The sequence below is a fragment of the Diadema antillarum genome, unplaced genomic scaffold, assembly GCF_040938485.1.
Source record: "Diadema antillarum isolate AM-2024a unplaced genomic scaffold, OU_Dant_1.0 scf00000171, whole genome shotgun sequence".
Classification (NCBI taxonomy): domain Eukaryota; kingdom Metazoa; phylum Echinodermata; class Echinoidea; order Diadematoida; family Diadematidae; genus Diadema; species Diadema antillarum.
This window is the reverse complement of record NW_027271060.1, coordinates 477,177-549,265: the sequence shown is the minus strand read 5'-3', so window position 1 is coordinate 549,265 and position 72,089 is coordinate 477,177. Positions and strand designations below refer to the sequence as shown.

At 39.1% G+C, this 72,089-nt stretch overlaps 1 protein-coding gene across 1 annotated transcript; it reads right to left on the bottom strand.

The window, feature by feature from the left end:
* Window positions 1-24,002: 24,002 nt before the first annotated feature.
* LOC139722772 (uncharacterized) lies at window positions 24,003-71,718 on the bottom strand. The gene is made up of 8 exons (XM_071634058.1): window positions 71,596-71,718; window positions 66,167-67,965; window positions 52,849-53,084; window positions 46,813-46,945; window positions 35,385-35,552; window positions 32,997-33,057; window positions 30,460-30,531; window positions 24,003-24,394 (listed from the first exon to the last, which is right to left on the bottom strand). The coding sequence occupies exons 2-8, from the start codon at window positions 67,952-67,954 to the stop codon at window positions 24,051-24,053; spliced, it is 2,802 nt and encodes a 933-aa protein (XP_071490159.1). The 5' UTR covers window positions 67,955-67,965; window positions 71,596-71,718; the 3' UTR covers window positions 24,003-24,050.
* Window positions 71,719-72,089: the final 371 nt, after the last annotated feature.

Genomic DNA, 72,089 nt, shown 5'->3' with positions numbered 1-72,089 from the left:
TAACTTCTCTATCCAATGTTTGACTGCAATAAAACGTACACTAAGATGTCTGCCTGATTTCATTCTAGTCATCAACATTAATTGTTTCATACATACAGTATAACATGAAGTATAATAATTATTAGCATTTTTAATTCCTATAGGTTGAGGGTTTAACCCATGCAGTAGCCTAAGGGCCAGAATTTTTTTTTTTCTAAATTTCCTTTACGAAACAGAGTAAAGCGTAACCAAGCAGAACGAAGTGTTAGCAAAGAACAGCGTGAAATGAATAAACGTAAATAAAGTTATAGAAATCCAAGTGTCACGTGCATGGTGCTACTATAGTGATATTGGTTGAAGCCTCGTTTGCGCAGTAGTTGGCGTGAGATGTTATCACCTCACAACTCGTTTGATTATTTTGACACAAGGATATAATGAAAAATTATTTAAAAGTAATCAGTGTTTCGTCATCATAACATGTCAGTAACTGATTCAAAGAATATTTTCTTTCCTACTCCAAAATTTTGTTTTCTACTCCATGCCAAAATGGGATATTCAATGAAGACTTATGTATAAGTCATGTATTGTTCACCAGGCAACGATGTCACCCTCATTTCAATTTGAATGCTGTTCATGGCTTTTAGTGTCAAGAAAATGGATGAAATTTTTAAAATGTTAAAAAAATGAAAATTTCCACGAACTTTTCACTGCATATCTGAATTTTTACGACACGTTTACCAATCTGCATGACTTCTACCATTTTGATTGATACGTGATGCAAAGGATGCAAGGAAATTTTGGAGAAGAATTCTGTGTACGTCAGTAGAGGTATTGTGGGGTAATGATGTCATCAATGGGAGGGCGCCGCTCTGTGGCGACCGACATTGGATTGGTCTGTCCATGGAATTACTTACTACACGGAGAGTATAGTAGCTCCATACATGGTATGTCCATCCATTCGTGTATTCATTTTTAATCTTACTACGGGATATACCCAAGTTGTTTTGTTTGTTTCATTTCAATCTGAGAAGATGGCTGGATAGCCTATATTCAGCTGCAATAGCTAATCTTCCATGGGGTCCAGTTGGATGTGAGGTGGGACCACTTCACCGTGTTAAATACCCTGCTCTTTGCGATTAATAAAATCAGTGAAGCGGGATCTTTTATGTGTATGAGTTGTGACTCTCCCACACACGGGACCTCCATTTTATGTCCTATCCGAGGGACAGTTATGGTGTAAATGTTATATTGTATACGTCAATATGTTTCAGTGTCTGTTCCAGTCTGTGTATAATGTCCTTGCGTGTTCTTGTAATATTTTTATGTATATAATTTAGTTGTAATATCTAATGTACTAGGAATTTTCATTTTGGTCCTTAAAGAAAATCAATCATTAATCAATCGTCTCATCTATTTGCATTGATGTGGCCACAACTGTTATTATTTTCTAGAAAATGTATGAAAGTATTGATGGAACCTATTTATATACCAGTCCTTTTGTTTTTGCTCTGTTCATCAAAACCACCTTAAACATGGCGTGGATTGCTCATTCAATGTCCGCCTCTTTCTCCTTCCCTCCTTTTCTTCACCTCCCATTCATCATTCACCGTCTTTAATAAGACCCTATCAACAGCTTCGTCTATTTTCATCTATTTCTTAAGCAATATCCCTTTCCGTATCCTCGTACTCATCCTCAAGCCTATATCCTGATGCAATACCCTTATCCTTACGCTTCATCCTTTCCCTATTCTTCATTTTTCGTTTTATTTCCGCTTTTCATTTCTTCTCCTACTTCTTCTTCTTCTCCTCCTTCCTCTTCTTCTTCTTCATCTTCTTCTCCTTCTCCATCCCCATACCCAACGTCTTTCTGGCTCATCATCCTGCTTCGCTGCAAAATCCACCGATGCAGTCAAAACGGTCATTCACCTTTTGCCTGTATCCCGCGTAATATGATTTCTGGTATATGGCATTTCCCTATTGCCACTAAAACACAATCAAAGACGCTGTGCAGCGATTCAGCGACAGAGCAATTACAGTTTTATGAGGACAGGATATCAAAGGGCTGCCCAAAATTTGACTTAACTCACACTGAGAAATTAATATTCATGGGAAATATTTTAGGCATTACAGAGTGCACATATCGACGCTCATGACAGAGTAGCGATAGCCATAATGAATATTACACAAAACAATGATATACAGTCTGACATCGCAAATGCTTATCATAAAAGCACGGCTCTCAAGAAGATGCTTATGCCTTACAGTTAGCACAAGAATTGAGTAGCACGTAGGAGTAGTATTACATTGTATAAAAAGTAGGCCTAGTATAGAAGTGTAGTATAGTAGTAGTAGTGGTAGTAGTAGTAGTAGTAGTAGTAGTAGTAGTAGTAGTAGTAGTAGTAGTATGTAGTAGTATAGTATACTTGTGATAGTGGCAATAACAGCAGTTGAAATATAGCGTACGAGTATAAGATAATTAATGTATAACAATAAGTATAGTAGATGTATATCAGTACATAGTAACCATATTTGAAGTAGAAGATTAGCTGGTACTGTATACTGTGATAGTAATGTAATAAACGCAGAACTGAGTATACTGTTGGTAGTGGTAAAATAGTAATACAAGTAGTAGTTGTACTGGTAGCAATAATGGTGATGAGAGTGGTAAAACAACAGTGGTAGCAGTTGTAGTAGAAGCATTGAGTATAATAGCTGCAGAAATTATATAGTAAACTAGTGATAATGATAGTTAGTACAATGTAGTATATAGTAGAGCAGTCATAGGTAGTAATAGTATAGTAGTGTAGTGAAGTTTAGTGTAGTGTAGTGTAGTGTAGTGTAGTGTAGTGTAGTGTAGTGTAGTGTAGCGTAGCGTAGTGTAGCGTAGTGTAGTAGTAGTATAGTAGTAGTAGAGGAAGTAGTAGTGGTGGTGGTGGTTTAGAAGTAACAGACAAGGTAGAAAAGAGTTTGATCTCAGTCAGCCGACATTGTAACAGGAAGATAAGGACATTATCGTCTTCTTTCGAAACAGGTTGAACCCTTTCTGTGCCAGGGACTTCGAACCATAACGGTGTGCAATGCTTTTTTTTTTTTTTTTTTTGGTACCAATCGGCACTCAAACTGCACACAAAATAATGTTCACGATCGTAAAGGTTCCATTTATTGTACACACCATGCTAAGGAGACATCATACTTGCCTTTCACACATTATGGTAACATTGTGTTTATTGACGGGCATTGAAACAGTCTCTCATGGCGACATCACATTCCAGTTATGTTTAATATGCATGAAATTACGAAAAGCACGCCGAACTTCATCATTATTATCACTTTTTGTAATATGTGATCTACTCTGTACTTAGTGTCAATTAGGGTGCATGTCTTTATAGCCCATGTGTAAACTGTCACTCAGGTATAGCAGGTGGATAAGGATGCGCCTGAACGACGTAAAGGATTGCAATAATGAGTATGTGTGCATAGCAGTATGAAGAGAAAAGAGTATAGCTCGTGTGCAGCGCATCGAACCGCGATTTACTGGCTTGTGATAGACAATGTTTGACTGCTCTCTGCATGACGCCGTCCCCCCCCCCCCCCCCCCCTTCTCCCTCTCTCCCTCTCTCTTTTTGCTCTTTTCCATCCAGGTAAGCGAGTAGCTCGATAAAACAGCTCGAAATTGGCGTCGAAAGGATTGACTCCAGCAGTATGAAACCCCCGAGCAAGCTTCGGGCTTCAGGTTTGCCGTGGATAACCTCCGCGGAGTGGTGGCATCGCACAAAATTTAGTAGCATGGAGAGGGGCATCATGAAAAAACGTCTCATTAGCTATTACCATGTAGACAGCAGACATGACCTGGATCTCTAGCACAGTGCAGAGAATAGGGCTTCTGAGCGTTTTATATTCACTGTTATCACACGTAGTATGCAAGGCACTTAGGAAAAAAAGAGAGATAGATAGATATTATAGAGAGATATGGATAGATAGATAGATAGATAGATAGATATAGATAGATAGATAAATAGATAGATATCACAGATAGATAGACAGATATTATATATATATATATATATATAGATAAATAGATAGAAAGGGAGAGAGAGAGAGAGAGACAAACTTAACGCATATTGCACAGAATACGGTTTCTCAATATCATCATTACACTTAAAACGTTATTAATGAGTATTATTACCATTATGAGACTTACATCTACGAGAAAGAGAGAACGAGAGGCTAGGGAGGGGAGGGGGATGGGAGGGAGAGAGAATTAAGGAGAATACGATTTCTGAGCAGTACAACTGTATTACTATACGGTCGCTATCGATGAGTCAAAGAAAACCATTATTTTATCCCGTTCATTTTATTTATTTGTTTGTTGAACGTTTTCAAGAGCAAAATTTTACCCCCCCCCCAAAAAAAAAAAAAAAAAAAAATATATATATATATATATGTAATGATCAATGCTACAGAAAATAAAATGAAACCATGGGTAACATTTTGATTTTGTGATACAAATTATAACAATATAATACAGGTTTATCATAATGAGAAATATAAGTAGATATTAAGGGATATTTGATTAGGTTGCAAGGGTTGACAAAGAGCAAAGCTTGAGAGCATGACAACTCTGAAAGAAGTCTGTCCTTGATTTACTTTTCTGTGAGTGTGACTTTTTGTGATTTTATTAATGTATGTTTCTTTTTTCTTTCATTTATTTTTTCCATCTCCAACAGAACTTGTCAATACATTTTTTTAAAACATAAAACATAAGTGCATATATATGTGTCAACATTAGAAAATAGGATAAATGTAATTTACTGATAAACAAATGAAAGGGTGAAAAAAGCACCAAGAACAATCTGAAGTTTAGAAAATGCAGGAGCTGGGAAGGAACGCTGAAGAAGCAATGCTTGTAGGGTGTATTCCCCCAAACATAGTAAAACAATCATACATAATCAGGTTATATCATCGATCTTCTTCTTTGTACAAGAAATATTCATACTATGAAGAGGAAAATATATTTACAAACAATAATAGGTCACACAAACGCTACATAAAAAAGAAAACAAATGAGTAATATATCCATATGAAACTACTTACAGCACATTACATGGATAAATAAGTCTCTCGTTGAGGGGGTAAAATTAGAGTAAGCATTAGGGCTGATTCCAAACGGTTCAGGTGCATGTAAGGGAGTGGAGACAGCACAGGGTGCTTAGCCTTGAAAATGCATTGTAGAATCTTCATATCAGGTATAGGCATGAAATGTATATGATAGGTAATTAGCATGCAAGACAGTTTACTAATTGGAAAAGTTTGAGATGAGGGAGAAACAATAGATTTCAAGCACATTTCATGGAATATGGCTTCTAACCAAGCACTGCATTAACAACCCTTTTCCATTATTACGCAAAACACACTGACGGGGGGTGGGGTGGGGGGTGGGGTATAAGGATGTGGGATATAGAAACTGCACGGACTGAAGATGTTATAATTATCATGAGGAGGGTAGATGCAGCAAACCGATATCAAATTTCCCTGAAATGTATACAAATCTCCATCTGTACATGTCATGTACTTCTTGCCCGGATGCAATTTGACATCCTGCGGCGGTAAATATTGAATGAAAATATAAAGCAGTTAGACAACGGCAATGATGATTCTTCAGGGTGGAACTCCGTGACATGTATAATGCAGTTTTTTGTTATTATTTCACTTTTTTTAGCACAAAGAACTCATGTGCGCTGAATAAACTTATATATGTGACAATTGTTTGTATAACTCAGAATCGTGTCGTGAAATAGGCCGGTTTACTGTATCATTCAAATTTGCGGATATTTCTTTCTCCCTGTCGTATATAGTAACGAGCTTTTCTATTAACCTGTGCCTCAAAACACTATTCAATACTTGGAATCAGGTTTGCATACATTAGTTGTTGCTACGTCGGGGAAACATCGGGCAAGCTTCCAGGCTGTCAAGAAGAACCATAGTCAGAGAGGCATGCATAAAATTTGAATATGGTAATAAACCGGTCTGTTGACGTGGTCATTGCACATTACAGTGAGAGCAGGCTGCATGTGGGCGGGAGTTTCTTTTTCTCCCGTTTCCCGCGGCTATTGAATTACAGCATCAGACTGTAGCCTGTTTTGTTTGTGGATGAACGAATAAATGATTCAATATTTACATGCTTATTAACAAATGGACAAACAGGTAAATGAAGTTTTAACGACACCCCTTCCTTCTCTTCCTTCATCATCCCTTCAGTGGAAAGAAATGACAGAAAAAGGTCCTTTACAAGTTGTGACATCTCGTCTTTCCGACTTCTCGACTTCTCAGGTCTTCGTCTTCTCGTCTTCTAATCATCTCGGGTCCGGGAAAGTAAAGAGGCGAGTTGTGAGATCTTCGTCTTCTCGGCTTCTCGGGTCCGAGATAGCGAAAAGGCGAGTTGTGAGATCTTCGTCTTCTCGTCCTCTCGGGTCCGAGAAGCGAAAAGGCAAGTTGTGAGATCTTCGTCTTCTCGGCTTCTCGGGGTCCGAGATAGCGAAAAGGCGAGTTGTGAGATATTCGTCTTCTACTCGTCCTCTCGGGTCCGAGAAGCGAAAAGGCGAGTTGTGAGATCTTCGTCTTCTCGGCTTCTCGGGGTCCGAGATAGCGAAAAGGCGAGTTGTGAGATATTCGTCTTCTACTCGTCCTCTCGGGTCCGAGAAGCGAAAAGGCGAGTTGTGAGATCTTCGTCTTCTCGGCTTCTCGGGTCCGAGATAGCGAAAAGGCGAGTTGTGAGATCTTCGTCTTCTCGGCTTTTCGGATCCGAGAAAGCGAAAAGGCGAGTTGCGAGATCTCGACTTTACGACTTCTCGTATCCAAGGCGGCCAGAAGACGAGAGGTTACAGTCATACCTCGCCGTCTCGGTGGCACTTCACTTCTGACCTTCTGTGTAAGTTCACGTGTATCGCTGTGGATGTTCCACTCTCGACCACCCCCCCCCCCCCCCCCATTCCGTCTGATATCGACCCACGCACATACTTGGATGCTGTCACCATCTATAGCGTTGCTCCTACCGAGAACATATCAAATAGTATAATACTTATACATACAAATGCGTATATATTACAGTACATAATAGAGAGATAAACAGACAGAGAGGGAGAGATATATAGATAAAGTGTTTGTGTCTTTGCTTGTTTGTTTGGGAATTACAATTCGACACACGAGTAAACGCAGTGCTGTGGTCTCTCGTGATTAAAACAATAATTCGCCGTAAAACGGTGATCGAATTGATGTCTATAATAACCTCCCCCGCCTTCTAGAGTAAAAGAAAGAAAAGAAGACATGTGATCGAACCGCTGACATCCCTTAATCTGTTGATTTCTGAGACAGTTGTGCTCACTGACGCGGAAAACGGTTGTTTTCTTCTTTTTAAAGTGAATAAAGAACAGGAAGAAGAAGGAGGAGGCTGTTAGGAACCGTGCACTCTGCAGCTTTACAGTGCGCACTTTTACCTGCTATGCGTGCGTTGGTGTCGAGGTATGATCATGCGCCGTACACGCCCGAGACAGGAAGCCGTGACGAGTCTTTCCGCCTGTCCGCCATCTATTTTTAGTTCTGCAGAAGTCATGTGTATGTGACAACGGTTTACTGCTGCCAGTATTACAACCAATTGGTTTCAAGGTTTAAGGAAAAGCTGATTGAAAAGACACCATGACTCCGTCGAAAAAAAAAGTGAATAAATTAGAAAAACAGATTGCTCGTTCACTTAGTGATTCTTCGTTTTTTATCAACAAACAAAATAATGCTGGCTTCGTCAAAGTTAAAAAAACAAAAAGTATGTATGAGGAACATAGCTGATTTTTCATGTGGGGGGGGGGGGGGAACTCCCGAATAATTTCTGAAACCCGTCCAAGCTTGTTTTCGCCACCAACGTCGGAAGTTGCAGACGTGACTGTTGAACAATTGCTTGGTTGCTATGACAACCTGAATACAAAACTCCAATATTCGAGAGCCATAAGTATCGACAAAGATCAGCTCACGACTTTAAAATTTGCTATTAATACTCAGCTCCATAATAACTTTGTTTTGAAAGGAGAGCCTCAAATCTACATTTTAGGGTATTTCTAAATGATGGAAAACGTGAAAACATGAGAATTTCCTGATGTTATGTGCCTGAACAGCAAAGGGATTTATATGTTTTTAAGTATAATCTCAATTAAATCTAAATACAACGTGTTATGTTATATTTGCAACAGGTTAAATTCGCGTGTCGAAGGCAATGACAAGCGAAGTACGTTTACAGAACAACACCTTACTATCCTTCATCATATTTAATGTATGTCACCCACGACTAAGATATTAGCAAAACAGAGCTCGACATATCTCTCTAAAAATTCGAGTTAAAATGTTCACTCTTGAAGGAGTGAATAACAGAAAAGGGTGAATTTAGAGGGAAATTGGAGTGAATTTTGAGTGACAATGTTCATTTTCACTAATTTGGGAGTGACCTCATCACTCTAAAATCTTCGAGTGATCCATGAAGTCACTCTAAAATGAGTGAAAATGAACATTATTTTTCACTCGATTCTTTTAGAGATTAAATTAGGCCTATACCACAGCTAATGTTATGACTGATGGAACAAAGGCCAATTAGCACATGCACATTTTTCCGATTATGTGGTTATCATCAGGAGTGTGCAAATAAATGAATCATTGATGTATGATAATAATGACCATTCATATCATTATTGCCAAATCAATTCGTAATCAGCAAAATATGATTATTCAGCATGCAATGCGAAGAAGGTCTCAATTTCGTATCCAAATCGTCAAACCTCTGCAGACAATATCAAATCAAAGAGTTGGCTGCCGCAAACAGGTGGGCAGGGTTCAAGATACAGTAAGTGCTGTCAGTGGAGAAATCGTCTACACCTAAGAAACTTTCTTGATGATACTTCCGGAGAAAGCAATTAAAGCGACGTAAGAGTAGAACGACCCGTTTTCGAATAGAATTGCACACCGATTTCTTGACAGTGCTTGGAGGAGAAAATGCAGCTCTCCTTAAACGTTACAACACTTTTGATGCCTGACTTTCTTCAATTAAATTTCTCAATTCAATTAAAAATTTTTATTTCAATATCATTAATTCTTTTAGATACATTAATTACCACAAACCAATGGAAAAACATTACACATCTGAAAACGGAAGAGAAAATGGTCAAGTGCATAACTATATGAAACTATCTGTTCGAACTCCATGAATCATTGGAAGAGAGGGGCCTGTACGAAAAAGACAAGGTTGATGCGGGAAACTCAATGAATTTGACTTGCAAACAAAACAAAAAAGTGTAAAGGATTGGAAGCACACTGAAGCGCGCGCGCGCACACACACACACACACACACACACACACACACACACACACACACACACACACACACACACAAACAAACAATCGAGGAAACCAAGACGTAGACAGGACAAAATAGCATGAGACATCGAGAAGGGGCATTGAGAGAGAGAGGGAGAGAGAAAGAGAGAGAGAGAGAGAGAGAGAGAGAGAGAGGCGGAGGGAGAGAAGGAAGGACTATTGGAGACGAAGCGGAGGTACGCAGCACATACATAGCAATTCCACTCTCAATCATAGAAAACAGCCTTCTAATTGTTCAATTGACACAAAATAGTTACTATAGTATCGCAGATTAAATGTTCCTGTGAGTAAGTTAAGTTATCATTTCAGATACAAAACAACAAAAAATTTCTCTATACTCTGGAAACAAAACAAGTATGCTATATGCAAAATAATGCAGGGCATCTGCGGCCAAAAGGGTCAGCGAAAGGCCCGCCTCCGCAGGGGAACTTGTTGGACGGTCGTGAGCCAGATGGTGGTTGTTTGGTCAGGGAGGGCTTGCTAAAAATAAAAAGCGGAAGTCAATGTCGAACCAACGTCAAGGCCGCCGCTGACCCTTCGAGGGAAATCCCCGCTTCACTTCACCGCGCTCATCGATCTGATAATACATACGACACAGTGTTTTTTGATACCACGCATGAAGTTCTGGTATAAGGCCATCCGATTGTGTGTGTGGTTGTGTGTGTGTGTGTGTGTATGTATGAGTACGACCGAATTTTTGAGTGGCGCCCTTCAGAAGCATTCTACGTAGGAGGCGCCAGGACGGTGTGCTCTTGGGAAGGAAAAAAAAAAATCACACAGGCCGTCAAAAGCCAGTTCGTAAATTTTCCACTTTGCGCATAAGCAGAAAAAGGTCATTTGTGATAAGAGGCATCTTGGCAATAAGCATTTGTGATGTAACGATTATTAGAATACACTGTATAAGAATATAGAGCCGACACACACCTAACTCAGTCGTGTCTTTATATAGGTCATCAATAATGCATGTGCATGGTGAAACCGACGGCTTCAACTTACATCATCACTCTGATAACTATGCTATCTCTTGACAGTGGTCACTGTCGTTTTGAAAGATGGGGAATACCCCATTTTTTTTTTAATGAGATCGTATAATTATAGTCAAGTCAGACTAGGCTTTTCGTAACTAGAAATAAAGTACCCGTTCACAAAATATAACGGGGGGGGGGGGGGGAGGCTTGGCATACGGTAATGTTTGATGGTACAGTATAGGTGATAAAACATTGCAATGTTTTCCGTCAGTTTCAAGACTCAAACTTTGACCAGTTCGTTCACTTGATTTTATTGCAAATCACTTGATTAACGAGAACGTTGAGAGGATTTCCTTTACGCATGCGAGGAAAAAAAAACACCATCAAAAACATCCTGTCAATGTCACATTATGACTATAATAGTGAACGAAATGTTGCGATCTGTCAACTCTATAGGAAACAATGCCACGTATCTAAAAGGCATTTTGACGTTGGTATGGTTGACATGAATTGGTGTAGGCGAAGATGATTTGTGGTAATTCTTCTTGATTCTCACTTTGACATTTGCCGTCAACGTTTCGGTGATTTTTGTTGTTGTTGTTGTTGTCATATTCATTAAGAGAAATATGGACATTAATACGTAAATGTATATTTCACAAGATTAAGCCATCATCAATATTCTGCAAGTAGAGAGACGAAAAAATAATCTTTACCACTCTTTTGCGGCAAGGATGTTTTCCCATTCATTGTTTGCCACCGTTTGTACATGGCTAATCGTTCCGCGTCAACAAAAACTAGGCGTTCTTGCCACCAAAGCGGAAAACTCCATTTCCTCTTCAAGTTTTTTTCTTCTTCTTCTTTGTGAGAAAGTATGTACGACATTCTAATAGACTTGAGGCATTTTTGTTGTTGTTCATGGGTTCATCTGTGACTTTCACGTCAGGCAAACTGCACGTCTCGTGGAACCAGGCTAATCAGAAGTGATAGGTTTGTTATGTGCGATGTCTGTCGTGATCATGAGTTGATCGTAGATACGGTGACGTTTAGAGGATGTGGTTTCTCAAAGATGACAACACAACAAAGGGAACAAGAGAGAGAAATTGAGAGAGGAAGAGGTAGAGAGGGAGGAGAGAGGAAGATAGAAACAGAAAAAATAGTGATGCATTTGAGGAGACAGGGAGAAATACACTGTAACTATGGAACAAAGAGAACTTCGAGTTACAAAATTCTTCTTTTTTTGTTTTTTTTTTTTAAGGTGAAGCAGCTGCTGTGCGAAGTGGATGACACTAAAACGAGGGGAAACTCACGTTTGTTAAAGCTTTGTGATTCCTGCTCTTTTCTGAGCCAAATCATGATAGAGTCTTCACTTTAAAGGGACTGTGTAGTTTTGGTTGAGATTGGGGATTGAGGTTTTAACTTTTTACGAGATAACCAGAAACTGCTTAAATGAAATATTAAACATATACAATTCTAAGACGTATTCAAAGTTTATTTGATGAAAATCGGTTTCAAATGGCTGAGATTGATAGCAGAAACAAAACAAAACAGAACAAAACAAAGTACCGGTAATACAACGCGGTCCTAATAAAAGGTGGGACCCATCTTTCATTAAGACCTCTTTGTTTCTGGATACATAAGCCATTTCAAAACCAATTTTTGTTCAATAAACTTTGAATTCCTCTTAGAATTGTAAGCTCTTTAATAGGTCAAATAAGTAGTTTCTAATCATCTCGTAAAAAGTAAGAACCTGAATTTCCATCTCAACCACTACACCATCCCTTTAACCTGAATGGGAGTCAATGGTCATCATGAAAAAAAAAAGAGAAAAGAAGAGAGAGAGAGAGAGAGAGAGAGAGAGAGAGAGAGAGAAAGGAACTATTAGCATTTAGAACAGGACAGTACAGAAAATGTTTAGTCTCCACCATTCCTAATTAGACAATCAAATTTCGCAATTATTATGCAAGCGCCCCAAAACTATTGACAATAATTATTATCTATATACAATAACTAATACTAATAACAACAGTATAGTGAGCAAGTAACCTTTGGCACACTATAGTCTATGTCAACTATTTTAGTGTTTATCGAATTTAATATTTTAGGACAAAATTTGTCAAGAGAAAGAGTATCTAACAGCGGGCTGTCAAAAAGAGCTAAAATAATTGTTTCACGGTGTCATTCTTACTTGTGTGATTTCAGGGAACATGAACAGAAATGAGGGAATACAAAATGTAACATGTATGTACATTTAAGTATATGAGTACGCGTGTGTGTACATGTTAAACTGCATCTTGGCAAGAATTTGTCATTGATCTTAACACTAAGAGACAGACACACACACACACATACCAACACACAATCAAAATAAAAGAATGTAGACTTTACAAATTGGGAGGGGTGGAGAGCTCAATAAAGATGTGTCACTACTGTACAGAAGTCTTGTGTAAAGTTACTAATTATAGCAACATTTGATTACTGCTCCAGATTTAATACACATATACATGATGTACATGTATTATGTATATTACATATATTTTTCAATCATTTATTCATCAATCTACTAAATATGTATTCATTACCTCCGCCAAGGGAGGAGGTTATGTTTTTGTTACCTTTTGTTTGTTTGCCTGTGTGCAAAATAACTTAAAAAGTAGGGAATGGATTTAAATGAAACTTACAAGAAAGGTTGAGAATGACACAAGGAACAGATTACTAAATTCCGGTAGTGATCTGGAAATTTTTATGGATTTTATGAAGGATTTTTTATATTTTGGCAGGCAGGGTCAATGAACTTGGGAGTTAAAGCTGCGCATTTTTGAGGTTTTCATGCGCGCACTGAAGTGTGTGCTCTAACTGCGAGGCGTGGCATGCAGCTGAGGGTTGATGACGTAACAAACGACTTCTATATTGGGAATTCAAGTGATTTTTAGCATGCATACCATGGGTGGAAATCACTGATCTCTATGGAAGAACAAGATCATTGGTAATAATTAGTTGCTTGGCGGAGGTCTGTGCTCTCAGAGTGCTTCTCTAGTTTATATATTACATTCAATTTCATGCAATAATATTTAGTGGCTTCAATAATAAACATTAATAATTAATGATCCCCGATAAGCATATTCAACAATGATGGTATAATACACAGACTGCCAAGTACTAGATATTCTCTGCTTTATTCTATTCACAGAAATTTACAAGTGAGTTAGTAACATCAAGCATGAATTGATAGAAGCAAATAAGATAATGTCATCATGAGCTTTGGCTTTCTTAAATCAAATGATAATACACTGAACATTTACACATCTTTTGATAGGCTGCTTGAACATAAAACCATTCTGTGATAATTTGCACTGATAAATAAATATGTTACATTATTCCACTCACTTAACATTCAAGATTACATTTGCATTTCATTATTCAGGAGAGATATAACAAAATGTTGAAGCTCCTTATGTATATTTTTATACAATGCACAGAGCTAAAAACAGAACAAACAAAAAGAAAAAGAAAAAAAATGGAATTCAGTACATGAAAGTGGATGCATGTAACTTTATACATGTGACTTGATAACAGTAACGTAAATGATCAGTTACTATAGTACATGATGCAACACTACGCAGAACTATGAATGCACATTTCTATTTTTGTGATGTCACAACCACACAAACCCGATTGATTCACCCATTGACTATCCTGAAGTGCCAGCAGGACATTATGACATCACACGGGGACATAAAGTGGTCGTAACTGTCCAGGTCAGAAGCTGCATGATCAATTTTGTTTTCCAGGACACAAGGAACTACTACTTTGGACAACACTTGAATCCCACATTTCCTAGCAGCTGTGGAGAGGTTTCAATGAATGGCTAGCTAAGCTGAACATCTGTACTTTAAATACAAATTTCACTTAACTACACATAAGACTCCGCTTAAGTCGAAGTTCCATAAGTCAAATATTGCCCAAGTCAAACATCTTTTTCATTACCCATTACTTTATTTTCTGTTGATTTTCATCCCGCACAAATCAAATTTTTTCGATAAGGTTAGTTTATTTTCTTCTGTCCTAAGAAATTTGACTTAGGCAGAGTTAACTGTAGTTTTCATGGGGGAGGGGGGATACACTAAAATGAATCTGTTCAAACAACCTCCCCCCCCCCCCCCCCCCACCCCATGCATCAACATGATAGCTTGGAATATTCCACTAGTTAGCTCTTTCGTAAACTTTGGGGGATGTCGCTTCAATCCCTGACAATAACTTTGGAAATGTTGGGACAATGTTGATGAGTCACACCTCATCAGAAGTGGGGATGTTTATGACTCATAACACCATGCAACATCCAAACCCTGGCTTTTCACTATCATCAGTTTGAGAACATTCTATACCCACTGTCACTCGAAGAACAAAATGGGGGGGGGGGGGGGGGGGGGGGAAACGGGGGCACAAAGAGAATGAAAGCAAGAATAGAATAAACACTCATGCCATGATCTGGCAATTGGCAAAAATATTGTGTGGCATCGCCATGGCGATATGTGACATGACATCTCCCTTTCCCCTCTGATAATCCACTGTCGGAAGTCTCCCCTTCCCGTCCTCATTGCAATCTAAATCCAATCCCAGCTCCGTATTAGAGCCAGAGGTGTCCTCGCAGTGCCATAATATACCCACATTACTAATACATGTTGTTGAATATATTTGGAGGGGAGGGGGGGGGTGGTGTCGACGATGTGTTTATGCATGATTTGCAATTGATTGTGTAGAATTTTGTGTTTTGGATATGTCCCCCCCCCCCCCCCCCCCCCCCCCAAATAGCTTGTTTGTAGGTGCTGGAAAGGAATGACTCATACAAATTTGGGCTCATTTCGATGTCAGATCAGGAAATAGCACTTGAAGCTGATTTTGGAATTTCACCCTCTGCCAAGAGAAGCTAAAAAAGAAAGCTGAAATAAAAAAGCACAACAAATCATCCAGACAAACTAGCACTTCCAATGTGGGTCCCTGTTAGCGTACAGTGGGATCCGGGTATAAGTCACATAAACGGGCACCCCACAGGTGATTGCGTCTGTCAGGGGGACATCCATACAAGTGTCAAATCAAAATGTAGTGATGTAAACATGCAAAACGGCAGTGACAACTCGCTCACAGAGCGCTGTTGTTTGAATGCGAGCCACTTCCGCATCAGACTGATTGCCTCTGCATGTTTCTCTCACTGGAAGGGGGAGAGAGAGATATTTATAATCTATTCTCTGTTTGTCATTTGGTGATGGGAATTGAAGAAACAAAAACATATAATTTCCCTTTCTACAATTGTATCATACATTCATCACAGACATCAGAATAAGCATTACAATCTATTTGCTTGATAGAGATGATATATTTGAATGCCTTTCCATCTGCAATCCCCCCCCCAAAAAAAATAAAATAAATAAATATACATCTTCTCCTGGCATACTTAGCGATGACTGCTGGACTTAGTATTTCATGGAGATCATAACGAACACAGAAAATATAATAAGTTTGCTCACATTCACCTCATGATTACGTTATGTATTTCAAAATCCACTTTCGGAAGGCATACATAGGGAGGACATTTATTTCTTATTTTTTCCTTTTCAGAATGTGAGGTACATGCCAAAGCTCTGTTTATCTTTAAGAAACCCTACACATGATCAGATCTTACTCTGTGATAAGCATATTGTCTTCGGTTACTGCAATCTTTCTCACTCCACCACTAATTGTATTTTATATGATCCTTCTAACTGTATTTTATATGATACTGTGCAATTACTCCTACAAGACACCACCAAAATCCGCCATACAACTGGAACATTTATGAGAGTTACCCTGGTTGCTTGTGTGCATGAGTGTGTGTGTGTGTGTGCAAGCAACAATACCTTTAGAGGCACCATACACCGAGACTTGATGAGTGACTGCTCACACCTAGCAGCCTTTGTCTGGGAGGTAATATAACTGTTGTAGTCTCAAACACAGCTGTATCAAGGTCATCCACCTGCCGGCACAGCACCAACAGACCGTAGCATTTAATTGCATTCAATGTACACCATTATTTCTTCATCCTGATCCAACTCTATGCCATCACCGCTACCATTGAAACCCACAGTCCTTTCATGCATTTTTCTTCTGCACTCTCAGTTTCCATTCCGTCATTCATCTACTTGGCCACTGGTGGTACACCCGCATGATTCCACCCTCAGAAGAAAACTGTTTTCCAAGTTTGGAAGCTTGGATTCCAGATATGTGTAGCATGTTTGATATTTTGCTTTGTCCAACAGAACTGCACCTCTTCATTCCATGAGTGTAGTCACAAGGGCGATTCTGGTGGCTAGATGGGGTAGATTGTCATGAATCTACACAATATGAAATGTGTATATACATACATTTACATGTATGTCTGTTTCAACTATATCTTGTACATGTTGAATAAAATGGGACTAGAGACAAGGATTTGACTGAAATAAATGTAAATGCCACCAAAAACAACTGAAGCCTGTAAGCAGCTTCCAGATTAGACACTGGCTCTATAGTGCATATGGAAAGGCATACACACTGTTGTGTATATGTATGTGCACATATAGATAGAACATAGGCAAATACATACTATCATACTTATATGTCTATGAAATGGAGACCAATAGGGGAGAAAATATGTCTATGCATATGAAAGCTAGATTAGCAGGAAAAACATCTTTACAATTGCGGAAGGGCATCCATCTACTTGAAACAAATGAAGACAATCTTTATTTGCGACCAAGAGCTTGAAATCATTATCACAAATGTCTTATGTGTCATTCGATTTTAGATTTTGGTAAAACAGCTTTAGTAGCGGCTTGCTTCAAATTTATATGACATTTCACTCTTCAGAAGCAGTGAGCTGAGCACATATTATACAGCTCACAGAGGAAGAAGGGAGCCAGAGATTGTGTTCCCATTAGGACAATAAAAGCCTGCAGCAAATAACATGCAGCTGGCACAGACAACGAGCCAGGGAGCACAATTACAAATGTTGTGACTGCCACGACAAGTGCAACGCAAAATACAGTGTACGCAAATTCTGCTGGTACTCCATGGGATGACAGGCAGTGCGAACCGATGGATGAGAGGGCGAGAAGGCGAGTCACCTCCTGACAGACAGACAGCTGGACGGACACTTGCACCACTGTCACATGTCGGGACACTGGTGGACGAGGAATGCGGTTATGTAACCCGGCCAACGATGCAAGGTTGTGGACGAAGAGTGCTGGTGTCACACACAGGGCAGTCTTGACCGTTTGCACGCTGGCCGGCCGGTCAGAACCAGACGATCACGGAGAGGTGGTGTGACCTCTACTGTTTGTGGAAGCAAAGCAGTCGCACACTTGCTGTACCGTTATCATCAACATCATCCTGACAAATTTCTCCTTGGCAACTGTTCTCTGCATCACCTTCACAGGTTATCAAGATGCTAGATAAAACATCCAAAAGATGCTAGATAAAACATCTCTTTCAACTTCAGCTCTGCAGAAGGACTGGCATTTTGCCACTACCTGTGCATGACAAGTCACTCTTTATGATCTTGACTAGTAGATAAACTGCTGATTGCACAACCCAAGATGCCTTGGAGATTCCAGAGTTTCACTTTGCCTAATATCACGTTTGTAAAACAAACAAAAATGATTTAATGGAACGACAATACACCACCAGGAAATTTACATGGGTGACTTCATGTTATGACCACATTTACTGGGACAATCTGCCTTACTATAATAACCAAAGGTACTGGTATGTCGTATGGTGCTTCTTGAAAATACACCAGGCAACATCTGAATTAACTTCCAGGTTAACACATGAAAATATTATCACGCTCCTGTCAACTCGTATAATTATATTTGTACACATTCATATGACAGCAATGCCGAAAACTTCCACAAAGTTGTGTTTGAGTACCAATAAAAGAAATGGATGCTTCAGGAAAAAAAAGCAAGAAAAATATTACACTTCAGCAATATTGTTAGAGATCTAACCATGCCTTTCATTCTCATTGGCTGACATTACTTAACAATGATTGAGAATTGGTGATGATCAAACAATCTGATCATAGCATCAGACATTCATATTCCACTGTATTCACAGATTTAAATCATGCTACTTTTTTAAAGGTTGAATCATGCCTGTCAAACATATGACATGTCAGGAGTTGATCCCATGACCCCTGTTCATGACGGTCAGTGGGATGGTCAATGCCCTCGTGAGCTGGACACATCACTCGTTACACCCTCCCACTACTGGCATCCATTGCGTCATGCCCTTCACCGTCCCCCGTCCCCGCTACCTTCTCCGGGCGCACAATAGCCCAAACGTTTGTTTATCCCCAGCAACCGCTATAGTTTGCAACAGGTGTCGGCCCAAACGGCAGCCCTATCTCGGCGGCCAACATCCTGTGAACTGCCAACCCCAATTAGCCGGGACGCTCAGCGCATCGGGCACGATGACTCGCAGGGCTCCAATCACCCAAGTGCTCGCAAACACATCTCTGCGTGTAACAAAAGAACTAGAGACTTTGTCTTCTTGCCAAGTGGAAGGTTCTATAAATAAGACGATGAGCTCTCTTGAACATTTAATCCAGGCCCAACATAGCTTCCATAGCGCAGTGTTGTAAACTTGCCTACAGGCAGGAAATGCCCTTAGCTTAATGTCACGCCCTATTGGAAAATATCTTGACTCAGGGATGATAACAAAAATGTAAAGGAATTTTTGACATAGTCCAATGGTAGGAACAAGAATTATGGGTTTTAAAATGTACCCACCCTAGTAACAGCTACAAATTATAGTTATCTTGATATTTCTTCAAACTCTTCAAAACCACATAAATCTCAACAGTAACCCTCTCTGCACCACAGACTTTGCAAAGTTTTGATAATGCTATGGGGTCTTCAAAGCACATAAAGGGGTTGATCCACATGTATATTTTCTTCTCTAAAAAGTAACAACACATAAACAAATATAAGATGAAAAGAAACTGTTCTAAAATCCAGTATTACATCTTTGCACTCCCTCCTGACCAAGGGGACTGCTGTATTTTCCTACCCTTTCTAGTTACTGGTAAGAAACTGTTTCAATTTGCATGCACTACACCATACTCACATGATTCAATGTGATAGCTCAGCATTGACAAGTAAGCAAAATTACACCTTCACAAATATGAACGGACATGACATGCACTGAAATTGGAATCCACCTGATCGCAATTGCTCAACCACCATACACTAAAGGACTTGGTGCATTAAGAATGTCACATGATTTGTGTCCTTGTGCAGGAAGAACTCCTGGTATTTTGAAAGTGCAACCAACTTCCCCGCCGCTCTGATCTCACAAACTATATCTCATTTAGTTTTTAACATGGTTATATTTTTCTTACATCCTTTATAAATTCTTTTCCAACTCTCTGTGCAGGCACAAAGACTTGCATATCTATAAACTGACATATTTTATCAACTAAAGTAAAATCAACTTGAGGGCTAGAATTCACAAAGACAGTTTAAATGTAGTCCATGGATCATCTGCATAAGTGCGTATGGCAGATCGTGAACGAAAACAGACATCCACTTAAGACTGTGCGCTGAATTGCACACGCAAAAGGTATGCCTGTTTCGCACTTGTTATAGTCCAAGGACTGCATTTAAACTCAACTTTGTGAATTCAGCCTAAGGTGTTAATTGTATTGTCAACTAATTTAATTGCAATGCTGCAAGCACAGGTAGAATACATGCACAGAAAAGTACCAGCATGGGGCTACTACATAGTAGCTCCATGGTACCAGTAATCTCTTTGCAAAAAAATTTAAAAATAAATAAATAAATAAATAAAACAATAAAGATAAAATAATTATAATAATTTTACATGGCTGTGGTGGAAAGGAGTGGAAGAGGCCTACTTTTTTATTTTTTTTAAAGAATGTGAAAATTCTTCTGTTCCTCTTGCAATCATGAATATTTTCACAGAATTACATAACCAGGGGATCTTCAAAGGACCAGAATTCAAATACAAACACAACACTCAATGGCCTTTTCTTTAAGGAAATAAAAAGACACCAACTATTATAGATATCTGATTGCTGACAACAGTAGTCTTGCTGAGGATTAAAACTTAACTTTTATCTTAGCATGAAATGTCATCTTTTCAGACCACTGAGAAAATACACACCAAATAACACAATGCAACATTCCGCAGTTATGGTTTTCCCCAACCTATGCACTGCAACTGCAAGATTACAAGGATAATGCCAAACAGAGCCATATATATCCATGTGCACACACTTTGGCAATCACATTGTTCTAAAACTCCACATGATCCGTAATTGTCTGATACGGTAATATCAAAAGCCTTTCACTGCACTTGACAACTAAAAGCTAGTTTCTACAGTGTATATGGCCAGTTTTTGGTTTGTACGTATATACATGCAAACAATTACCAGTTGGTATATGTGAGCGTGTGATGCATGTATACAAAAGTATGTGTGTGCATATTCAGTAAAACACAGAGACCAGCTCTATAAACATTTGATTATGAATCCTGGTCTGAACAAGTATATATTATAGCACATGATGCTCTCTGTGCCTTGTGTGAATATAGCTTGGAGTCTAGGCAGTGCTATTATTTCCCCCTGTTACGCACAACAAACTGGCTATCAAAATGCCACAATTAATCTAATTCAGTTGTCCAGGCTTGGTTAAACATCCTGGGAATGAGGCTAACACAGGTGGTGGGATGGGGAGGGGTGGGGGGGAAAGAGTTGTTGAAGAGTAAAAATCACTGTAGGCAATAGCCACTTATGCAGGCAATGTGTAAATACACTGCTTTTGTTCTTCTCTAACTATACGCTCTACTGATCTGACTGGCAAAGAACAGTGGCACACATAAAGCTGAGAAAGAGCATAAAAAAAGAAGCAGCAGCGATTGAGGCTCACTGCCCATAGAGGGCAGCAGAGCACATACACAAATGAGAGTATTGACTTTTTTTTGAATGGGATTGTCCATTGCAAGTATACCAGCTGGTGCAATACTGTGGCTGGTAGTAACTCATCGAGTGTGAAATCAATAAAATGTGGGCACACCCTTCCATGATATATAATACATACATACATATAAAAATGTGACAAAAGTAACAAGAAGAAAATTTGAATAGAATTCAGTTGTCCGTTTGGCTCCTGCAAATTTGCAAAACCGCTGCCTGGTACTACAACCAGGAAGATACACGTGTATGAAGTAATGAACATGGAACAAACATAAGAACCCTTTCACGTGTATATACTCTGAAAGTGCAAAGCCAAAAAAACAAACAAACAAACAAACAAACAAAAACCTTGCCTTCTTACATGGAGCAGTTGGTTGGGGTTGGTATATGTAAAATGGTACAGACAAAACAAATGTCACTTAAAAACAAAACAAAAAAGCAGCCCTTTCTCCAATAAAACCAGATAGAATTAAATGGTGTCTCACTCACTTGCTTTAAGAGTAAAGCTGACAAGCTGAATCACAGCAGAAACTTATGGGCTTGACCCGACCAAACATAACTTCCTCTTGCACTGTTACACAGGGGGACATAATTTCCACTCACACCTCAAAAAAAAAAAAAAAAAAATGTTCTGATGAAGCCTCTCTTATAAATTACTGCTGCCATGATATTAGTTATTCTTATTACATGTTTGCCTTGTCAGGGAATTGCAATCCACAAGCATTCTGTTGACTTTGAAGTCAATTCATCCCCCATCTATGAATGAATTGTGAACCCTAGGTTTATCACATGCAGATGGAACATGTACATGCACGTTGCAGTTGACTTGCACGTTTGCATTCTCGTTTACAATGCAACTCCACATCTGTCAGCCACTGAAGGAGGGGAGATACAGAATGGGCTCAATATAACTGAAAATTATAAAACAAGTAGCAGGCATATTTCTAACAACAACATCTATTCATGGACCTACTTTACATTATATCCATTAACATAAATCCCCATAACATCAAACCAACAGGAAGGTGTATAGGCATTTTGAGAAGGTCAGAAGAGATTTCTTAAAAAAATTTTTCCACTCATTTCTGAGAGAAGAAAAGGTATCTTGAGTTCACTTAGTGACACATACAGTCTCTACTATCCTGATTCCAACATGCCACCTTCAGACTGAATTTGGGTGGAAAGTAAAGGGCATGTAAAAGGGGGGGGGGGTATACTTTAAATGCTAGATAATGTGGAAATGGAGGGGGAAATGGTATCAGTTGCGATATAAACACAGACCATATTAACTCACCTACAAGCACACACTCTTTAGCTTTTCAAGTAATGCCCACTTTGAATATATTCTCATATCCGAATTGGGCAAAGACCAAGTAGCAATGTGAACGCAGAATTGACTTGAAGTTGTTACTGTGTGATATCATGGCACAGAACTACTGAAGCATGTAGACATATTTGAGTCAAATACATGCCTTGTGTTTGCTTGGCTAATAAAGCACGCATGAATACAAGTCAAAATTGCTATAAAGCAGTGAAAACTAGGAATACACAAATGCATTAAAAATGTCCAATAATATTCTATAAGCAGAATGTGATGTTATTCATCACGAAGATATGAAGCCATGATGTGCTAAAAAAACAGACAAACAAACAATAGGTCTGTGAAAAGACAGAGGACAATACATGGTGGTATCTATGGACTGTAGGCAACTGTCAAGAGATAGCCATACTATTTACAAGGATTGACATGCTTTATCATCCATATACGTATTACACAGACCTTCAGAATAAATATTTCCAATCACTATGGGCACGTGCAACATCAATGGAATACAACCTATATATCAAACTAAAGTATGATACTGTTCTTACTGTTTCATTTGTTGCCCTCAGTCTGGTAATCTTGGATATGTTTCGTATTTCGACAGGAGGTCATTCAGGTAAAAATCCCCACATTTACTGAGTTATGACCACTCCTGATGGTTGCTACATCTTTCATAAGTGTAATGGGGACATCTGCCATTCACATCATAATGTCTCTCTCTGATGAGATATATCAAAACATTAATGCCACATTGATAGATATCTCATGGATTATTTTCTCTGTTGAGCAAGACTTAGTGTAAAAAAAAAAAAATGAATTAATATGTTGATAAAAAACATATCCATACATTTGATGAACAAGTAGATCAACTTAATATCCAACCTCAATTAAGCCCCGGAGTCCTAAGAAGTGATACCATTATCCACAGAGATGATCTTTATGCATCCAATGTTTATGATTGCCTTATGAGTGTTCTGGACTCCAGTCTTTGTAAATTGTAAATAGGGAAAAACATATATTATTGATTCACAGTACGCGCCATAAAAGAAATGTACACGGTTTTATAGGCATTGTGCTGGTTATATTTCAGTTCCCTTTTGATAAACGCTCGATACACTCGACATTCAGTACACATTGGAAAGTCATAACAATAAATTCCATAATCAAAAGACTTGCTGTTAAAACAGAGAGAGCAACAATCATATACGATAAGAACACACATCAGTTTGGTCTGTCAACCGTGCAATCAACATCTGCATTCAAGGACAAGCTTGGAGTTAGTCTTCCTTCCAAACAGTCTTTGTTTCTGTCTCTTTTATTTTCCCGCCACAGGTTGTATCAAAGGGGGCATCTGGGCACGTCATGAGGTCTGCTCCGTCCAGGTGGAGCTGGCCACACCCTCCTCTGCACCGGTGGGTGATGCCACAGGAAACATGAGGACCTTTGCCAGCATGTAGGACAGGTCCGGCAGGGAGTCCAGCACCACGTTGGCCTCTGCGCTCAAGCCAGCCTCCCGCTTGGCCTTCTGCTTGACCATGGAGGAGGAGGAGTGCTTCAGGATCTCGTCCAGGGCTGTCGTCGTCGACCGCGGGACCGAAGTCGATGACGATGAGAGTGCCGAGGAGGAGGACAAGGAAGAAGTTGGCGCGAGATCCGGCGGGGAGCTCACCGCCAGGTCGAGGAGCTCCGGGTCAACTTTTTGCACTGGGTTGGGGAGACAATCGGAGGGCAACTCATTAGTGACTCTGACAGAATGCACTTTGTGCTACTGATATTGTTTGAACAACCCCCTTTTGAGAGTACTTGAAAAACAGCAAAGCCACAAAGTAGTATAGGTCAGTTGCATTGCACCACACTACATAGCATTTATTTTGCACAGTATGTATAGACACCTCATGCTTCAAATATCAAGCACCTCATTACAATATAAGGGGCTGTCTTCTCTGTCACCTTTGCATTCCATTTTCGTATGAAAATGTATACATCTATTCCTACATACATCTCACTGCTTATTTTGGTCATGCTTTGATTATGCTTAAGTTATCAAATTTATTAGAGTGATATAATCGAACCACGCAAATACAATTTTTTTTTTCTTAACTCTTAACGTGCCATGGTCGCCGAACGGCGACCTTAGTCCTGACGTGCCATGGTCGCCGATCGGCGACTAAGAAGAGCGCGAAAAACATTGGTCATTTAAGTTCTTGTGGTACCATAATACGTTACACCAAGAAACTGCCACTGATATGTACTGGTAGCTGATTAGCATAGCCATCGTTTGCACTAAAAATATGAGTATACTTGCATAGGAAAATTTTGAGTAAATACATGTTTTTTCAGCAAGATGTATTTTTTCGCGTCGGGAAAATCCGCAGAGAGCGCACCCTCTGCGAGCTGTGTATAGATCAAAATTCTCATTGATAAACCACGCGTGTGTATGCTACTGAATTTGCGTGTGTTGTCTATGCATTTCCACTCGCATTGTTCTGCTTGGGTGCTCTCCTGCGGGAGCGACTTTCATTTTGTCCCTCAAAGAGGGTCAAGCTTTCGTTCGTCGGTCAAGTCTTTCATCCTTTTGTCTTGGTGAACTTCACTAATCATCCCCACGCTAGCACCTATACAAAGGAAGAACACGCTTTTGTTCTTGTCTATGCACATGTACAGTGGACGGAAAGTAGACCTGTAAACAAAGCATGCCGATTTCAATAGAGTGCGCCCACCTGCAGTCTGCATAAACAAAAGAAGGATTAGTAGGTGCTTCCTTCTCAAGTGGACAAAAGACACTATTCCAGGACCCGGGATTTACTTTAGTTTCAAATACAAGATCTGGGACTACAGGACTCAGATTTAGGAATGAATTACCGAGGCAGAAAAAGAAATTGAAAAGACAAATTGAACTGCCAATATCTTTGGAATTATACAACTCTAGAAGACAAATCTGTTATCATTTTAAAGAGGAAATGTAGCTCTAAAACTTTCTCACAGAGTCAAGGGAGCGTTCTATTGAAGAAAAATCATGACTGACTCTTTCTTTGCATACTACACAAAAATTTATATTAACTTTTTAATGATATCGATTATTTCTGCAATATTTCAGGTTCAGATAGATATTACAGCAAAGTGACTACATGACACGAAAGACCAATTATTTCTTGATATTTGTTGTGTAGAACTCAGTTCAAAACAGTCAATAGTTTCAAAGATATGACAGTTTGAAATTACATTGTCAATCCAGTTCGCAAACTTTCTGGCGTTGGGTAAAAACGTCTGGCACGTTAGGGGTTTCGGGTCTGGCACATTAAGAGTTAACTGAAGCTCCTCTATTACAATGCATGCAAGCACCAGCCAAAATGTTAATGAGAGTGAGTCCGTGCATGTACAGTTGAAAGTAAGAGCCCAAGCAGCATGCACAATAGTAGGCTCATCTTCCTTGCATATGATGATATACGCTCATAAGATGTGGCTTGAAACGAGCAAGCATTTATATAAAATAGTCCACTCCTCCAAGTTACCATGTCTGCATCAATGATGACCAAAAAGATTTTTTAAAAAACCCTAATGCACGCATATAAATGAAAAAAAAATAAATAAATGAATTATTGGACTCATAACTATGACACAATTTACTCCATCTACATTCTCACAGATGAGTACTTGAAAGATAAACACACCATGACATACTTCTGTTGTTCATATTTCCTGTGGCATATGAAAATCAAATGTTACAGAAATGACATTGTCAGTTAGGTGCCTTTGCAGGTTAGAAATCATAGATTCAAAGTCAAAACAGTCAACTTTAATTACACATATGTTAGACTGGTGGTGATAGCCTTACTATTGCTATTCACTGTGCAATCTCTATCAACATGTTTGATATTCTGTCAGCATATTGGTATTGATGGAATTGGTTCATTGCTTGAACAACAACAACAACAAAATACGAACAGTATGCATTCCAAAAAACAACAAAAAACAAAAAACAGGTTATATGCCTTGATATATCACATAATGCTGAATTTTAGGGATAGATCAGTTAACTAGATAGTGAAACCTTGAAATATGATAGACAACAATAGAACAGAACATAAATGTTGGCATAAAAATGACAAGAATTATTGCGTTTAGCTGATATCATAATTTTATAAAACACATAAAAAAATCATGCACACAAATGATGGACACTAAGCCTACTTTTTGCACCAACTTCATGATGATGCATTTATAACATACAGCCATCATGGTCTACCAAAAGGGTTACAAATGCAGCTGCACTAAAGCATGTTCTTTACAAGGGAAATAACCTATATTTGAATCAAAACAGATAACAGAAACTGGAAACAAACATGTTAATTTGTACTACAACATGGTCTTTGCAAGGCACCAACCCAAATTCAAATCAAAATAGCCAATGGGAGCTTACAGTAATCATGACAATTTGTTAGATATTGATGAGATGTGCTACAGAAAACACTTTTCATTAGAAATGCAATTCAATAAAGACACAATTAATATTTGCATGAGAATTCTAATTTCTCTAAAAGTCAGGAATAAAGAAGTTAGAGGAAGAAATAAATCAAGCATCAAAAGAAGACTGGGGTGAAAGATTTCCGGAAATTTGAGCGCTCAAATGGACACAAAATCCAACATTGAATCAAAGTTAGAATGACTTTGCTAGTAATGACATATACCATAACAAGGAGCATCCACTGTTGGTTTACTTCACATATTAATCTATGCATGTTTGACAGCAGGAAGAAGAGTACAAATTATGTCGTGTACAATAAGCCAGTTCGGAGATAGCTCATGTGCACATGGGTACAAATGACCTTTCATTTTTCTCAGTAGGTTAGGCACTTCACTCAATTCAAAGTGACATAATGTAGCAGCTTGCCCAACATAGCAATTTATGGAACCCGTATTCTAACAAAGAATGAACCTGTGTAGATGAAGTGACCAGAATGGTTCATCAATCAACACGTTGGGAAGTATCTATTTCATCGTGCTGTTTTGAATACATTAACAACTTTTTCTGTTAACATTACCAAATACAAGGCTTGCTGTCAGGTGGATGTACTGACAGGCACCGTTTATAAGAATTCCATGAATAATCATAGCATTACAGAAGCTTATCTAAGTCAAATCAAAAACCAACCTGTCTCTCCGAACAAATGACCTTTTTCTGCTCATGCTCAAACTGGAACCCCGAACTGGCTTATTATGATCCTTCACTCAGAAGACAAACATCAAGTATTTCCTCCAATCTAAAAAGACATTTTATTCCAACCTGTCTATGCAGACCTTGCAGTTGTCAAACAGATCTCTGTAAACAGTTCAAAATCTACTCTCTGCTAGTTTTCCTTCATTTTTTCTTCTACTAGTTTTATTCTTTTTCTGCCAAGAGGATGGATAAAGTCACATTACACAGCGAGTATTAATGTCACATGAGTTGCTTTGCTATCTGTGGTCCAAATGCATTTGACTGTGAATACACCAGCTGGAAAGTTGTAAAGGGTTCAGAAAAGTTCAAGGAGCTAGGCAGCATAGAAAAAATCACTATCTTAAAGGGACTTCAGTACTACTGCATTCTTTTTTAAATCTGCAAACATCCTACATTGACAGATGATTAATGTATTATGTTTTTCAGAGAAGCAGAAGGATGTTGTCATCTTTCTATCTGATAGGAATCAGTATGCTCAATAGTCTCAAGGCAAGATGCTATCTATGTTTTTATGAAAGTTTGTACACCTTAAAGGGATCGTATAGGTTTGGGTTGAGACCGAATTTCAGGTTTCTAACATCTTTTGGTGAGATGATGTGAAACCTCTTATGAAATATGAAAGAGTATGTAATTCCATGAGGAATTCAGTGTTTATTTGATGAAAATTGGTTTTGAAATGGCTGAGATATCCAAAACAGAGCGATTCTAAAAAAGTGTGGGACCCACATTCTATTACGATCACTTTGTTTTACTTTGTTTTTGGATGTTTCAGTCATTCCAAACACGATTTCCATGAATTCCTCTTAAAATGGTATGCTCTGTACTATTTCATAAGTGTTTTCTTGGTATCTCCCAAATAGTTAAAAACCCAATTCTCATCTCCACCAATACTGTACCATCCCTTAAAAAAAACAAATGGCTGCATCTAAACATCTTCAAGTGCAATAGGAAAATAGAAATATATATCTGTTAAACTATTGCAATGCAGATGCCAACTGAATCAAAACTGTTCAGTAAACGACGTCAAACGCCAGACTTTTTGGAGTCTTGAAGTCACGCTTTACTAATCTGTGCGGTTTGGATGCTCAGTGAATTCTGTTGATGTGTGTCTGCAAACGATGTTATCTGCAGGAATATCAAATCAGACTTGTTTACCCCACTCCTCATTTGCATCAGTCCAAACCCTTGTCACACTGCTGTCTCGATCACTTCAATCTCGATTTGTTTGAAAAACAAAAATGCATCTATTTAAAATGAGGCAGTGATGAATGTGTTTCACTCAAATCTTGGTAAGGTTTATCTCATAGTTTGTCCATAGTTTTTCCCAGGACCAAAGCGGGAATGACGCACGCTGCATATAATTTCTCTCCTTCAGTTGGGGGTAGGCTTTCGTCATAGCCTGCCTCCACGTTTCTTGCATCTGATCAAATGCTTCTGTACTTAAATGACTGTCAACTATGAAGTCTTACATCAGCCCGACTAATATTCACCTGTCTGTAGTGAAGTGCATTTCATTTTTAGTTATGTATACTCATACCTCTGTGTCTTGGCTTTGAGTGAAGTGGCTAACAGACAAACCATTAAAATAGGACATCTCTTTGCTAATACAATATAAACATATGAATATCATATTATGATATGATGAGTAAGTATGCATGCATGCTTGTAGCAAGGTTTTCATTTATGTATATTGTTTTTCACAATCTGCAATGGAAAAAAAAAATAAGAAAAGGACATCTGTTTTGGACATGAATACAAGAACAAGTTCTGTAGCTGTAACTTGTTTCTCTCTTGATTGAACAAATCTTTCAAAATCATATCCAGTGGTAAAACAGACAACCCCTCTCCCCCCCCCCCAAAAAAAAAAAGATTATCTGATTTTATTCTCTTCATGCGATGGATGTTCAAATCTTTCCAGAGTCCAGCCTGAAATATTATGCATATCATCCAAAAACCATTTCAAACTATTAAAACAAAGGGCATAATTTCCTACATTCCTGTACCTTTGAGTTATTTCAGTTCTAGACTACCATGCTCTCGATGATGAAGAACCACGGGCATGTTTCTCATTGTCAACAGTTGATGGAAAGTTCAATGGAATGACTAATCATCATACACCATGGCAGACAGATTACGAGCCGAACCAAAAGAGAGAGAAAAAACAAAACAAAATGAGGAGCTAAAAAGGAAATGATGATCTAATCATTATAGACGACACATGTCTTCTAATCTCAAACTACCAGGTAGTGACACCATGCAAAGAGGGGACACGGTCAAGGCAGTTAATGTGCAACGACAGCAGGGCATGCAGACAGAGAATGATTCATGCTCACAAGCTATCACAGGTGCAACCGTTAGCGTGACGAGGAGGAGGAGGACGAGGATGAGGAGGAGGAGGATGAAGATGGGGGTGGGGGGCAAATTAAAAGCATAGAGGCAGAAGACAATGTGGAGAGCGTGCGGGTGCAGGGGGGGGGGGGGCTACAAGGGGTGCAGCCACGGCATCTCCTCTGATGATGAAGGAAGGGGGGGGGGGAGGGAGAGATGTTACCTGGTTTGCTTTTAGTCCTAGAGGATGAGCTCTTTCGCTCCGTGGCGAAAAAGTCCAGGTTTAAGCTGTTGGCTGTTGTTGTGTTGGTGGGGGTGAGTGGAAGAGACAGTCGGAAAAGAAAGATTTGTTGCGAGTTATTAGAATGGGATAGGTTTGAATTAGACAAGAATACCGCTACAAATACGTAGTGACGACTCAGTTCATATGATTCAATATATTGTATATCGTGCACACCGTAACTGAGCTCATATGATCGACTGTAAATACCGGAAACGTCGGTTGTCAATACATATTTACCTCTATGACTATGCCACTACATTGAACAGCCTGCAACACATGAACTCATCTTTATCAAAATAAACTGTGACATCAACACAAGATAAAAGCTTTTGTTAGACATGATTCATGGAGTGTTCAGATGATTCAACAGTACAAATTTATCCCGCCTAAGTATAACTCGGTTGTACAACACATCCAGAAAATGCCCAGATGCAATTCCAAGTCACTGTGATGGAAATTTACAGTGATTGGCTGCAATTCACTCACAGCAACAACCAATCAGCTTTAAGGATTTGGCAGTGTTGCCATGGCAGTTTCCATTGTGCTCAGATACCATACATTATGTCTAACATTGCATCTGAACACGATTCAGTATGAGTGTATTAAAAGTATCCTTTTTTTTTTTTTACATTACTCATTATTCAGACTCTATTAAAACAATTTTGCCATTTTAGAGTTTCTGCAATACATGTAGAGCAGTGAGGGGTGTGCAAATATCTTTAGAGAGTTGCAAAGGGGAAAGAGAGGTTGGTGTCTCTATTTGATATCTTAGAGGTGCCCAAGGTGTACCACACCAATGTCCCCATTCACATCAAGTGGATAATTTGGTGACAGTGTGTTGTGCAAATCCTTGAACCCTGATGGCTGGGTGTGAATGACTTCCTGTATCGCTATCAATACACAATGACACTATCGCTCCATGCTGCGCCTCAATTCTCAGCAAGATGCATTATCAATGAAAACTCATTACGGTATGTATGTCATAGTGACCATCTTACGTCCTTTAATTACTGATAGCAAATCTGAGAGCTAGTTTTCTACCAAACAAATCTTCAATGCAATGCTTTATTAATCGATGTGTAATCATGTCACAGCATCAGGATGTGTGGAAGACAATTAGTAATCTTCACATTTCACTTCATTGACCACCTTGCCTTGTTTTACTGGAGGATAAACAAAGCCATTTGATTGAATTTCAAAGGTTTACATTCATTCTCTCTTCTTGAAGCTATTGATCCCATTGATTATACCATTTGCTTCTTTAAGCTGCTCATTTTGCAATGTCTCTGCAGACAATATTGCCTAGTGGTACTGCAGATAGATAACACGCCTACATAATATGTAACAGTTATCACTTGCTATTTGATACCGTACTCTCTGCTTTAACAACATCATCATATTTCACAACTTTCATTCCCAAAATACCTCATTTCAATATTCGGGAATTTGATCTTACAAACTGGTCACAAGCACTACTGAGGTAAAAACCATGTACCATTGATAATCAAGCCAAAGAAGGGACAGCAATGAAAATGGAGAGTTACCTAAATAAACACTAAAAAATAAATCCTGAGACAAACAAAAAAGTAGGAAAAAACAGGGACATTTCTTGAATAATGGCACTGACTGGTTGACATGGGGTGAAGTGTGGAAGAAAGAATGATAAGTTGATGTGATGGAAATCATGAAAAGATTAGAAAAGAGACAAGGAGGAAAAAAAACATATATCACACCTGAGAGCATTGGAAGAAAATATGATTATCTATATATGAGAAAAATTCCAAAAGATTGTTACTCATATCAGCTCTATAGCTGACATACATGGCTAAATAAGGAGATTTTTTTGGGACTAGACTCCGAACAAAATTTCTGTCAAGCCTGCTTCAGGTTCAGAAATGGATATATTTCACAGCAGACTTAATGAAAACATGCAAGAAAATGCTTCTTGCAATTCGAAGAAATATTTCAATAATATACAAAGCTATCTGATGTAATATGCCAATCATACCAACGTGATGTAATGTTTTTGAGGCAAAGCTAAAAGTCGGTGAAAATTTTTCGGAAATATCAGATAGCGAAAGAGATCTGACAATCTAGAACACCTGACAATACCATAGAGAACCTGTGACATGGTCACATGGTTATGGTCATGTGACTGCAAAGTCATCAACGAGGAATTAAATCAGTAAAGTACTGTGTGAACAAAACTACACACAAGTTTCACTCTTTTCATAACATGTTTCTCAGTAACACATCTATAAAATGACAACAGCAGATATTGGAATCAGGTTGAAACGGGGGTAACTTTCTGTTATCATGAAAAACAACTTCTCACGAAAATATTTTTCTTCCTCAATGGTGGGAGTAATCAAACAGCAAGGAAAGGAAAATCAGCTTGAGTGGGTTTAACTCCTGCCTCAAGTGAAAGAAGAGGAAAAGTGTTGGCACCATGCCAACTCATGACTTTCCTGACATACCATCGAGAGGATTAATGAGACCACTGCCACTCCAGTCAAATTCCACTTTGGTTACCGAATCCTGTAATAAATACAAACAAAAAAGATAGAAAGCATGGGAAATGATAGACTTGGATAACTTTTAGGGTAAGAAATCTAAACACAAATAAATGTATATGACATTAGGTTCTGAATGTTGTCCGTTTACGTTACAGCCATTTTTTTTTTTTTTTTTGGTCTCTCAGTAAACCATAATATAGGCACATATAAAACTGTTCCAATAAAGGCTGCATTTAGTCAATTTTTTCATTCAGCTCCCATGGTCTCAGAACTTGAATCTTCTGATCAACTTTAATGCCAGTAAGAATAAATACAAGTTCCCAAACATGATATCACTAAGGAACACGAACGACCCCATGGCTCACAACATCAGAGGGGTATATGATGACACATAAATAAGCCATTACATGTGTATCTTGAGGGTTTGAAGAAATGCAGACAAAATATTGTAATAAAGTATAGGTTTGGAGTATACGCCCAGCATCTACCTGTATAACTGTTATTACATTAAATCACGTACAATCAACTAACAAAAGATCTAGATTGTTGTGTGTATGAAACCTGCACATTTTAATATATTGACTGCTTTTGCCCTCGCATCAATTAGTGACCTCATAATTGTGCATGAAATCTACTTGGTGTAACACGTCACATACAATCCCAATGTAGTAACAACCAAACATAAGCTGCACTGTTGGATTTGAGATGATTGCATCTGCACCTTGCTTGTGTCTAACAAACTAAAGTGGTCAATTCTGTTCAATTAACCTTTGAAAGAAAAAGTTATATCGCTATTGACATCAAGAAGAAGTGACCAACAATTCACATGAGTCTTATGGTGAGAAAGACATCTGTCCTTGAGCACCTCAGTATTTCCTGATAAATTGAGTTTATACACTTCTATATTAACTCATCCAGTATTACAGTGTCACTCCACATGAGCGCTGCTGTATCGCTTTGTAAACAAACGGAGGAAACATTTGGGAATTATGCATTTTTCCAACAGGCTCATATCTGCATACATCAGTTACAGACTGGTTTCATTGCATATCCCAATGTACTTTCTTATCAGCACAGCCTTGCCTGCTGTCATTCGCAACTACCCATCCCCCCATCCCATCCCCAACAGGTTGTTGGAAGGAGCCAGCCTTTGGGGAGCATTTGATTTACAATTTTGATTTACAATCCTACTGACGGCAGTAATCTATGGTGCTGAAGACCTGAGTATAAATCTCCCTGTACTGCAGCACTGAACCAGCCTCAGACACAGTAATTACCAGTGCTGCAGAGCCCAGCAATCAAGAACTTGCGAAATCATTTATACCGTCTAAAGGGCAATGCATGTTGTGTTTTGACAGCAATTATACCGATTTGACATTTCATTTAATATCATTTCATTTCCACTGGTTTGCGACCACAAAGTTATGGAAAATCTTAAAGCAGATGCATCATCATAATAAAAGTCAGTTTTGTTATTTGAAATTTACAAATTAAACAAGACTCTGACAATACATGATTCATCATATTAAGGTTCATTTTTTACGTGTCCAGATATCGCTTGAAGGTGGATATTGCACTCTTGTTGTAAATACATACTTGTGGAAAATAAGATAATCTTCTTTTCTCTATTGGGCAGCACATGCTCAGGGAAATGTTTGCTGGGATTGTATTATTTCATGCACTAGATACGAGTTTGTCTCATTTGATCATGTAATATATGATTTCATTTTTTCACAAATGAAAATGTCTCCTTAGTAATTCCTCCTTCTCTATTGCAATAATTATCATTATTTTAAGGAGAACGAAACCCAAATATACATGTGGATTGATGGAATACATAAATATTAGTAGAACGCATCAGCAAAGCGTGAAGAAAATCAGGTAATTCTTTGGAAAAGTTATGAATGTTGAACGTTTCAGAGCAGCCATCGCTGGATAAAAGAAGACTACTACAGTTCGTAATGTCAGATATATACAACAAATTATATAGAAATTATAAAGAGAATTCCATGAAATTCATTTACTTTTTTTTTAACGAAAAGTGCATATTGTCAAGTGTTCTTTTTGCATTGTGTCGAATTTTCTTGTACCATTTTACATACATGACATCACAAGGTGTCATAGTATCTTCATCCATCGACAGCTGCACCAAAACTGCAAACATTTATGAAATTTGAACAGACTGTCCAATTTTCCTCAAACTTCACTGATGTTTTCTACTAATATTGCTGCATTCCTTCAATGCACATACAAAGCTATGGGTTTCACTCTCCTCTAATGGACAGACACTTGCAAGGAAATCTTGGAGCATAATGCACGATAATGAAATGCCACGTGACATAAACCCACCTCTGGAGCAGATAGAGTAGAAGGCGTGGCATCTTCCGAGCTGCTGCTTAGCTCTCCTCCAGCCCCGCCCTGTGAAGAGGACCTCTCTGCGCTCTCTCCCGGCTTCAGGGGGGTGAGCATGCCCAGCTCCTGGGCAAACAGAGGCCGGCCGACACGCCCTGATGACAGCTGTAGTTGAGTGTGATAGTGGTGCAAAGAGGATGGGGTGGGGGAGGAGTGGGGATCAGAAGAGATGACCAACAATGTAGGTGGCCGGACCATTGATTTTTGGCGTGGGAAGTGTGAGCGGTCATAAATATGTGATATGGATGCCTCTCCAGCACTTGTTCCACCACCACTGAAGTAATTTTACTTTGTAGGGTTCTGGGGATATGTGTCTCATCTCATTTTAATTCTAGTATGACATGATACTGGTCCATCCCACATGATTTGGCTTGACCTGTCTCCCAAACTTCCCTCCTCAAAACAAAAATACATTTGATACATCATCCAAAATGTGAAAGCCCAAATCCCTCTCCATGTTAAAAAGGTAATGTGAACAAGATGGACATTATGAACTCATGTTTTGTAAATGGAAAATTTCAGAAAAACACTGTAGACTTAAAAAACATAAATTATTTTTTGACCCATCCCTACACCTGCCATAGTTGAATTGATATCATATTATAAAACAAACATACTACATTGCACATGTATTGCACAGCTCTGCACAGGGTCTCTCTCTATTATCAGCTCAGACATCATTCTTCTGGCTTCCACACACACATGAAAGGGGAAAATGATGTATTATGTAACATTACATCTTTATATGTCATCTTTAATTTGCATTTAAATGACATCACACGATTCTGGAATACTTCTGGCTACAGAGGCATATTAAATTGTTCATGGCAATGTAATTTGCACAAGATGGACATGATCCTGCCAGTTTCCATGATAAACCATACACTCTAAAAGATATTGTTCATATCTTATTCCACCAAGTTATCCGTATCTGATAGTGAAATTCAATTATTTCCTGTAACAGTTTCTACTGCGAATACCGCACATGAACAGGTCATCTATCTTCAAAATGAAACACTACCCATAAACCACATGCAAATGAAGTAGATGAGGTCACTACCAACACAGATATTTGTGAGTACGCTTTTCCCATTTCCAACAGCCAACACTAGCAAGCAAACCAAATGAGTGTGATGTAAACAACCACCCCAGAAGTTAATGAAAAAAAAAACAATAACAAACAAACAGAACAACCATTTACAACAAAGTCAAAATCACAAGACGATGGGGAAGTATAATCAACATAATTTTGATACAAAAGACACTGCAGGAAGTGTCATCTTTATGCAAACCTTCAAAAGTTTTACAATAATATGTGTATCTACCTGGAAGCAAAGGACAGCTTCAGGTCTGAAATAACAAATCTAGCTGCCATATAAGTGAAATAGTACACATGGCACTGTGCTAATAATCTAAATGACCTAGATATTTTCATCAATGTGAGTTATCATAGCTATCATACAGATAGATATTAACCCGTTGAGGACGAGCCCCGAGTATACTTGGGCAAGCGCCTATGGGAAATGCATGTTGTAGCAAAATCAAACCGTCAATTTGTATAACATGCAGTCCAACTATTGCACTGTTGCTAAGATAAAACACTCATTAGAGTACAAGATTATCCAGGGATTCCAACTTACTGCAAGGCAATAGGAAATCATTCTTCGGAAGGACTACTATCTTATGTCACATAATCATAGATGTGTAATAAGGAAGGTGAAACTTTCATGTCAAGTAAAGTATTAAAAGAGTACAAGAAAAGTGTTTTTCTTTTTTTTTAGAGAAGACAATTGCGGCTATGAATCTTTTTGTAAACATATTGTGACCAATAGCAGGTAATGAATAAATAAAAGACAAGTTGTGGATATCTCTCCATTAATTTTGTGTACAAAGTTTTATTGAGCTTTGATTTCTTCGAATTTTTTGCTTTCATAGTCTAACTTAAAGGAGAATGCATTTCTGCATGCTGTCTATGAGTTCATAGGATATTACTGCATCAACAAGCATACTGCCAAAAGGGAGATGCAGTAATCATTCTCATTCTGTAAACTCCACATCAAAACTTATAGTCCACATGAAAATTCTGACTTCCTCTTTGAGTTCACAGGCTGCAACTGAGTATAATACAGTGAGCTTTGCAAGTTAAATTTTAAATAGAGAAAAAAAAAATTGAGAATAGATAGGGAAAGTTTTAATGCTCATTCGCATGCTTAAATGTGTGAGGCAAGATTCAGAGAGCACACACCCTACTAAATGAAAATGGTATGCACCAATCATTGCCTTTGCTTGCACAGAGCTGCAGTGTCTGACAAGGCAAAGAAACACTACTGCACATTTTGCAGCATTACTGAATTAAAAACTACTCAGCAAACATATACTGCAACAACAATGGAAAACAGGGGTGATAATTTTATAATTTCATAGTATTTTCTGGTGGAAGAGAAAGAAAAAAGATAAAAATATGCAAGAATTGGTTTATCAAGTTTTCTTGTCAATGCAGAGTATGTGGTAAGTCACCCTGTTGCAGGTGGAATGATCTAACTGGCCTCGGGCATTCTGGGCTACGATGCAAAAAAAATCTTGACGGCATGTGCTCATCATCAGCAACACACAGCCCCCATGGGGAAATGCACAGCAAGTGTCATCCATACAAGCTCACCGTAGACAAGATGCATGGATAGGCACAACACAAATTCCATAGAAAACAACAGTTGGCATCACAGCAGCCGGCGATTGGGAGGGCGTGAAAGAGAGACGGACTAATTACACACATACCATCACAATGACCTGTCAAGTTACAAATAATACGCCCAAGCACTGTCATATCAATGAAAAGGATGCCACAGATGTGCAGTTGTTCAGTTCATTCTCTGGTCACATTCTTTGTGGTAGTATATAGAAATGGGGACTATGTACTATTACAAAATACAAATACAAAAAGAACTTGAGAGGAAATTTGCATTTTAAAACCAGAGACTGGAGAGGGAGTTTTAGCAGTTGATAGGCAGTTTTCGTAACACAAATTTTATGCATACCTTTTAGACAGAGGTTGTTCTTGCATAGCAACAAGCAATGCAAGCTGGATTCCAGCAATTGAATTTCATTTTAAGAAGAGCAGGTTATTGGAATAGCTTGTCTCTATGTTCCAGAGAATGAAACATCCATAAATTTGAATACATTACGAAAATGGCATGTAGATTCAAAATACATCACAGAAGCACGTCAGGGCATTACAAAAAGATATATCTCCCATTGTCCAAATACGCATTTAGGAGAGGGCTCCATACTTAACAGGCAAGTACCATACCAGTAATCATTTTAAATTATTCTCAACAGTAAGACTGAGTTGTCTCAAGGTAGGGAGGTGAGACAACCCAATGCCCTGCTCAGGGCAAGTGGGCAAGCAGGTCTCTTAAAAGACCCTAGCTGGGCAGGGAGGTGAGGCTGTCCTGACTGAAGGAGCGAGAGATATGCACTGAAGGCACAGGTTTGGTTCCAATGACCAGGGTAGTGATACACAGATGCTCTAAACACCGTAACATGGCAGAAAATGCTAAATTATATACGATTTCCTAACCTGACAGTTCTTAATCATTGGTGACGTCCATGACGGTTCTGTCTTTTTTCTGGCTAGAGTTATCAACACTTCATTCATCTTTTCTTTTTTTCTTTTAATCACTGTCTTAAATGGGAATATGCTGCCTTACACAACCACATTCTACAATTTGTATGCCATTTCATTTCTGACCAGAGCCTTATGTCTCTATGCCTCCATTCTTTGATTAATCAAGTCTTACTTGGCAAAACTTTGACACCTCCATAAACTCTTTAAATACTGTGACATTAAATCACTATTCTTGTTAAAACTTCTTGAATAGAAGAGCAGCAAATAAGGAAAGCATCCCTGGTCAGGGGTGGATCCAGGAATTCCGTAAAGGGGAGGCGCCTTTACAAAATTAAAGGGGGGGGGGGTGCACACATCCCCCCCTCCCATTTTTTTCTTGTCTCTTTTGTTTAACAAAAAATAAAGAGGGGCACGTGCCCGGTGTCCCCCCCTCTGGATCCGCCATTGCTGGTATAGAGTATATCTCTATCTATAAGTGATGGATGGAAACTAAGGTATTCAGTAAATTACTGTTTTGAAATCATATTGGCATATAGGCCAACTCCATATGATTGCAAGAAATGATAATCAGCCATGGCTAGTCCATTTCATTTCTGCTGTCACCAGCAATAAAGAAACCATCAGTATGTTCAAAATCTTTACAATGCCTTTTAGCTTTTAGTATCGGTATGTAGTATTGGTCGAGAGAAAAAAAGTGACATAGCACACATGAGCCCAGTGCAGAAAACCACAAATTGTTTGCGAGAAGCATGAAAAAAAAAAAGGGGGGGGGGGTGGAGAAAACAGCCCTCAAGCGCAATTTTCATTTCATACCAATCAGACCATGCATTAGTGGTGGGACTGGTTATCAGTGCAGAATCCAAACAAATTTATGCGTGTTACCAATTTAATCATTTTCACTTGCACAATGCATAGACATGTTCATGATGCCAGTGCAGTACAACAGGTAAAACACCATCAGCAGTGGGTAATTACACTTAGTACATGTATTTTGATGTTGCTGTTGTTGTTCTTTGATACTCATCATACTGCCTTTGTATGTTATGGGTATTAGATTTTGACAGCAAAGGGGTTAAAGGAAATATGGCAATGCTTAGAAATCTTTTCTTTTTTTTTTAAATTCTAGGGTGCATCAAATCAAACCTGCTATGAAAAAGAAATGTAAGCTGCTTACACTCAAGCCATATATCCCCTGTCATAAAAAAAAATAAGACTCATGTTTTTCAACCCACAGTACTTTATACATCCAGACTTCTATACACAGTCAAGCAATGTTACTACAACTGTATTTGAACATTCTTTTTTTTTCTTTTTTTTTTTACAGAGCAAATGGACAGCATACAATTACAAACAACCAGCAATACCTTTCAAGGAACATAACAAACTGAAGGCATGACCCATAAATGTGTATTTTAATTTTTGTAATGGCATTTAAGGACTCACCGAAATTCAGTGAAATCAATTGCTGAACTTCTATCATTCATTACTTTTGATTGACAAAACAAACAGAAATAAGCATTCTGTGCATGATTTATGACAAATGATTTTACAACGGTCTGGCACACTGAGCAGTCTGAATTCTTCAAATCTGGACATTTACATATAATAGTAATCACTATTTCATCAGACAGAAAGACCCTCAAACACTTACTATCCTAAAAAGGATACTAAGTTGGCCTGTTTTTGTATCATCTGCATGAATGCAAAGTGCATCAGCAAAGTGTTCACTGGAGATACATTCTTTGACACAACTCCAACCAACCACCGAGAGCAGTAACAACAAAATTGTGCTGCCATCAGAATGGAAATTTCAATTCCACACAGAGATTCCCTCCTCCCAAGACAATCATTACAGACACTGTTAAAGTTGAAATTTTCAGTGGGGAAATTTCGTGCATTTCACGTGACACAAATCTAGTATGAAAATGAAAGCGCACTTTTTTTCTTTTTCTTTTTTCTTTTTTTTTTTTTGCTTGTTATACGGACTATCATTCATGTACATGTATCTGATTTAGCAAAATGAAACAAATTATATCTGCCAAATTTGTTTACTGGGCCAAGTGTTTATAAACTACTCCTGCAAACACTTCTGCTTTTACAGAAGCAGAGATAGATCGGAGATATTTAGGTATACTGAAATATCCAGGAAGCTGTGGCTGCTTGAATATTGGTACTCTCTCGTAGACTGTAGTTCATCTGATACCATAACCTATGGGCATACATGTAGATCTGAAGACACATCTCATCACAGGATTGTGACATCACTAACTGATCGCTGATCTACTTCCTTCATGAAATACATCTCTACTACATTTTCTCCTAATTGCACAAGTCTGGGCAGCATACACACATACATGTATGTTCTTACACATAATCCAAGAGGGTAAAATTAAAAAGAAAAAAAAAATGAATAATTTCTTTATACTGTTTACAGATGAGATTTTTTTGCAAGCTAATGTAGTCTAACTGACATAGATAACTATTTGGAAAATGCTATGATAGACTTCTTGCTAACAAGAGTAAAAAAACAAACAATACTATGATTGAATTCACTAATTTGCTTGATAAACTATTTGCATGTTTTTAATTGAACAGACATCAAAACCAATATACTAAATTTCCTTTATGCCTTTTTGTCTCTACCACAGTGATGATGCATCACATCTACTGTAGAAAGTACATCAGAGTGCAAACACCCTATCCATGATTATGCCCACCGTGAAATCTCCTTGGCTATGTCACGCTTTTCCAGGTAACCATCAGCAGTAATTGGCATTGATGATGAGCAACGATAGAGGATACTTGTACGATGTTGGCCCATTGCAACCTTGTGTGCAGTGCTTCCTCATTTACAAGGGTGTATGCTTGTCAGATCGAACTTGTAACAAGAAAAATCAAGCAGTTGCCCCATTATTAATAGTTCTAATTTTCGGTCTCTCTATGATCACTGGAGGTCAACGTCACCATTTTGTTTCACTCGTGGCAAGCTTGAAAGTGTCAATGGAAGGGTCACGTTTGACAAGAAAGACATGAGAAATTGTTTGGAAATATTAAGTAGCTCTTGCTGAATAGAGCACATTATTCACCGAACACAAAGCAAAGATACATGGCATGGCAAAAGTTGCTGGAAGTATATGATATCAGGGAAAAAAAAACCCACATCTATATGGCATATCATAAAGGAGGTGTGGTAGAAATATTATATCTCCGTGCCAATAAGAAGATAGTGTACTATAAAAGACATCTAATAGGACAATCTGTATTCATTCTGTTGAAGATTGCAGTTTTCTTTATAGCATGCTAATCAGCGATTGTTTATGGGGCATCGTGAGTTGAGTATGGAAAAATAAGGTCCTCAGGGACAAACAAGGTTATATACATGTACATTTGTAAGCCTGCTTATACTGTTTGTATGGTATGTGAACAAATGATATATAATGCCAGTACTTTGGTTCCTGTTGCTAACTTGTAAATTTATCATGCCCCTACCTGCAGTCATTCCTTACCGTCAGAACTACTGAAGAAATGATAAATGTTTGCAATGGGTGTAGGGAAACACCTTATTTAATGCATCTGTGAGCTCCATAAGTTACAAGGAAGCGGCCATAAGTATCTGCACATGACTTCAGTTGTGCATGTGGTTCTTGCCTGACTTCTGATTGTAATACTAATGATATACTGTATACACCATAAATGTATATTAGGAAGTCTAAGTTTTTGTGAATCTGATTTCCCAATGATTCCACAAGATTTAAATTCACAATCGCGAAGAACAGTAACAGACGGAGAAATGTACGCATATTATGCTGCATTCATGTTGGGATCAGAGTGAACATTTTCTTATGTTGTTCAATCTGTGAATAGCATCTCACTTGCAAAATTCACGAAAATATAACCCTGTAAAATATATGACATATAAAGTACTGATTAATCACCCTCCCATAACAATGTGATGAGCGAAGCACTTCACAAAGCATTGTATTTTATATACTTTATATACTACAATGACAGTTACGAAAATGGTAAATGAAAGCTATCTTGTTTCAATGTGGAGGATCCAAAATTCATTCCAACAATAGAGCACAGCATTATACAAGCAGAGAATCCCATATCGTCATCAAATGTCCCCTATGCAAGATACTCAAATAGCTTAGAAAAAGGAGTCAAAAGGGGCCTGAGCTTAGAAAAAGCATACATTGTAGATGGGCTTAAAGCCCAAACAAAGTTCTGGTAGGCCTGCAAAAGTTGTCGAATTTCGCTCCCAAATGTGAACGTATGCTTAGGAAATGTGCAGGATAACGATGTTATTACAAGATATTCGATGGGTAACGACGAAAATGCGAAATATTAACCAAAAAGGTTCAGTCTCAGAACTTACCCTAACGGGGTCAGGCTAAACTCGGACTCGGGGATAACTCGGCTTCGCTTTGACGGCGGGATGAGTTGTAATGGTTGTCCCTCTGACACATTGTACAGTGTTGTCCTATGGGAGCCGCCTGTATAAACTAGCGCTTCGTGTTCTGGCTACTTGCAGTAATGGTCCGAGTTGCTACAACGCGCGCATCAAAAACCTCTTTTGCGCGCAAGCAAAATTAGTGTGCGCCTATCAAGCACCTCTAAAACAATCAAAGGCCCTTGATAAACAACAACAAAAACTCCAAAGACCGCGCGTCTCAGCAACTGAGGACCGCGCGCTGTCATTTTTGTTTCAAGTGTTTTGTACAGGATTACGTTAGCACACACTTTCCTGTCCATTCAGTTAGGCCTCATTTGGTACTTTGCAGTGGCCAGTAGAATGTGGCGATCACTTATACTGCGTGTGAATTGTCTGAAGTAAGGTCGAATTTTTCCCGAGACCGAGTTAGTCTGGAGCCTTCTGGAATAAAAGTCGGTTTTCCTACTATTATTATTTTTCTCAAAATACTCCAAATCGACTCATCATTCCGGCAAACCGCGTCAGCCAGGTAAGTTTGTTAGTGGACTCTTTCGATATATTGCAAGTACAAATGAAATGGTGCTAGACGGGTTCTCCAGCACTTACCGAAACTTAGTTTTCACTTTAAGCTATGAATGGGTTATACTGAACGCGGCATAAAGGAACAGAGAGAGGAATAGGTAATTTAGTTCAGGGCTATAAAAGATTACATACAAGCAATAGCCATATACATTGTATGTCAATGTTTGCATGGCTTGGTATGAAAAGTGTCTAGATGCTAATAGTTTCGATTAGATTAGCAATTCACACCCCTGCCATTAAATTTAAGCATACATGTACATGTGCAAATTAGTGAAGTGAAACCCCTAATTAACCTTATAAAGGGAATTAGAAAGCATTAGAAAGATCTATCACTGTTTATGTAAAACATGCAAGAACACTACAACCGCACAATATCAACCTATAGTTAATTCATCCGCAACGAAGACATTAAACACTGAATTCATTAAATGCTGCTGCAAACAAAAGAAAATGAAAATTAATTTCATACACACTTAAAAAGGGGAAATGGAGGACTAGATCCATTCAAAAGGTTCTACTGACAGTGAGGGAAAGAGCAATGAGTGTCAAAGGCAAGGAAGTGTAGTACTGTACAAGGACCCTAGCCATTCACTCTTCACACACCCAATGCAGAAATCACAGGATTCATAGCCTTATTTTAATGCTGTTGTCCTGTCAAAGGTCATAGGACATAATTTTCATTTCATAAGTACAATGTATGAAAACAGAGCACACACTTCTGACTACAATGGAAGATTGGTGTCACTGTTCTATGCATTTGAACTGTCGAAGCAGTTGAAAAGGTGTATCAGTAAAAATTTTGCATTTCATAAAGCAATTACAAAAAAAAAAAAAACTAATTTAAGCTTGTCAATGTTGATGAAACAAATTTCCAATGTAGTCTGAACTGGCAGAAAATATTAAAAATCTAAGTACAAATCCTTGCTGTCAACCATGTACGCCATAAACTACAAACATGGATGTGGGTTAGTGGGACAACCACATTGTTAGAATCCCTCTTTAACAAAAGTGAGGTAACTTTGTCAAAATATGGTCTCAAATATCTTTTTCTTGCCCAATCCTATTCTCACACGGTCTCATTTTCATGTGACGGTTATCATCTTTTCTTCTGATGAATTCTAAAGGTATACATTACCTCCGACAAAACACTTGGTCAGAAAGCAGTCTTACACAATTAACATGTACATTATAGTTGTTGGAATAATAATACTCTAATACTTGTGGACTTACAAAGTAGCCCCCTCTGTTTTAGTATCTAAAGAAAACAGCACAATTTCACTGACATGACATGCTTACTCAGAAACACAAGGATTAAGACTAAAGAAACATGTATTGCAAGATACCAGAGATAACAGAACATCATCTATGGTGAAAAGACAAACAAACAAACAAACAAAAAGCATAACAGGTGTGTTATAGAACAATACTGGTGGGAGGTCATGAGGTACAGACAGTCACTGAGGACAGACGAGACACAGAGCAGTGCAGGGGTGACCTGGCTATAAGTCTTACACTGTACATGGTTGAGAACTTGCTTCATTCTCATGATCACATCTCAAGACTCAAAATACTCTGCGGCAATTTAGATTAATATCACACCAATTTGTCGCTCTGCCTGCAGGTTGTAAGCCCGTCTTAGTAAGTCACTGTGGTAGCAGGGGTGGGGGGGGGGGGAAGGGGTGCATTCTCACGAAATTATGGAATAATCCTTGCCATTTTGAATTATGCCATATGTGATATAGCGTCAGGCTATGCTATACCAAGTCACAATGCCATGCAAATGTCAAAGCAGAGCTTTTGGGAAGCACATATTTGTGGCCACAAGCATTCTCCCTGAGTAGTATCATGGACCATGGTACTATGAAAGGGTCATTCCCTCAAAACCTCTCCTCTGATCAGTATTCCAATGAATTAGTCAACATTAGAGCAATTAGCAATCAAATGTAACATTGATTAGTTACCCTTCCACCTTTCCATTTCTGTAGACATGCCTATTGATATCAAAAATTACAGTAAGAGAAATTCTCTTCCCTCATTTCTTTATCTGGGGCTTATGAATTGAATGGCAAAATGCATTTAATGTGCCAAAGCATATGGACTTCCACTAAGCACTGTTGATAATTTGAAGCATTGAAATACAAAGGCTGAGATGTGTAAAGTTCTCTATGATCACTTAACTTCAGCTGTACGTTCACACATCTTTACATATGATTGCATGTATGTCAAGTAGTCCTAATAACATCTTCCATTCACCGGCAGAAAAAATAAATTAATTCTTGCATCGTGCCCTGCAAGCGAAAAATCTGGCACCCCTACTTTTGCACCTTGTCCTCACATCAAGTGACACTTTCAACAGTGACCAATAAAGGCTTCCCATTCCCGAGCGGAATTACACCCTGTTTCACAAGGAGTTTATCACCCTTATTCTACAAGCTGGGACAAGATGGTTCAAATGAAGTATTATCAGGTTGATGTACTCTGGGCACGAAATTTACCATTCAGTCATGGATATACACCTGATACTACACCCTGCCAACCACACTCACTGAGATACGATCGTGGGTAAGGGGTTACATAACACATAGCCGGGAAGGGAAAGTAGCACATCTGCACTACAGGTGTCAGTGAGGCTGCAGGACAATTATCACACAGAATACAAGTCATGCACATATAACTACATTCTTCCTTTATACGAGCCAATACAATTGTGGCACAATACTCACTATGTTTCTCGAGTCGATACCCAGTGACAATAGCAGCTTGCGACTGTTCTTCGAGTTGTTCCACTGGTACTTCTGTGCAACAGTGTTCTCCATATCACTTAGGGACGACCACACTTCAGTCTTCTGGCTGACACTGATAGATAGACAAGACACATTGACTTGGAAATTTATATCAGTGATGAAAAAAACTCTCTAGCACAGTGCATCTCCCAAGCAGACAAATTACAATAGTCCAATGACACTAACGTACGCCTGAAACTAAAAGTGCACTTGAGTAGCATTCAATTAGCACACCGCAGCCATTTTGTAAATAACATTTTCATACAGGAAAGCCCTGTACTCTCATAGTTCCATACATCTACACATGTACATAATGCTTTGATTAATTATTCAGTTCTTGCCGCTTCGGCACATCAATCTTTCCCATTCTTTGCTAATCACTTTTGGAGATTTTCTAGGGTATGCTTGTTTTGAGGAGCAAATTCCATGTACCAGTACCTTCAAAACATGTACGCTTTTTGGAAAGTATGAAGTAAACACGGTTGCCTGGATAACATTGGTTTCCCTGTGACAAAACAAATGCTTTCAAGTGCCTGCAACACAATAATGCTGCTTTTCATTCCTATTGTCCTTTCAAATGCTATCATTGAACATCTAGATTTCAAAGACCATTAGCCACTACTGAGCTGTACATGCAAACTCAAGACATACATGTACCTGTCTTTCGGCCCTAGAAGCAATTTCAATCTCTATAAGAATGTGTGATGCAGTAGTTAAAATTGAATTTCTGTACAATGGTTGAGACAATTTTAAGTTCAAGCACATTCATGGCAACAACACTGTATCAAAAAAAAAAAAAAAATAACAGTGTGCCTACTGGATAGCTTTGGTTTTAATGCTCAGTATGATTGTGAATGTCAGGGGGGTCTGTAATATTTTTGCTGATATGAGATAGTTCTGTGCCTGACCAAACGCAGTCATTTGGCATTTAAGTTTCTCTGCAGGGCTCTTGCAGTCTAATCCAAGAGCGTCACCATACAATGTTACCCTACACTGGCAGGAGATGCATTCAAGAAATGCTGACAACTGTGCATGAATGTTTGTGTGTGTGTGTGTGTGTGTGTGTGTGTGTGTGTGTGTGTGTTGGCGCATATACACGTGGATATGTCTGTGTGTATATGTTGGGGCATGTCGTACATATCGTATGTTTGTCTAGTGTTGTGGAAAAGCAATGATCCCTTGGCAAATCCTATGTTGCAATATGTCCTCCTCACTTCTAACTTGCCATGAGTGTAGCACGTAAATAGTCCATCATTAGCATCACTTTTTTAACCTATCTCACTGCCCAAATGGCAATAGGGGAGAACTAATGACCGTGACTCTAACACAGGATATTCAGTCAACGAGTTACAGGAGGCTCTTTCATCAATCATTTCTGCTATTACAGTAAAGTATCAGAGTGACGGCTGTGTTTCAGCACACATTTGGGGCAAATGCATTCTGTATGCAGCATTAAAAAACCCATCAAGTCTACAAACAACAACACTGTGATTTGCTGCTGTATCCGTCATTCTACTTTTGCATTATGTTTATACAATAGATTATGTAACTTCTTTAATGGTGTTCCCAAAATGTATAAACATTTTTTTTCCCATTGCATAAGTATCAAAAGCTTCATATACATTTGTAGCTGCTTCTTAAATTAGCAACTCATATCAAAAGATTAAAATGTTCCTGTTTTCTCAAAGATTAGCAAATATTTGATATTTTTGTATATATTTTATGAATCTAACCAGTTTCATCCAATCTTTCTCCTGTGTAAAATACATAGAGTTGCCAATTTAACAGGAAAGGACAAAATGATAACTTCTGTAACAAAATTTACTCATGAACTTGATTATCAGCTTGAAAGGGGTATTGCTTTCAGTACGCAGACATTTTCATTACAGCAGTTTCTTAATTTATATGACGAAGGTAAAAGCTCAAAGTCGGTAATATTCCAGATTTTTTTTTTTTTCATGCATCACCATTTATTCATACAACTGTACATGCAAGTATCCTATAAGTAAATAGGAACATGCCACAAACTCACAAACACACACACACACACACACACACACACACACAAACACACACACACACACACAAAAACATTCCAGACATATTATTTCACATCGTCCTATTAGAGTAACATCTCAATTAAGTGCTCTCTTGCAATGGAAAGCCTGAAGCTACAGTACCACATCAACATTCAGCAGTGCCTGTAATATCCCACCAAGATCAAGAGACAGCCGAGGTGGTTCTGCTCTGCGGTATGCATCACATTACATGACCACTCCGCCTCGGCATTGATTTTACATAGATTATTTGCCCAATTTCTTTTCCCGAGCACTGCTGAGCAGCAAGTGGACTGACAACATCTACTTGCAATTGTGCATATTATATCCCTGTGATTTGGATTGCACAGCCATACATTTGTGCACGAGTCCACCCATTTGTGCAGACTTGATTTTGAATTGCTTGAATACAGCTAATAAGCAACGCATAAATTACTGTTACTGGAAATCAATACATAGTTGTGGCTAACAACTCATAACAACCCCAATATTTAACAAATGTGTAGACAAATTGTATAAGGTAACAACAATATATGTTAATTTGTATTCAGTATAAACTAGAAATATCACTGAAGGTGATTAATACCCCCGCCCCGTGACGACAGTCTTACCCAAGGAATGATCTTTCCTTGATCTTCTGCCATTTAAATGCCGTTACCATGGCAACGCAGCTTCCGACACGTCCGAAAAATATGTCTTGCACATCTTCCCACCAAGACTATTGTGTGTGCCACATTTCATAAGCTTTTGTCAAAAACTGAGGAAGTAGTTCAATCCACAAGATCTTTCCTTGATCTTCCGCCATTAATATGCTGTTACCATGGCAACGCAGCTTCTGACACGTCCAAAAAATATGTCTTGCACATCTTCCCACCAAGACCAATGTGTGTGCCACATTTCATGAGCTTCAGTCGAATACAGAGGAAGTAGTTCAATCCGCAAGATCTTTCCTTGATCTTCTGCCATTTATATGCCGTTACCATGACAACGCAGCTTCCGACAAGTCCGAAAAATATGTCTTCCACATCTTCCCACCAAGATCAAGGTGTGTGCCACATTTCATAAGCTTTGGTCAAAAATCTGAGGAAGTAGTTAAATCCGCAAGATCTTTCCTTAATCTTCTGCCATTAATATGCCGTTACCATGGCAACGTACTTTCGGGTACTGTCAAAAAATGCGTCTTGCACATCTACAACCAAAGGCACACATCTGTACCAAGTTTCATGGAAATTGGGCAAAAACTGAGGAAGTAGTTTGCAACACAAAATTTTCCATCATTTTGGCTCATAATATGTGAGCTGTTACCATGGCAACATACTTTTTGTCACTGTCAAGAAATGTGTCATGCTGACCTATATCCTAAGACAAACATTCAATATGAATTCCATGAGAATTGGAAGAACACTGATGAAGCAGTTTTGCCATGAAGCATTTTGCCCTATATTTTACCAATAACATGCCGTTACCATGGCAACGCACTTTTTGCCACTGCGGAAATATGTGTCTTGCACATTAAATATTCAGATGAACATCTGTACCTAATTTCATAAAAATTGATCAAAAACTGTGGGAGGAGTTCGCGACGCAAGATTTGTACCCATTTTTGCCCATAATATGCCGTTACCATGGCAACGTACTTTTGGGTACTGTCAAAAAATACGTCTTGCACATCTACAACCCAAGGCACACATCTGTGCCAAGTTTTATGGGAATCGGTTGAAAACTGAGGAAGTAGTTCGCGACGCGAGATTTGCAACGGACCGACCGCCCGACCGCCCGATCGTCCACCCGACCGTCCGCTGATTCCTATATACCCCCTTCAAACTTCGTTTGGCGGGGGTATAAATATATGTTTTCAAGATACTATTTGAAATTTCATGCCATCTGGAGCCTCATAAACTTCCCGACAAGTACTGGGAGATGGATGAAATGACAACATGGGTGGATACGTGCATTCTATGCACTCTGCCAATACATTTGTAGAAGCAACTTACCACTGGATGAAGACATCCCCAGTCAATTATAAAACAAATCAAACCATGAAACATTTCTGTCATTTCTCATGTCAGTTCTAACATCTTGCTCACATCATTTCCAGACACATACAAGCCACACTGTACGTCGTAAATCTAGCATTAATGAACCATTTCTGGATGCAAATTAAAACAAATCGTACCTCCTACACATATTCTGAACATAAAATGTTTGCATTACAGAGCTTATTCAGAAAACTATACACTGATGTTGATTCTCAAGATAATGTATACAATGTAGCCATTGCTATCTTCTGGATTACTCTTATTCATTGATAAGCTATATTCCTCAGGAATTCTTGGCTATCTAAGGGTGTAGGCACGTCTATGCTCTGCCATAATTTGCCAAGTGCATCTCATAAAGAATTCCAACAAAATATGTCTTGCCCCACCCGCTACCCAGCAGATATCGGTACAGTGAAGTTGATGCATGCACACAACGTCTTGCTAATAAACGGGACTCAACATGCAACACGATGAGTCCCATCCACGTTCCCTGCCCCTAATCCTATCAGAATTTGCAGGTGCATTTCAATCTAGTTCAGCTATACAACCACACTGGGATATAATAAACCTCATACTCCCAGCAGCACGCTTGGAGAAGAAGAAAAAGAAAGTATACATGCAAAAAACATGAACAAAAGGAAGTGCTTGGACTGCCAAATATATCCATGGAGCAAGTCTGCATTTTACACTACAGGTCAGAGCTTCCAAAGTCTTTTCAATAATGCTAGCAATATCAACAGCCTTGCAGCCAGTTGACATATGTTTGCGGGAATGCTTTAAAAAAGAAACTATGCACATGTATACATCTATTTAGACTTTTCATATCAGAGGACTACTTGTAAAATCATATCTTCTTCACATTACACTTCATAAGAATCAAATCATATTCTGAAACTATTATTGCTGGTGAGACATACTGTTTATAAAATCTTTTTGAACTGTATGCGTTACAGGATTTATTACTGAATGCAACAATAACAAGAGGAAGCAAGCAGAATAAGACTGATAATAAAATATCGTATTTGAACAGCTATACAGGGCAATAAATCACGTAGAAGATTACCACGATGGTAATGCTATCAAGCTAGCTGATGTTAACTGCTGCTATCTTTCAAGGTTGGTTTGAGTTTGTGGAATTGGGTAGAGCATAACACATGGCATACATATTGCATATGAAGGTAGTAGGAAAGCAATGATTATAAAGGTAGTAACTATTATTTGATAGAGTATTGTGACTGGTGTGTGATTCATCTACTTAACACCATGTACAAATGTAACTTCAGACATACTATTTCAATTGTGTTAGAACTTATTATTTGTTCTTGATGTAAACATGACAGAAGATCCTTAGCACTATAAAATTTGCATTCACACAGACAAAATAGCAGAATAGCATTCGCGATCCCAATACTGAGATTTTTGTTCCCAATCAGATGGACAGAAATATCCCGCTAAATGGCGATCGTGACAATTTGTCAACCAAACTGCACATGCCCCAAATGTACCAAAATGGTGACCCTTACCCTTGTGTTTGCGCTCTGTTTAATCGTGCGTGTTTGGAATGATAGTATAAAAAATCTCAAGACTTTTTGCTCCAGTGTTCACAAACTTGCTGCAGTACACATCATCTCTGTATTTCTCAAATCACAATAATTCAGAAATAATCACAAGATTTTATGGGATCTGGATCGCGATGCCAATTGCGCTATTGATGGGATTTTCATGTTCACACAGGCAAAAAACTTGAGATTTTGATCGCAAGCAGCTCTTGAGAGTTGTACCATGCTTCTTGGCATCAGTGTGAATCCTAATAAAGAGGATACTTGGGCGTGACCTGAGAGAGAGGGACCTGCAACTGCAACCTGTCAGAGGCACCATACCTTTTGCTTGAGCTGCTCCTGGTAGGCAGCTTCTCAGCAGAGGTGTTCGGCTCGGGGGACTGGCTGGAACCCTGTGCACCGGAGACAGATACCACCTCCTGGAGAACCCTGATAGATGCAGAGGACGAGCCCAACAAGCCTCCCCCTCCTCCTCCTCCTCCTCCTCCTCCTTGTACCACCATGGATGCCAAGAAACAGGAATGGAAGATGCGCTCTACCCTTCCTCCGCTTGGCACCTGTTGCACACAAACGCATACACAAAGGCAATCTACTGTGTCAGTCACATTGATAAACAATAAATGCTCAATATTGAAATCTGAACAATACTAACATAGAATATTTTGATACCATCAACTCATTAGCTTAAAAAAAAGAGAGAAAAGGCATAATAAATATGAACAATTCAATCAACTGCTTTCATCAAAGCACAGCTAAAATAGCCAAGGTATGACAAATATGTAGTTTTCAAGCCACATTACATGTATTGAAGAATGGACGTCTTCATGGCGTGTAATGCGCTGGCAAGAGCTTCAGCGGCCTATTGATGTGGCACCTGGCGGTTAGTTTCCAACAAGGTACGAAGTGGGCGATTCTACGAGGAGACGTACCCGTGCTGAAAATGGCAGGGTATTGCAGAAAATTCCATTCCCAAGGGGAACTCCTCCTTAATACATCCAAATGGCAATGGGGAGGCTGCAGAGCCCTCCAAACCATCCATCATAATTCAGGATGTGGACAGATGCCCTGGACTCTTGCCTGATTCCTTCACGTCATTCAATTGCCTTCATCTTCCCTTGTCCCCCCCCCCCCCCCCATTTTTCTCATGCATACTCAATTACTGTCAGCACAAGGCAAGCAAAATCTCCAATTATTCTTGTAAAATGAGATGACAAATTTTACATGAAGATGAATTTCAACAAGCCTCATCTAAACATCACATCACCCCCTTCCACATATTTATTCAAAACACAGGAGACGAATCAAACATTGAAGCGACTACAAGCAAATCCTCATCAAATCCTACAAATGGAAAACTTGACAAGGCTCTTCATACTTCGCTATACTCAGCAACTCAATATCTACATTTACGTACAGTCAAATGTAATCTCAAGATCCTTTTCAGTGAATAAATAAAAAATGCATAGCACATTAGCATACAACTAAACATAGAATGTGATTGTTCAAGCAGATTGGGCAGTTTTGCAACCATACCAATCTAGATATATGAACAATATTATCTGCAGTGAAAAAAGTGGGACTGACTGACGCCGGTACAAATAGCTTGCCTTTTTTACTGTGTTCAGTGTCTGCATTATGTAAGTGCAGTATGAGAATTATTATAACAATTATTATATTATTTATTTACTTCATAAAAAGCACATAATGATTTCTTCAAGCAAAATGAATAGAAGCATATGAAAGCTTTATTTGACATTTTTTGGTTTTGAACAACAAAGAAAATGTATGTTATACAGTAAAGTATACATCCATCCTTCTTTTTTCTTTTTTTTTTTTTTTTTTTTGCCGTAGTTACAGGTTTATAGAGTGATAGCAGACGTAAAGCGGGAGACAAAAATCATATAAATTAGGCCAATAAGAAACAGTAACTATAATATGAGTATCAAAATGAATATCAGTTTATGCCACTAGATGTAGGCCTTCTTGTGGTTCACACTGAGCAGCCATACTGATGATGTAGCTACATCTTTTACATAGTATGATTTACATCTCTTGTTCAGATATATAGAAAGACCAAAAATATGAAACTTTCCAAAGTTTTGCATTGTAATTTTGCCATTTTATGTCTTCAAAGATGCTGAATTGAAAAACATGTCCTACAAATGTCCTTCAGTATTATCTCTGCTCACACTACATGTAATTCCACATTCTACTCCACTGTTCTTGACATCACCTTTGTGAAATAAACATGTACTACATGCAGATACTGCTACAAAAATGGAAAATATTATCTTCATTCTCGTATCTTGAACAGTCCTGCAAGAAGTTGAGCTCCCCCCCCCCCCCCCTCCCCTCCCCCTGCACCTCCCATCTTTTCCCCAACATTTAGTGACATGGGATGAATGAAACAGCTGAAACATTGCAGGGAACTTTGCAATCACATGACAATGACAACTAACATGCATTATGTTGAGGTGGTACATAACATGTGATGATATACGTGCACGGTAACCTGAAATTCACACACAGCCTGTACATTGCATTGCTGAATTCTTTTATTTATTCACACGATTTCCCTACTTGAACAATACACAGATTTCTTCCATTTCCAATCTAACTGCTCATGCTCAATACATGTTTCTTCTGATTTTAATTCTTCTTCAATCATGACTTCCTCTGTAGCATTGAAATAAAAATTCTGTCATCATTTACATCTTTGTTTATTTTTAGCACAGAAATCTACTCAATACCACAATGAAAAAGGCATTATATTTTCATTGTTTTGAAGACCTGTAATAACAGAAAGCTATCTATAGGATGTACATGTACTTATTGTTGTGCTTTGCTAATTTTGCTGTTCAAGAAATCCAAAATTATCTACTGCTGACCAAATTACCAGATCCACACATTGTGACCTTTTTTATCGAAGAATACTTGTTCCCATGAACACCTATGTGTACGATACACTGTATAGCAACAGCTGTAACACATAATGTAGACCCCCAATCACTTTATTATTCTAATCCATTTTATACAACACCTATTTAGAATGTAGCTATCCGATTGGTCGATTGCCCATCACGTCACATTTAGGGAAACGTTCTATTGCACGCTCTGGCTGTCTCAGCCGTGCAATTTTGGTTCGACCAAAATGTTCCATTGCACGCGCTCTGATGTCACAATAAACAAACATGCGCCACGCGCACTCAACAATTGTACAAGCGCGCTTACAAGCGCATACTTTTGTCACTCATTTTGTAAACAACTTCGTTTCGCATGTGGATGTACGTATGTGTTTGTACACTGCAACCGGGACTCATTCGTCCTTCACGGAAAATGGTTGCCATTTTTGTGCTAAATTCAAGAATCTGTGAGTACCAAATCTGTTGACATTCGAGGTGTTGTATAAAACAAATAGTGTATGGTCTTTACTCGTGCAATGGAACGAGATTTCGCACTCAGTGAAAAATGAGGCGCACTATTCAACTCGGCCTCGTGACCATTCACTATTTGTATAATATACAACGACCTTTGTCATAAAAAATTAGCAAACAAAGTAAAATGAGTGAACATTTATTAGAGCGTGTATGTGCAGAGATAAAAAGACAGCACTGGTTGCTGCACTCAAAAATGCAATGAAATATAGCAATATTCTACCCTGGATTATTTTTACAATGAGTTCATTACATTGTATGTTGCTGCATATTGAGCACACAAGTTGTCACTTGTGCTCTGAGTTGTTTTTGTTTGTCTGTTTTGTGTTTTTGTTTTTAATTTGAAAACACAAACAAACAGGAAAATGTAAATCAGAGATTTGAAGGGCATTGATTCAAATTTTGAGATCTGCACTGAAATAAAAGCAATGCAGCCATGAACAAGATATGTTGTTTGGTACACACACATACAATGCATCTCAGTTGTGAGGTTCATCAAATGTAGTATACAATTTGTGACTCTGAAGTATGACGACCCCTTGTACCAAATGAATGATACATTTACTAAGATTGCAAGATAATTTGCTCTTGAAGGCTTTGTAATTTTTTTCTTTACCTATTCTAGTTATTTTGAATGTATTACACCATGTACCTCTCTACCAGCCCTTATTTGCCAAAAGAAAGAAAAAAACAAACAAACAAACAAATGACCAAAAAAAAAAAAAAATCTGACCAGTCTCAATGATGTTACAAGAAATTTCAAACCTAAATCTTACAGGTGAATGTATGGGAACTACACACATGTATCTTCTCTTTCCTTCATAATCGAATGATGCCAATGTGATGATGAATGACCCTGACAGAAAATCACTACTTCCTTCTGCACTACCTTCCTTATTCCAAATGGTATAAGACAGATAATACATAGACTCATCAGGTTTCAATTTCATAATGTGCATGAACTGCACTTTCTGTCCCATTTCCCCCTCATGTTTACACTAATTACAGCTGGCAGAGTCTGTGTCATGTGAATAGAAGTGTGCTGCACATTATCTCATCGACTCATAGCAGAGGTCTGTCATGCCAGACTGACCAAATATATTGGAAATGCACAAGAGCACATCAGTGCTCAAAGATCTAGAAGCTACATGTATGACTTTGAAGAGGTGTGACTATTTCAATATCAGGATAGTTCTTCCATTTTCCTTATTGTGTGAAATGTACACTGTATAGTTGCTGCTAACAGTGTGGATGTGCAGCAGGCATTTCTGCACAGAAACAATAAAATCAGTTGTCACTTTGACAGTCATTCAAAAAACATTTGAAATACTGACTGGCTTCCCTATCCCCATTGTACTACGAGCCATGAGTATCACACTGCAGTAATGTTGTACAAAGGAGGTATGAGAGAACTTCTCTCATACCTCCTTGGTTGTACAGTGCAGTCACTGCAGTGGTCATATCCTATCGCTTTTCTTCGTGAGGTTTGCATTCGATTCCCTGTGTTTGGGTCAACCAGCATTACTGGCACAACGGGTTCACATGACAGATACAACAAAAGTTATTTGACACCTTTTGCAATATCATCTGTGACATGCATAGACTACATACAATGTACAGTGAGAATTAATTTTTGTGTGTGTGTGGTTTATTGAGGTGACCTGGACAGCTAATTACCGTAAAGTTCCGTGTATAAGACGCACCCGTGTATAAGACGCACCCCTAATTTCGGACCTAAAATAAAAAAAAAACAAAAACACGAAAATGTCCACGCAAATATTGCGTGTGTCATACATATTATTTCAGCTCAAAATTTCCCTAGAATGCAGCATGTATTTGCTCTATTTTTCGTTTCCTTTTATATAGTTAAATCTTCTTTTAACGGTATTCATCGGACATCAAAAAAAAATATGGAAGACGCAAAATGCGAGACATGTCTCTGTACTCACTTGCTATTGTTTCGCCTTTCAATCGTGGTACATGTGTCATGCATATCGTACTCATGAGTATACAGTACGATCTTTGCTGTCATACATAGCAGAGGGTGTCTTGCATATTGACGCATGTCAGACTGGAAGGTTCATCACGAAAAATAAGAAAAACATCAACAAGTGTAGCAGAGGGATCATACGACAAGACGTACGGTGCGTACGGTAATTACACTCATGCACTGTTACCAGTAACATGTGTGTCTCTTGTACCATGCTTGTATGCACAGTGCTAGCCTTTTGCAAAAGACAGCTCGCTATAATTTCAGCACACGCACACAGAGAGCAATGGACTTGCACACACAGCGCGCAACAGGCAATCGCGCTTCGATCCGATCGCTGTGTGCACGCGAGTCCATTGCAAAAGCCTCTCAGTCTGCAGCTGCTGCCTTTGCCAAAGGCTTGCTAGCTAGCTACAGCACAGTGTAGCTATGCTATCCTAGCTAGCCGGCCTCGCACTCGTGAAATGAAGAGCGAACGAACGACATGGATATGCATGCATGCTTCACACATCGTTCATATTTACGGTGACATAGTGTCGATCCTACTGAAATTACTCCGTATTTTACAGCTTTTGTCTATGGCCATATTGATACTAGTACATTGATAAGTTTTACGGTATCGGTAATTTAGTAATGATACCTGTACATCGCGTATTCCAGCTACTAGGTTGGCTGTTGGTAGCTTGGTAGACTGACATCGGTAGCACACAGCAGTGCTGTTACAGCTGTTGTCTATGGTCAGATTGATACATCGTTACTGCACAAGGCCGATGTTAGTTTATCTCATATTTGCAGCTTTTGTGTGTGTCCAGATTGAAAGATCGCTCTTTTATCCGTAAGTTTTAGTGATTGCTTACCTTCCAAACGTCGATGGGCATACATGGCCCCAAGTTGGCCTGATAAAATTGGGTGTACATGACAGATTTTTTTCCGTGATTCGACTGTACCCGTGTATACGATGCACCCCCGATTTTCAACGTTTTCCGACGAAAAAATAGTGCGTCTTATACACGGAACTTTACGGTATGACATAACAGGCCTAAAAAATACTTGTATTGTACATTGTACTTATTGTAAACTGAGATAAGGAAGTATTTCTTTTTTACATTCACATTTACATACATTTCTTAAAGGAATGCACATTCTCCATTGACTTTTTTTTATCATCTAGATGCATATTATCGGTGGCAACAGAGTATTTATCATTTCTGAATCACTTGAATTCTACTGCCCTCTATTGTCATATTGTTTTCTTAATGACAAAATGCAACAAGACTAGATGAAAACAGTAATATGAAACCAGAGAAAATGTTATCTTCAAAAATAAATGAAAAACGTCATAAAGCCAATAAATTGCAAAACTCTGAAAATAACTATCCAAAATTGTAAGTTGTTCAATAAAATGCCACTTGCTTGCAATTCAATTTCATAAAATTTTTAAAATGTTTTGCATCTCTGTTCATTGTCTTGAATCACATTATTTTTTTATTCAATATGGCATTATGCTGTACATTTATTTGTACAAAATTCACTTACATGTTAATATCATTTTCTCATTCTTCCACCATACATGGTCCATGACCTGAAAATACAACCACTAAAGACCTTTTACTGTACATTTGTACAAATACCATGTGATGCTACTTGCTGCTTTATGCAGTCATGCAGTACTTGTTGCACATCCAAATTCCCTACTTGAGAGGCACTGCTAACTTTAAATGCATGACCTCAACAAGAGGTGTTAGAAGCAATCATTATGCATGACCCATGTAGTGTACAACATCCTTCCTACAACAACTTGCATTCTGTAGATCGATGCTTGCTGTATAGACACTGAATGTCCCTACAATGATGACTGCCTTACAGATCTTCGCTCTTCTTTTTCTATACCATTCTCCAACAATAAGCAAATGCCAATACACTGTCTCAAAAGGCAGGACTGGCAGTGGCGTCATGTGCTGTGGATCAGGAGCATACATTTACATAATACATCTCTGTAGGCCGAGTCGACAGGCAACTGTCACCTCACAACCCACAGGCTTGAATTTGCATGGAAACCATGAAATTTTGAGAGCCCCTTCCTCAACAGAATGTCAGTGCCTTCTTAAATAGTACTCTCGCTTTGTTCACTGTGTCAGCATCAGAAGTGTGTAGCCCCCGCATAACCTTGCTGCATACAATGTATTTCTACAAGATTGCGCAGACACAGGTACATTGTACTGCATGTATGGTCACATGCCTGTTCTCACAGTTGAATCAAAATCCATTTCAGAGAAAATCTATTGGAAATCTGTTTCCAAGGTTACCTTGCTTCAATTATCATAATTTATGAGAGATCATTGTCATGAGAGAAAAATAATCTACCATTTTATCGATGTGATTGATGACATACAAGCAGTCAACATTTGAGCAAAACCAGGACAAATGATATGAGAGATATGACCATTTGAGTATCACTCAATATTCGACTTGCAACATGGTGTTCTACTCATTGTTAATGCTGCACATAAAATCTTGATAATTCCTCAACTGCTCAAGTTACATGTACATGTATGTATACATGTCATCTCAAGTACAGTTCACCATGTAGTCTCAGCATAATCGGGTCTCACTTAATTGGATAGGACCCTACTCTGCTTAAAGATAACAAGGAAAAGTAGAAATTACGCGGTGCGTAATATATGTCCCCGCCGGAAGTAGCATTTTGTATCAAAATGTGCAATATAGGTAAAAAATCAAGGTCAAAGGTCAAAGAAGTCAAGGTCAAAATTCTGTGTAGAAGTTTTGAAGCCCTCACCTAGTGCCATCACATAAAGCAAATGGAATCGAAATTGGGTTAGAAATGGCGAAGGAGTAGCATTTTGTAGCCAATGTACAATATAGGTCAAAAATCAAGGTCAAAGGTCAAAGAAGACAAAGGTCAAAATTCTGTGTAGAAGTTTTGAAGCCCTCACCTAGTGCTATCACATAAAGCAAACGGAATCAAAATCGGGTTAGAAATGGCGAAGGAGTAGCATTTTGTAGCAAAATGTACAATATAGGTAAAAAATCAAGGTCAAAGGTCAAAGAAGTCAAAGGTCAAAATTCTGTGTAGAAGTTTTGAAGCCCTCAACTAGTGCCATCATATAAAGCAAACGGAATCGAAATCGGGTTAGAAATGGCGAAGGAGTAGCATTTTGTAGCAAAATGTACAATATAGGTCAAAAATCAAGGTCAAAGGTCAAAGAAGTCAAAGGTCAAAATTCTGTGTAGAAGTTTTGAAGCCCTCACCTAGTGCCATCACATAAAGCAAACGGAATCGAAATCGGGTTAGAAATGGCGAAGGAGTAGCATTTTGTAGCAAAATGTACAATATAGGTCAAAGGTCAAGGTCAAAGGTCACAACTGAAATTCTGTGTACAAGTTTTGAAGCTCTCATGTAGTGCTATCATATAAAGCAAACAGAATCAAAATTGGCTCATAAATGACAGAGAAGTAGCAAATTGAACATTTTGATCACACACGGACGCACACACGGACGCACGGACGGACGCACGGACGGACGCACGGACGGACGCACGGACGGACACACACACGTACGGAGCCCGTTTCATAGTCCCCTGCTCGAACTCGTTCGGCGGGGACAATAAAAAGTTTTGGTACCTCAAAAGTTTCCCTGAATTTCCTCGTCTTGGTTTGTGTTTCACGTTAAAGTACGTTGTCTGTGAGAATTACTCGCCCCAAAGTGCTCTCATGTCTTAGTAATCATGCAATAATGGTTTCGTACCAGAGCCGTCGCCGTACGGCGTCGATAAATATTGTACGAAACCACTGACTGCGACCAGCAGCGTGCAGCCCATTGTACGCATAGCTAACTGCGACCAGCAGCCCCATACGCATAGCGTAATGGGGCTTCACATTGTAGCATTCAGGATCATGACAGAATTAGTATCGCGGGTAAATGGCAACTTAAAATCCAAAAATTTCTTCGATTTGAAGACTTACCAATTAAGTTGAAGTATTGAAAACAGGCTTCGAACAACGTTTGGTTCTGCCAATAGTCCCTTTCTTTTCAAATTGATGACTGAATGTGACTCGGTCGAGAGGACCTTGGGAGAGCTACTACACTGACTACTACGGCCAGCGCATGCGCACACACACATCTTATCCGTTGATGGATTTGAAATTTGTGCGCATGTGATGTGTTCGCATGCACTGGCTGTAGTATTCAGTGTATGGTAGCTCTCCCAAGGTCCTCTCGACGGAGTCACATTCAGTCATCAATTCTAACAGAAAGGGACTATAGGCAGAACCAAACGTTGCCCGAAGCCTGTTTTCAATACTTCACCTTAATTGGTAAGTCTTCAAATTGAAGAATTTTTGGGATTTTAAGTTGACATTTATCCTGCGATACTAAATCTGTCATGATCCTGAATGCTACAATGTGAAGCCCGATTAGGCTATGCGTATGGGACTGCTGGTCGCTATGCGTATGGGGCTGCTGGTCGCAGTTAAAGGACAAGTTCACCTTCATAAACATAAGGATTGAGAGAATGTAGCAATATTAGTAGAACACATCATTGAAAGTTTGAGGAAAATCAGACAATCCGTTCAAAAGTTATGAATTTTTGAAGTTTTTGTGCAGTACCCGCTGGATGAGAAGACTACTGCAGTGTATGAATAACTTAGATGTCACATGCATACAACAATATAAGGAAAATATAAAGAGAATTTCACAAAATTCCATCTTTTGAAAAAAGTACACATTCCCCTGACTCGTTACCGATAAATATTATGGGTAATATTATTCCCCCTGCCTTTAGAAAGAGGCAAGTCAATCGCTCTTTTATTATGCGAAAAAAGTGAAAATATGTTGAATTTTCTTTTATATTTTCTTTATACTGTTGTACGCATATGACTCACAAGCTGTAGTAGTCTCCTCATCCAGCGGTTCCAACACAAAAATTTAAAAAATTCATAACTTTTGCATCGATTGTCCAATTTTCCTCAAACTTTCACTGATGTGTTCTACTAATATTGTTGCATTTTCTCAATCCTTATGTTTATGAAGGTGAACTTGTCCTTTAATTGCATGATTACTAAGACATGAGAGCACTTTGGGGCGAGTAAGTCTCACAGTGTTAGTTATATGAAAGGTACTTTAACCTGAAACACAAACTAAGACAAGGAAATTCAAGGAAACTTTTGAGGTACCAAAACTTTTTATTATCTTTAATTGACATACAATTGTACAAAGTCAACAGACATGTTGCATTAACCTGATTATCGGGTAGACATTTCGGTTAAGTGGGTAGAAATTTTCCTGATAAGACTCATCTATTCTCATTGTTTCCCACATAAAGTCTTTGAAATGTGTGTGTGTGTTTGTATAAATTCTGAAAATATTATGAGGTACTAAAAGGTGACAGAGAGCTATGGCTTACATCTTAATATGCTAAACATACAGTGAATGCCCAATTTGCAGCATCACTACCAATAGAAATTTTATACATGCTGTGTAAAAACCATTACACCAGCACCACACTCTACCCTATTCACACAGTGACATACATGTACTAATCACTACAAGTGTCTAGCCAGCTCTAAATATGAAAAATAAGCTACAGTGTAGCTCCATTGGGACTCTAGCCTTTCTTTGAAATGCTCATCAAAAAGTAAACATATGATCAACATTAATAGGGACAACAGAATTAATGGCTGCATGCAAAATTGATGATGTCAAGTTGCATTTACACATACAATGTCATGTTAATATAACATGTCTGATATATATCATACTTTCATGAATAGCAAGTCTGTACTCACGCAAGCAGTGCCTCGGTATGGATTACTGATTATTGACATCCTTCGCAGTTGGTCATCAACAAGGTAAGGTAAACGAAAACAATAATTCTGTTGGGTTTGTACAAGTGTATGTCATTTTCCTTAAAACCACTGCCAAAGGAATTGAGGATTTTGCGAAGAATATTACGCAACTTTAAACGAGCTGTGGCTGTAGTGACATACTGTACCATACATACTGTACAGATAGGTACATTAAGGGTGTGCAGTGAAAGAAACATGGTCTCCGGCTAATCAGGTACTCCGCTTATCGGGTAAGAAATGCTCTGCTTGAAGCGGAGAGTACTGTATAACATTTTGTAAAGTGGGATTTGTACCACAATTTTGTGAGTGCTGTGGTTAAATTTGAGATGAAAAACCACAATGGGGGGAGGGGGGGGGGGGAGGGGGGTGCCAACATGGCCACTCTGAGGCTCTTTTGTAGGACACCAAGCAAATGAACATGTCAAACTTTCTTGATATCTGCCACATTTGCTAAAACTTTCTTGATATACTGCCAGATTTGCTAGAACTTTCATGGCTACAGGTGTGTGCTGGTTTCTGTGATTATTTCTTCTGGGGTCAAATCGTCTTCATGTGAACATACTGAAAGGAACAGCTCTGGTTTCTGATCACATCATCACTGCATGGAAACACATATAGGTCATACCAAACATATTCCATGCTTTTTCACATGATGTCCAAAAGTCAACATGCACACACGTCGAAGAAAAAATGTCAGAAGGAACAAGAGAGTACTCAGAGCACAGACCTCAGCCAAGCAGCTAATTTCCACCCATACAAACATGCTGACAATCGTCCAATTTCCCAATATAGAAGTCTTTTGTTTACGTCATCAGCTTCCAGCTGTGCGGCGCCATGCCCCAGCAGAACACGCGCTTTAGTGCCCGTATACAACTTGAACTCCCAAGTTCATCAACCTTATCCCTCAAAAGATTTTTTTTTTTAATCCTTCAAAAATTCATGAAAATTCCCGGATCACTACCAAAATCAAATCATCTGTTGTTGGTGTCATTATCAACTCTTCCTTCAAGTTTCATTCAAACTCGTTCATGACTGTTTGAGTAATGTTTCAAATACACAAACAAACAAACAAACAAACAAACAAAAGCCATGTTCAGACGTATTTCTGGTCAGAGTAAAGATTTTTTTAACCAGTGGCATTTGTCTTCTCCATTCTTGTTGATGGAAATTTCTGCATGAGCGCTAGCTTCAACTAGGTTAGAATTGCACTACACGCGCACGTGTAGTTGCAAATTGTCAACATTGCGATTTGACCCAGGAAGTTTTACCTAGGTCGTAAGGTATGTAAGTTCATACATACTCCGAGGGCTTGTCCACACGGGCAATTTACTCCGACCGGCTAGTCGTGGTAGCGAGATACTCCTGAGAAAACTCAGGAGTATCTCGTTCGGAGGAAGAGGTCGTGGTAAGTTCCTCCGATCGGAGGAAGTTACCACGACCTTGTTCAGACGGGCACTACTCCGACCTATCCTCCGAAGTTACTCCGACCAAGCTTCCTCCGACCCTTCCTCCGAAGCTACTTCGACCAAAACTGCCTCCGTCTGAACACAGCTACTGATGAAAACATAACCTCCTTGGCAGAGGTAATAATTGAAAGTCCATGTGGTCACTCGTGGATGACAAAACATATTACACTTGTACAATAGACACAATGCACAGTTGACTGGGATGCCTTTTCTTCTTACCCCATCACTCTATGTGTAATACAAGTGTAAGCGCACAGCCCTTCAATTACATTTAATGAAATTCACAGATTTACAATGTTTTACCAAAGTGCAGTGACCTTTGACCTTGACTATTTACCTACAACATAGTGCCTCTCTTACGAAATGTTTATATTGTCTCCAGCATTACTAATAGTAGAGATATATTGTAGTATAAAAAAGTCATTTACAATTGCCACTGAAAAGAAATATTTTTCATGATCCCACTCAAGACAAATCAAGGGCATTACACTATCATACACTGTCCAAGAGAGTTAAGGTATACATACAGGCAGAGAAATTTAAAAATAATTAAATGCACTGAATTTCAAGGTCTTTGTATGTCAAAATCAAGGAATACCACCTGCCACTTGGCCAAGAAGGCTATTTCAAAGGCACCCTTTGGCATCATGATTTGTGATTTCCTGACATCAACATAGTAAAACAATTTCCTCAAAGTTTCATTGATGTACCATTCTCACTTTAGCCAATTAATTCTTTGTAACTTTTCTTGCCTTCAATCGAGTATGATACCGACCACCATCATAATGATTAATGATCTATAGAGCAGTATCATCACATCATGTTTCTCATGATATCTCAAAGAGCATGTCACTTTTCAAAAATTAAATCAAAATGTGACTCACCTTTGCAGGGATTGCATCTGATGTTCTGTGGTGTTGTTGCCCAATTGCACTTTCTGATAATGCTGTTGACGATGATGATAATGCTGCCGGGAAACTGCCAAAAGATCCAAAGTCATCCTTTTGAGAGTCAGCCGGCAGTGATGAAGTTGCTGATGAGCTGTTGAACGATCCAAAGTCACTGAATTCGTCATTGTCTGACTGGCTCGGGACGGTCCCCGAACCAAAACTGCCCCAGTCGTCGCCAGCACTTCCGTCACTCTGTGCCTTGGTCTTGCTATCGTTCCTAGTACTTGCTGTTGATTCAAAACCTCCAAAATCATCACTGCCTGAGAGCGGACCACTGGACGGACTCTTTCTGTGCACAACTTCTCTGCAGCTACCAAAATCCCCAAAGTCATCATCGCTATCACCCATCTCGGGTAATTTGCTTCCACCAGTGGACACATCAAGATTTCCACTGTTTTCATCAGCTTCTTCACTGAAGCCTTTTGAATTAGATGAGCTTTCCACTTCTTTTGGTGCCTGCTGCACTGATTCAAATGTTTCAAATGTTCCAAAGTCTCCAAATTCATTGTCTTTACCTTTGGCTGACTCTCCAATCACACTGTCAATTTTTGTCCTATCTGATGCCGATGGCATGTGTTCAGAGTTATCTGACAGCGGTTGAGGTGACGGGAATGTATCAAAGTCTCCCCACTCGTCATTTTCCACAGGTCTCAGCTCCCCGGAGCCTCCCACGGCATCGTCAGGACCATCTGCTTTGGGGCTGACATCATCCTTTCCCTCAGGACTGGAATCGGGAGTCATGATGCTGTCGATGCCCGAATCAAACGTCTGCCTGTCACTGTCTTGGAAGAGGTTGAGGGATCCCGCAGACGGCATACCAAGTCGGGAAACAGATGAACCACTTCCATCTCCTCGTAATTCTAGTGCAGAGAAGTCCTCCACAGCAGTTTCACCATCAGTTCTGTGATCAGATGGGTGTCCCTCCACTACAAATGGTTTGACACCATCTTCCTGATGAAGTTCTGCATCATCGCTACCTGACTTGGTAGACATTCCTGCTATACTCTCTCCCGATGCGAGCTTAAATGAACCACTGGAAATGCTGGGTTTGGAGAGGCCCTGCAGGGAAGAAGTACTATCAATTGTTGGGCTTTCATCGAATGAAAGTGTAGGAATCTCCATGCCATGTTTATGAGTCACATCATATTTTTTTGATGCCAGGGCATCGCTGTTTTCATGCGAGTTATTCTTATTCAACTCAATGGAACGTGTCAAACTACTGTCACTTTTACTACCAGTAGAGCTTGGAGGTTGGCTGTCTTCATAAAAACCTGCCCTTGGCTTGTTATTGGTGGTAGTCTCAAAGGATGCAAAATCTGCAAAGTCATCATCATCGTTATCATCATTTCCATTGAGAGATGTTCTGCCAATATTATTATTTGTACTGTGCTTGGTTAAGTGGCCAGTGTGGTTCTGTGAGTTGGTGCCTGAGTCACTAAATGCAGCAAACGAACCAAATCCATCATCACTGGATATATTCTGTTTAGCTGTAGCTAGGAACGGATCGGGTGGATCATCTTTGATGGGAAGAAAAGACCCATTCCCCTTCTGGCCGGTGGCAGTGGTGTTCCACTTCCCTGGAGGCGAGTCAAGACCAGGTCCATAAGGGTTGCTTGAGAAGGTGCTAAATTCGTCATCATCATCGTCAAATGCACCATCATCCATGGGAGGTGGTGATGAAGACACCATTGGAATGAATGTACCATTCCCAGATGATGCCATCTTCACTGGCTCTGTAGAATTCAGAAAGAGATAATGGCATATTTTGTCATTAAAACCCTGAAGGATATAGGATCATAATTTGACAGGGAAAAATTATTTTCTGCATTGACTTATTTTTTCATTTGTTAACAAATTTTCAAATGACATTTGGACAGAATTTCTTTCTTAAGAATGTGTGGTAACTGCAAGGATTCTTGAAACAACAGTCAAGGTACGTAGCCTAAAGTACTGCTACTTAGGCTCAAATAGGTGACCAGGTAAACTGTAAAATATATTAAATTAACAAATAAGTTACAAATGTGGTTATTTGTCTCAAGCTTAATGTATCCTTCATAAATTGTTCAAAATGTTCATGTTTGACCTTTTATCATACTGATTACAATACAAAATTTTAGCCTCATTTGCCATTTTTCTCTTTGCCATCCGCTCAGTACAAATGTGTATGGTGAATCACGGATATGAACAGTGATTCTGGTGAATGAATAAGATGTGAAAGATGTTGTTTGTTGAATTATGAAAATTGTGCCTGGAATTATAATGTGATTTTGTACTGCGTTAAAAGATAACTATTTGAACAGGGGTTCACTTGAAGTCGACCAAAGTTGGAGCAAATAATTCACAAACACTAATTTTGTGAAGTTCATGATTTTCAGGACTTTGTCAATAACTAGTGTCATTTTTGCTTGAAATTTCAATATTCATTCTCTGAGTCTGGAATTCAGAGCAACAAAAAAATAGTGTCCGGTAATACAATACATTCTCCTAGACGTATTCGACAGCATACTCCTGAAATAGGCCCAACCACTGCCTCTCTGTACTAATAATTCTACAGTGGCTTCTTCCTGTTTGTGAATTCAGCCCCACTGTGTGGCATTCAACAGTACAAGCACAACAGTGGGGCTTTCTTCACAGTCAACCGTGTATATACATGAAACTGATCGGTTGAAGTTGTTTACAAAATTGAGTGGCGAAAGTATGCACCTGTAAGCGCACTTGTAATTGTTGAGGGCGCATGGCAAATGTTTGTTTTATTGTGACATCAGAGCCATGCAACGGCACAAAAAACTTTTGAGTCAATCACAGGTTCAACCCGGGAGTCGATGGAAATTGGTGACATCAGCCAGCCCATACCCACGCACTACTATTAGGGTGTCTGGAGCATTTTTGTAACTTTTGAAATTCTGTGAGAAACGAATTGTGAATTATTTCATATGAAAGAGACTTACATCATTAAGACATATTTCAAATTTCATGGCGAAATGATGTTTCTATCTTGAGAAATTTAACTTTGAAATCACAGCAATATCACCCCCTTTTTTTACGAGCACGCATGAAAATGTGACCCAAATCATGTTTGCAAACAACGCCGAAAAGCTGCATTCGCGTGTGGATCTCCAGCGATCAGATAATGAGCGTACAGCGGTTAGAAAATACGCGTAACAAGCGCAGAAGCCACTCCCCCTATGTCTTGTCATACCCTGTGTGCGCTGCGTGCGTACGTACGTGCTCGGTATTCAGTTTACATTCGATTCACATGTACCGTATTGAGCGCCCTACAACACGTACGAACCCCGCGTATGTATGCAGGCGCAGCTAGCTAGCAGCAGCTAGGCAGCTAGCGCAGCCCCGCCGGTAAAGTTCGGGGAGCCGAGCGGAGAGCATCGCGATTGTAGGCCAGGGGAGCCGGCATGGCGAGCATGGTTCGAAGAAATATGCAGTCGATTGTCGAGAGCAGGTGCACGCAGCTCGCGTGAAATGCACAAGCTACAACCTCTACAGCCACAGGCTTGGAATTGATGCCACATTACCACTATTCGTACATGCAAAAATGGCCAAATAAGAGTCTTCCGAAATCTTTTCCACGCCCTTTTTGTCGATCGGGTGTTCGTAATACACCGCTGCCGCTACCACCACAGTAACGTTAGCTAAGGCCTACTTCGTTCGCACTTGGCTAAGCGGACATGATTGTATTCACAACCGATTTCTCGGCTTAGTGCCAGTGACTCGAGCATTGCGAGTGCACTTTCGAAATATAAATGAACAACGATAAGATCATAACCAATCCACAAGTAAACTAATAGTAGTAGACAGAAATTTAGTAGAGTCTGGTTGTTTTGCAAGACGTACGTGATTTGTGAGCGTGACTGTATTCGATATGTACAGTACAGAGTGCATGCTATGTGATGCGTGTTGTAGGAGCTATCGCAAGCGACAGCCCAGTTTCCTGCCTCGTGATATGCACATCATACACAACACACACACACAGTGGTAGCTCTCTAGCTCTGCTGGCAGCATCTGGCGCGCGCCGCATGCACACGCGATCCATCCCCACACAACCGTAGAGGCCATGTGGTTTTAGACGGCGATGCGTAATCAAATTTACATATGCATTAGCCCCTTCGCGCGAAGTTACTATGGATTCTTGCATACGAAGCCCCGCCTAAAACGTTCGCTGTGACCAAAAAATTATTGCAAGGGGTATCTTCAAGGCGATATCCCCACACCTAGGCGTGGAGCTAGCGAAAAACTAGCGGCACCATCGGATTCAGCACGTCCTCAACTACTAGTATGTCTCACGGCAATACAAATACCGAAGCAGATGCTGAGATATGGGGATAGATGTGCTTCTATCGATTTTTACATCAATTTATCGTCGGATTCATGTACCGCCGTTCTGATAGGATATGGAGAAAAACTTCCTCTTTCATATGATACCAAATTTGTTAGGATTCGTTAATGGCATGGTCTGGGGATTTGGCAATAAAGGCGAAATTTTGCTCAAAAATGCTGGGTCAAAACGGCGTAGGCGCGCGGCTCCATTGCATTCTATGGGACTTGCGTGTTATGAGATAGGGGCGCGTTTTGGTCGAGGGTTAGCAGTGCGCGATCAGACACCCTACTACTATCCATTTTTTCTTTTTCTTCAAAGAAAATTGCACGGCACACTAGCCATACTTACAGTGTGCAATGTCACGTGATGGAAAATCGACCAATCAGATACTAGATTCTAGCTTGTTAGCTACATTCTTATAGGCATTTCCATTTGTACAATGCTTGCTAATGATGCACGGATGCACATGCACTGCGGTGCAGTACGGCCTAACGACGTTACTTCATGATTTTTGCTAACTAGACGGTCTATTTGACGCAAGGATAATTCATAAAATCTTGCTCAACAACCTATTGAGTATTGTTATTGTACGGACGTCAACAAGTTCGACAACCACGTCAACCATTTCAACGCGGCTAGGAACTATACATCATTACATAGAATCTAAACGTTAGATCTGATCTAGCATTTCTAGTTAATCCTGATCTCATTCTCCGACGCCGGTGCAGTCCAACAAGTCCGATAGTCTCTATAAATAACACAATCGACACTAAAACACTGCAACATCAAACCTTACCATTTGTTACACTGTAACGTTACGTTTGTGAATTGTGGGTTTTACAATGTAACAGTTAGAGTCTACTGAGTTAGATTGCTTCTACTACTTCAATGGTCCATGCCATGGCCTGGGTAACAACGGTGCCAGTGCCGTGGGTTACGCCCGCCAGCTGCTAGTAAGGTCTACATTCATCACTAAGCAAATCATGATATACAGTGCAGAAACATTTAGAACAGGATTAAGACGGCTTACATAATTTTGTTCACCCACGTAGCGAAAGACGGCAATGAATTCCGGGAATGACATCAAATAACCATAATTCGGGCCTCCATTTCTTCCACGTCTGCTAGCGCACAATCCGTCGGCATCTTTAGGTAAAGATCTGAGACGTAGAGGGCGTCAACAAATTTTGAGCTTTGTCACTCCTCGATCCGATCCGCCCCTTGTCCGTTCGGATTTGATTCGCTTGCGTTCGCCGCATGGGAGGCGTGATTCGATTAAATCATATCTCGACTACCAGTAAAGATATGTTTTTATTCTCACTAATTTTTGGAAGAAAATTTGCGAGAAACTTCCTAGGACATATTCAAAGATAGGCGTACACATCAACCTGATCGTAATGACAACACATTTCCTATGTATATTAGATGTGTTGTCATTAATTTTGTAAGCTGTCATAATCCTATTCAAGAGGAAGATGTAGAAAATGTTTCCGAGCATTTTTTCATTTTGGAGGCCCGAATATT

What these genes read in the sequence shown, in the direction of transcription:
- LOC139722772 (XM_071634058.1), bottom strand. Translation starts at nt 67,954, where the DNA reads ATGGCATCATCTGGGAATGGTACATTCATTCCAATGGTGTCTTCATCA. An exon ending in CTACTCTATCTGCTCCAGAG is followed by an intron (nt 33,058 to 35,384) that starts GTGGGTTTATGT and finishes TATTTATTACAG; the next exon opens with GATTCGGTAACCAAAGTGGA. An exon ending in TAGGACTAAAAGCAAACCAG is followed by an intron (nt 24,395 to 30,459) that starts GTAACATCTCTC and finishes TCCCCAACCCAG; the next exon opens with TGCAAAAAGTTGACCCGGAG.